Below are 72,089 nucleotides of genomic sequence, written 5' to 3' on the forward strand. Positions count from 1 at the left end.
ACATACAGACTGGCTACAACATCACCACATACAGACTGGCTACAACATCACCACATACAGACTGGCTACAACATCACCAGGCTGGCTACAACATCACCACATACAGGCTGGCTACAACATCACCAGACTGGCTACAACATCACCACATACAGACTGGCTACAACATCACCACATACAGACTGGCTACAACATCACCACATACAGACTGGCTACAACATCACCACGAATATAGGCTGGCTATTAAATGCTAATACGTTTCAGTAATTAAGCTCAACAGAAAAGAAATGTACTTGATAAACTGCTAATTAGCTTAAAGTTCAGACAATTTCATGGGATGATAATAATTAGCAGGAAATAGGAAAACGAAGACAAATTAGAGTAAACTTTTCTATTGCGCTGTTAGAAGAACGTATTGCGTTCAAGAAACTTTATAAAAAAACATTCTTAAGATGAAGGCTGTTTCTTACGTTAGCTTACTGCTTTAGAATCTAATCATTTTGGTTAGGTTAATCTAATCATTTTGGTTAGGTTAATCTAATCATTTTGGTTAAGGTTAATCTAATCATTTTGGTTAAGGTTAATTTAATTTAGAAATTATCCTTACAGAAGTCAGGAGTAGGTCACTCCACAGCCACTTCTGTACACTTTACACACAGACACTTGTGTAAACTTTACACACATACTTTAGTGTACACTTTACACACAGCCATTCGTGTACACTTTACACACATCCACTTCTGTACACTTTTGTTTCGTGTACACTTTACACACAGCCACTCGTGTACACTTTACACACACGAGATTTAAATCTAATGTGCTCGAGTCACAGTCAGCCATTTCGTGAAATCGACAAAACAGCGTGTGCTGACGAAAACCTTGGGCCGAAACGTCTTTTGTAATTTGTGAAGAAACTACCTATTTTATTACAAATCATAATTATCTTGGTACCTTCAAAGAATATTATATACTACTATAATTGTATAATTTATAAGTATTTATACTATGAAATATATTTCTGTTCTATTATTAGATTATATTTGTTTGCTCAAAGTCTGTCTCTATTGGATGTCCCCTTCATATAGTATACTAGCCGTCCCGGCCAGGCCCTGCTCTGGCTTCTGTGAAAAATCTTTCTGTTAAAGACCATTACCTGTATGTTTAGTAATCATCATAAACCCGGCATTTCCCACCCAAACCACAACCAACCGAAACCAAAACAACAAAACGCAAACATAACGCTAATACAATTACAAATACAAACGAAAACAAAAACCTAACAAAAAACCCAACCACAACCACAAACACCAATAGGAACACAAAGAAAACAACAAACGAAAAAGCAAACGAAAACAAACCAAATACAAACGCAAAACCAACTAAAAACACAAAAGAAACACAAAGAAAACACTAACGCGAACATAAACGCAACTTGCTCACAGTCTAGCTCACAGAGGACGCTCGGATTTGATTCACTTAAAGACTATAGTAACCTTTCTTATCCATAGTCTATCGCACTGTTTAAAACAAAATTATGCAGCATAGCGCTCACATGATAGCCCAGGGCGCCAAATTGAACCGTGCAGGGGCGCCGGCGGACGCGCCTGTTTCAATTTAGTGAACAAAATTATAATACTCCAAGCTTATCCGTAAATGGAAAGAAATAAACATATATGATTTGTAAGACCTGGCTTATTAAATGTTATTGATTTAAAAAAATAATTATTGAACAGTATGTTCAGTGTAAAGAATAAATAAAAGGCAGTATTAAAAATACCATTCACTTAATCAATCCCCCCTAATTATGTAATTATTTTTTTTCTTAACACCAAAACAAAGTAATAAAGAATAAATTCTTTCTTCCCCCGATTTACTGATTTTTTTTAAAGGGAAGTAACTGTGCAGTCAATACATTTCAGACACAATTTTAGAAATTTTATAAACGTTGATACACTTTTTAAAAATTTTATATAATGTTCATAATTGAAAATTATTATTCTAAGTATATAAAATGAAAATTGTTTTTAAAGACTTTCAAAAGTAATTTTTTAACTCATAAATTTAGACACTGAGCACTATAATAATCTAACACTTAATTCCATTGAAGTATCCTCGACAAACAAATTTATTACAAACGTGTTACATACAAAATTGAGCTGTATATATTAGATTTGGTGAGCGGGGAAAAAAACAGAAAAAAGTCACAGGAGTTACTAAATAATAATGCAATAGTGATCTCCCCTAAATTTTCTCGTATATCTAATATATAAAGCTCAATTCTGTATGTTTGTAATAAGTTTGTCGTTGACATATTTCGATGGATTTAAGTGTTAGATTTTTATGGTGCTCATAGTCTACATTTATGAGTTAAAAAATTACTATTGAAAGTGTTGGGAAATAATTTTCATTTTTCAAACTGATAATAATAATTGTCGGCATGTTCATTAAACACAATTAAAAAAAAAATATCATCTTTTACAAAAACTCTAATTATGTCTGAAAATTATTTATATTTAGTCCTTTAGCACTTACTTCCCTTTGATAAATTAGGAAAACACAATTACTTCCCTTTATAAAACATTGCATTAGTGGAAAAGAATTTACTTTTTATTACTTTGTTTTGGTGTTGGGATAAAAATAATTACATAATTAGCGGGGATTGATCAAGTGCAAAGGTTGTAGGTATTTTACGGATAAGCTTGGAGTATTATAATTGTTTATTTGGTTTGGTTTGGCACCTACGCACGTTTGAGTGAGTGCAAAAGACTATGAATAAGTTGGGGTACTATAGTCGTTTATTAAGCTGAAACAGGCGATTGTGCCCCGGGCTAGACTGTGAGCACTTTGCGTTTATGTTCGCGTTAGTGTTTTCTTTGTGTTTAGGTTGGGTTTGCGTTAGTGGTTGCGTTTTGATTTGGTTTGTTTTTGTTCTTTCTTTTTTCGTTTTCGTTTGTGTTTTTTTCTTTGGGTTTGTGTTTCCATTTGTGTTTGTGGTTGGATTTGCGTTTGGATTTGGTTTGTTTTCGTTTGCTTTTTCGTTTGTGTTTTTTTCTTTGGGTTTGTGTTTGTGTTTGTGGTTGATTTTGCGTTTGTATTTGGTTTGTTTTCGTTTGCTTTTTTGTTTGTATTTTTCTTTGTGTTCGTATTGGTGTTGTGGTTGTGGTTGGGTTTGTTGTTAGGTTTTTGTTTTCGTTTGTATTTGTAATTGTGTTAGCGTTATGTTTGCGCTTTGTTGTTTTGGTATTGGTTGGTTGTGGTTTGGGTGGGCAGTGCCGGGTTTATGATGATTACTAAACACACAGGTAATGGTCTTTAACAGAAAGGTTTTTCACAGAAGCCAGAGCAGGGCCTGGCCGGGACGGCTAGTTCTTATATAACAGTAAGGGGATGACACTTTGATGCAATCCGGATATAGAAATGTTTTATATTGATTTTTTTTAACTTACAATGTTTCGTTCTCTTTTACAGAGTATAGAGGAAGTATTGTAATCGTGCTGAATAGTTATCAAATATTTTGACAGTTTTCGCCGTTTTACACCTCCATACTTTATCATGTATGGAATATAGAGGATCCATTGTAATCGTGCAAAAAATATAACCTGAGATTTTGACAAACTTTGAAGTTTTACATTCTTCCGGAACGTAAAATCTTGGTTTGGCAATTTTGTCTGTTTTTCTGTCTGTATGTCGGTGTGTCTGTAAAGACGATTATTTGAGTACAGTTTCAGTTATGTTGACGAAATTTGATATATGTGTGTAATACATCAAATTTGTAGTACTGTATCAATTTTTGATCGATTTCCAATACCAGGTAATAGTACATACTCTACTTCCGGTTTCTTAAAAGCCAATAACCAGACCGCCGTTCTGGTTAGGTAGACGAGATTCCAGATATATGATTTAAATTGTATGTTTAATATTCTATTAACTTTTGAACGATTTCCGGTAACCGAAAGTGGTTCTCTATTTCTGTAGAAACACTTTAACTTGTGTACTTTTTCAGTTAAGTAGAAGAAGTGTCATATATAAGTATAAGAATTAAAACCTACTTTCTTCAATCATTATATTTTATGGGTGTTATAAATATTACCATCAGAATGTAAACTACGCATATATATATATATATATATATATATATATATATATATATATATATATATATATATATATATATATATATATATATATATATATATATATATATATATATATATATATATATATATATATACGCGTGTGATCGCTATAGCTTTTGGAACCATAAAAGCAAACATTGCACCATGCAGTGCTTTTCAGTGCATCGCATTGTCTTATTATAAGTAAGAGTAGGGTTTCTTTATATAACAACTTAAATTTATTGTATAATCACCACAGCTTTTAATTTTACACATAAAGTATAGAAAATATTAAATACACGCACATTGCTAAAACATCTTAAACGGATCAATGTCAAATATTATTTTCGTTTAGATTCTCAGAAAAAATGGTTACATTCAAAACTTATGTTCCGTAATTATCGCTTGTTGTGTGGCATAGCTATAGAGTTCTGGTTCGCTTCTAGGGGTTGTCAATAGTCTAACAACGATCCTAAGTATACAAACGACCCCAAGTCTAACACGACCCCAAGTCTACCAACGACCCCCAAGTCTACCAACGACCCCAAGTCTATCTATCAACGACCCCCAAGTCTACCAACGACCCCAAGTCTACCAACGACCCCCAAGTCTACCAACGACCCCAAGTCTACCAAGTCTACCAACGATCCCAAGTCTACCAACGACCCCAAGTCTACCAAGTCTACCAACGATCCCCAAGTCTACCAACGACCCCCAAGTCTACCAACGACCCCCAAGTCTACCAACGACCCCCAAGTCTACCAACTACCCCAAGTCTACCAAGTCTACCAACGATCCCCAAGTCTACCAACGACCCCCAAGTCTACCAACGACCCCCAAGTCTACCAACGATCCCCAGTCTACCAACGACCCCCAAGTCTACCAACGACCCCAAGTCTACCAAGTCTACCAACGATCCCCAAGTCTACCAACGACCCCCAAGTCTACCAACGACCCCCAAGTCTACCAACGATCCCAAGTCTACCAAGTCTACCAACGACCTCCAAGTCTAACACGACCCCAAGTCTACCAACGACCCCAAGTCTACCAACGACCCCCAAGTCTACCAAGTCTACCAACGACCCCAAGTCTACCAAGTCTACCAAGTCTACCAACGATCCCAAGTCTACCAACGATCCCCAAGTCTACCAACGACCCCCAAGTCTACCAACGACCCCAAGTCTACCAAGTCTACCAACGATCCCAAGTCTACCAAGTCTACCAACGACCCCCAAGTCTACCAACGACCCCAAGTCTACCAACGACCCCCAAGTCTACCAAAGACTCCAAATCTACCAACGACCTCCAAGTCTAACACGACCCCAAGTCTACCAACGACCCCAAGTCTACCAACGACCCCCAAGTCTACCAAAGACTCCAAATCTACCAACGACCTCCAAGTCTAACACGACCCCAAGTCTACCAACGACCCCAAGTCTACCAACGACCCCCAAGTCTACCAAAGACTCCAAATCTACCAACGACCTCCAAGTCTAACACGACCCCAAGTCTACCAACGACCCCAAGTCTACCAACGACCCCCAAGTCTACCAACGACCCCCAAGTCTACCAACGACCCCCAAGTCTACCAACGACCCCCAAGTCTACCAACGACCCCCAAGTCTACCAACGATCCCCAAGTCTACCAACGACCCCCAAGTCTACCAAGTCTACCAACGACCCCCAAGTCTACCAACGACCCCCAAGTCTACCAAGTCTACCTACGACCCCAAGTCTACCAAGTCTACCAACGACCCCCAAGTCTACCAACGACCCCCAAGTCTACCAACGACCCCCAAGTCTACCAAGTCTACCAACGACCCCAAGTCTACCAAGTCTACCAACGACCCCAAGTCTACCAAGTCTACCAACGACCCCCAAGTCTACCAAGTCTACCAACGACCCCAAGTCTACCAAGTCTACCAACGACCCCCAAGTCTACCAACGACCCCAAGTCTACCAAGTCTACCAACGATCCCCAAGTCTACCAACGACCCCCAAGTCTACCAAGTCTACCAACGATCCCAAGTCTACCAAGTCTACCAACGACCCCCAAGTCTACCAACGACCCCAAGTCTACCAAGTCTACCAACGATCCCAAGTCTACCAACGACCCCCAAGTCTACCAACGACCCCAAGTCTACCAACGACCCCCAAGTCTACCAACGACCCCCAAGTCTACCAAGTCTACCAACGATCCCAAGTCTACCAAGTCTACCAACGACCCCCAAGTCTACCAACGACCCCAAGTCTACCAAGTCTACCAACGACCCCAAGTCTACCAAGTCTACCAACGATCCCAAGTCTACCAAGTCTACCAACGACCCCCAAGTCTACCAACGACCCCCAAGTCTACCAACGACCCCCAAGTCTACCAACGACCCCCAAGTCTACCAACGATCCCCTGTCTACCAACGACCCCCAAGTCTACCAACGACCCCAAGTCTACCAAGTCTACCAACGATCCCCAAGTCTACCAACGACCCCCAAGTCTACCAACGACCCCAAGTCTACCAAGTCTACCAACGATCCCCAAGTCTACCAACGACCCCCAAGTCTACCAACGACCCCCAAGTCTACCAACGACCCCCAAGTCTACCAACGATCCCAAGTCTACCAACGACCCCCAAGTCTACCAACGATCCCAAGTCTACCAACGACCCCCAAGTCTACCAACGATCCCAAGTCTACCAAGTCTACCAACGATCCCCAAGTCTACCAACGACCCCCAAGTCTACCAACGACCCCCAAGTCTACCAACGACCCCCAAGTCTACCAACGACCCCCAAGTCTACCAACGATCCCCAAGTCTACCAACGACCCCCAAGTCTACCAACGACCCCCAAGTCTACCAAGTCTACCAACGATCCCCAAGTCTACCAACGACCCCCAAGTCTACCAACGACCCCCAAGTCTACCAACGACCCCCAAGTCTACCAACGACCCCCAAGTCTACCAAGTCTACCAACGATCCCCAAGTCTACCAACGACCCCCAAGTCTACCAACGATCCCCAAGTCTACCAACGACCCCCAAGTCTACCAACGACCCCCAAGTCTACCAAAGACCCCAAATCTAGCAACGACCTCCAAGTCTAACACGACCCCAAGTCTACCAAGTCTACCAACGATCCCAAGTCTACCAACGACCCCCAAGTCTACCAACGACCCCCAAGTCTACCAAAGACCCCAAATCTACTAACGACCTCCAAGTCTACCAACGACCCCAAGTCTACCAACGACCCCCAAGTCTACCAAGTCTACCAACGACCCCAAGTCTACCAAGTCTACCAAGTCTACCAACGATCCCAAGTCTACCAAGTCTACCAACGACCCCCAAGTCTACCAACGACCCCAAGTCTACCAACGACCCCCAAGTCTACCAAAGACTCCAAATCTACCAACGACCTCCAAGTCTAACACGACCCCAAGTCTACCAACGACCCCAAGTCTACCAACGACCCCCAAGTCTACCAACGACCCCCAAGTCTACCAACGACCCCCAAGTCTACCAACGACCCCCAAGTCTACCAAGTCTACCAACGACCCCAAGTCTACCAAGTCTACCAACGACCCCCAAGTCTACCAACGACACCCAAGTCTACCAACGACCCCCAAGTCTACCAAGTCTACCAACGACCCCAAGTCTACCAAGTCTACCAACGACCCCAAGTCTACCAAGTCTACCAACGACCCCCAAGTCTACCAAGTCTACCAACGACCCCAAGTCTACCAAGTCTACCAACGACCCCCAAGTCTACCAACGACCCCAAGTCTACCAAGTCTACCAACGATCCCCAAGTCTACCAACGACCCCCAAGTCTACCAAGTCTACCAACGATCCCAAGTCTACCAAGTCTACCAACGACCCCCAAGTCTACCAACGACCCCAAGTCTACCAAGTCTACCAACGATCCCAAGTCTACCAACGACCCCCAAGTCTACCAACGACCCCAAGTCTACCAACGACCCCCAAGTCTACCAACGACCCCAAGTCTACCAAGTCTACCAACGATCCCAAGTCTACCAACGACCCCCAAGTCTACCAACGACCTCCAAGTCTACCAAGTCTACCAACGACCTCCAAGTCTACCAACGACCCCCAAGTCTACCAACGACCCCCAAGTCTACCAACGACCTCCAAGTCTACCAACGACCCCCAAGTCTACCAACGACCCCCAAGTCTACCAACGACCTCCAAGTCTACCAACGACCCCAAGTCTACCAAGTCTACCAACGATCCCAAGTCTACCAACGACCCCCAAGTCTACCAAGTCTACCAACGACCCCCAAGTCTACCAAGTCTACCAACGACCCCCAAGTCTACCAACGACCCCCAAGTCTACCAACGATCCCAAGTCTACCAAGTCTACCAACGACCCCAAGTCTACCAACGACCCCCAAGTCTACCAACGATCCCAAGTCTACCAAGTCTACCAACGACCCCAAGTCTACCAACGATCCCAAGTCTACCAAGTCTACCAACGACCCCCAAGTCTACCAAGTCTACCAACGATCCCCAAGTCTAACAACGACCCCCAAGTCTACCAACGACCCCAAGTCTACCAAGTCTACCAACGATCCCCAAGTCTAACAACGACCCCCCAAGTCTGACAACGATCCCACGCAGACAGCCTGGGTGTTCCAGATTTTATCAGAAGAGTTATCCTCCCCTGTCCAGCCGGCAGACGTAGCGCCGTCTGCAGATCAGCGATCGTCCTCATGTGTCAAGGTCATCGTCTTCTTGTGTCAAGGTCATCGTCTTCAGGGCTCGGTGGGGTTACCGCCAACAGATCCAAGTGTCAAGGTCACCATAAATCACCAAACTATCAGGGGCTGCTCGAGGTGTAGCAGACGTAACGGCTTTTTAAACCAGTTGAGTTGTATGTGCTCGAGGTCAGGAGTCGAGGTCAGGGGTCGAGGTCAGGGGTCAGAGTGCTAATACATACATGGGGGAAGATGAAGACGTCTGAAGCTGTGATAAGAGATGTATGCCATTACTGGGCCATTCAACCATGTCTTAACTATGTTTGGGCCACACCCAGGCTACCTTCTGGGCCATTGTAAGACCATGTATGGGCCACACCTAGGCTACCTTCTGGGCCATTGTAAGACCATGTTTGGGCCATTTCTAAGCCATGTGTAGGTTACGTTTGGGCCAAGTTATTGTCAATGTTTGCCATTATTTGCTCCAATTATATGTGGATTTTCCCGAAACTAACAGTTTCAAATTTAAAATTAAAACAATTGTTTTTATTAGGCGGGCGAACGGGATCTACATCTCAGCGTGTCAATTTGACTTTCACGTGAGCGTGCATGTCAGGACGAGTACGTGAGTTTGGTCACGTGATCTCCTGCCTACACAGACTAAGGTCCCAAAAATTTGATGACGTCAGGATGTACCTTTTTAATCTCGCATCAAATTCTTGGAGGGTTTTCAGGGGAGACAAGCGGCAGTAGCAGCAAATATTCGACTGTAGCATTTCTTTATATATATATATATATATATATATATATATATATATATATATATATATATATTTATTTATTTATTTATTTATTTATTTATTTATATATATATATATATTTATATATATATATATATACTAGTCGTCCCGGCCAGGCCCTGCTCTGGCTTCTGTGAAAAACCTTTCTCTTAATGACCATTACCTGTGTGTTTAGTAATCATCATAAACCCGGCATTGCTCACCCAAACCACAACCAACCAAAACAACAAAACGCATACATAACGCTAACACAATTACAAATACAAACGAAAACAAAAACCTAACAACAAACCCAACCACAACCACAAACACCATACGAACACAAAGAAAAAAAAAAGAAAAAGCAAACGAAAACAAACCAAATCTAAACGCAAAACCAACCACAAACACAAACCCAAAGAAAAAAACACAAACGGAAAAGCAAACGAAAACAAACCAAATCCAAACGCAAAACCAACTACAGACACAAATACAAACACAAACCCAAAGAAAAAAACACAAACGAAAACGAAAAAAGAAAGAACAAAAACGAACCAAATCAAAACGCAACCAATAACGCAAACCCAACCTAAACACAAAGAAAACACTAACGCGAACATAAACGCAAAGTGCTCACAGTCTAGCCCGGGGCAGAATCGCCTGTTTCAGCTTAATAATCGAATATAGTACCCCAACATATTCATAGTCTTTTGCACTCACTTAAACGAACGTAGGTGCCAAACCAAACCAAATGAACAATTATAATACTCCAAGCTTATTCGTAAAATACCTACAACATTTGCACTTGATCAATCCCCGCTAATTATTTTTTCCCAACACCAAAACAAAGTAATAAAAAGTAAATTCTTTTCCACTAATGCAATGTTTTATAAAGGGAAGTAATTGTGTTTTCCTAATTTACCGAAGGGATGTAAGTGCTAAAGGACTAAATATAAATAATTTTCAGACATAATTAGAATTTTTGTTATTTTTTTTTTAAATTGTGTTTAATGAATATGCCGACAATTATTACTATCAGTTTGAAAAATGAAAATTATTTCCCAACATTTCAATAGTAATTTTTTTAACTCATAAATTTAGACTATGAGCACGATAATAATCTAACACTTAAATCCATAGAAGTATGTCAACGACAAAGAAACTAGTTTTTACATACAGAATTAAGCTTTAAATATTAGATGTATATATATATATATATATATATATATATATATATATATATATATATATATATATATATATATATATATATATATATATATATATATATATATATATATATATATATATACATACATACATACAGGTAACATTATTAGTTGAGATGATAAAACTGTTTTGTATTGGTAACTAATGGGCATTGTAAGAGTCTAATAAATTCTAATTCGAATTTTTAACTTAAATAAAGATAGAAATATGTTTGGAGTAGAATATGGAAGTGGGCTGAATCTGAGTGTATGATAAACCATAGTCTCCTGACCAGCATTGGGTTAGTGACCATTACCTCACTGAGCTAGCGATCATTAGCTCACTGAGCTAGTGACCATTGTCTGAGCTAGTGACCATTACCTCACTGAGCTAGCTGAGCTAGGTACCACTGCCCCACCCAACCATTGTGCAATAAATCCAGGTATTACGTGGAGAAGTTGTGTGGAAATAGGTTTGAGAAATTTCTGTGTGAAATCCCCGCCATTAGGATATTTCGCAACGTCTATTCGCTGAATGTTCTATCTTCCAAATTTGTAAAGGTCTTTTCTAGCAGACGGCAGGATCAGGCTAGCAGAGGCTGGGGAAGTTGGTGGGGGGGGGGGAGGGAAGGAGAGAATGCGTGTGTGTTTGCGTATTTATTGCCGTGATACCGTGAAAACAAACACCACTGAAATATTATGTCAATGATTTTATAGTTCACCCAAAGTTGGCTTAGGTGTGAGACTATTCCTTCAGGTCAACTAAATGTGGATCTCAGATAAAGGCAATGATCTGCTAGATTTTATAGGGAAGATTAGACAAGGGTCAGCTACTTATAAAATTAGACAAGGGTCATCTTCTTATGAAATTTGGAGCTGTTCTTTTTCTTATGAAATAAGTACATATCTGTTGGCGAACACAAATGCCAATTGTCTAGATTCCCTTTGTTGGGTTTTGAATGAAAACAACATAACCTTGTACGTGACGGACATAACTTAGGACTTGTATGTGACTAACATAACTTGTGACTTTTATGTGACGGACGTAACTTAGGACCTGTATGTGACGGACATAGCTTAGGGATATTGTTCCTTCCATGTCAGGTGCCTCGTATTTTGTCACGACTTGGATGTATGTATGTCGCTGTAATTGTTACGCTAGCTTGTTACCAGTTTCGTTTTTAAAACCCACTTTTGCATTTGAACTGAATCATAAGAGAAATATGTATTTCCGGTGCTATTGTGAAACTTCTTGTTGAGCCAGCTGAGCGTGTGTGTGTGTCTGTGCGTGCGTGTGTGTATGTGTGTGTATGTTTATGTGTGTGCGTGTGTTTATGTGTGTGCGTGTGTTTATGTGTGTATGTAACTCACGTGACGCAAATCACGTGTTCAACAAAACTCTGGGACCAGCTTGGCTTGATTCATCAGTTAGAACAAACTTTGTGGAGGTTTTGTTGAATGGCGCTGTTTGGGGTGTGTGGGGATTGTGTGGGGTGTGTGTGGTCGTGTCGGTGTGTGGTCGTGTCGGGTAGTGTGTGGTCGTGTCGGTGTGTGGTCGTGTTGGGTGTGTTGGGTGTGTGTGGTCGTGTCGGTGTGTGGTCGTGTTGGGTGTGTGTGGTCGTGTCGGGTGTGTGTGTGGTCGTGTCGGTGTGTGTGGTCGTGTCGGGTGTGTGTGTGGTCGTGTCGGGTGTGTGTGTGGTCGTGTCGGTGTGTGTGGTCGTGTCGGGTGTGTGTGTGGTCGTGTCGGGTGTGTGTGTGGTCGTGTCGGTGTGTGTGGTCGTGTCGGGTGTGTGTGTGGTCGTGTCGGGTGTGTGTGTGGTCGTGTCGGGTGTGTGTGTGGTCGTGTCGTGTGTGTGTGTGGTCGTGTCGGGTGTGTGTGTGGTCGTGTCGGGTGTGTGTGTGGTCGTGTCGTGTGTGTGTGTGGTCGTGTCGGGTGTGTGGTCGTGTCGGGTGAGTGTGGTCGTGCTGGGTGTGTGTGGTCGTGTTGGGTGAGTGTGTGGTCGTGTCGTGTGTGTGTGTGGTCGTGTCGGGTGTGTGTGTGGTCGTGTCGGGTGTGTGTGTGGTCGTGTCGGGTGTGTGTGTGGTCGTGTCGGGTGTGTGTGTGGTCGTGTCGGGTGTGTGTGTGGTCGTGTCGGGTGTGTGTGGTCGTGTCGGGTGTGTGTGTGGTCGTGTCGGTGTGTGGTCGTGTCGGGTGTGTGTGTGGTCGTGTCGGGTGTGTGTGTGGTCGTGTCGGGTGTGTGGTCGTGTCGGGTGAGTGTGGTCGTGCTGGGTGTGTGTGGTCGTGTTGGGTGAGTGTGTGGTCGTGCTGGGTGTGTGTGTGGTCGTGTCGGGTGTGTGTGTGGTCGTGTCGGGTGTGTGTGGTCGTGTCGGGTGTGTGTGGTCGTGTGTGTGTGTGTGGTCGTGTCGGGTGAGTGTGGTCGTGCTGGGTGTGTGTGGTCGTGTTGGGTGAGTGTGTGGTCGTGCTGGGTGTGTGTGTGGTCGTGTCGGGTGTGTGTGTGGTCGTGTCGGGTGTGTGTGGTCGTGTCGGGTGTGTGTGGTCGTGTCGGGTGTGTGTGTGGTCGTGTCGGGTGTGTGTGTGGTCGTGTCGGGTGTGTGTGTGGTCGTGTCGGGTGTGTGTGTGGTCGTGTCGGGTGTGTGGTCGTGTCGGGTGAGTGTGGTCGTGTCGGGTGTGTGTGTGGTCGTGTCGGGTGTGTGTGTGGTCGTGTCGGGTGTGTGTGTGGTCGTGTCGGGTAGTGTCGAGTGTGTGTGGTCGTGTCGGTGTGTGGTCGTGTCGGGTGTGTGTGTGGTCGTGTTGGGTCACTTTGTTTGAGAACAGTGTAACAACCAACGACATTTGTGGATCAAAGGTCTGGGGGGGGGGGGGGGGTGAGCCCTGGGCTCAGGTGTGTGTCTGCAGGTAAAGATCGTCTGCTAAGTGCCGCCCTGGGACACGACAGACGTGCCGACACTGCACGGCCTCCCCGAGGGTGGGGAAAGCTTTGAACCTGCCGGTATTTGAGTGAGCCGGGCCATTAGCATGTTTAGCAAAACACCTGCTCGTCTCTGGAATTTTGGAACTTTTTTCTATCGACAGCAGAGTTGTGTAGGCGGTGAGTGATGGACGACAGATGACAGCAGAGTTGTGTAGGCGGTGAGTGATGGACGACAGATGATAGGAGAACAGGACAAAGGTAACCAGATGTTGGTAGAACAGGACAAAGGTAACCAGAAATTGGGAGAACAGGACAAAGGTAACCAGACATTGGGAGAACAGGACAAAGGTAACCAGGCATTGGGAGAACAGGACAAAGGTAATCAGAAATTGGGAGAACAGGACAAAGGTAACCAGACATTGGGAGAACAGGACAAAGGTAACCAGACGATGGTAGAGCAGGACAAAGGTAATCAGACGTTGGGAGACAAAGGTAACCAGACATTGGGAGAACAGGACAAAGGTAATCAGACGTTGGTAGACAAAGGTAACCAGACGTTGGGAGAACAGGACAAAGGTAACAAGACGTTGGGAGACAAAGGTAATCAGACGTTGGTAGACAAAGGTAACCAGACGTTGGTAGAACAGGACAAAGGTAACCAGACGTTGGTAGAACAGGACAAAGGTAACCATACGTCGGTAGAACAGGACAAAGGTAACCAGACGTTGGTAGAACAGGACAAAGGTAACCATACGTTGGTAGAACAGGACAAAGGTAACCATACGTTGGTAGAACAGGACAAAGGTAACCAGACGTTGGGAGACAAAGGTAACCAGACGTTGGGAGACAAAGGTAACCAGACGATGAGAGACAAAGGTAAGCAGACGTTGGGAGACAAAGGTAACCAGACGTTGGTAGAACAGGACAAATATAATCCGGGCTCCACTAATCTGTGACGCCATTATCGTCTGGGACTGTTTCAAAGAGATTAACGTGATGCGTGTCATTAGCAGAGCTGGGGTTTTAGGAATAATTGTTTCGTAAGTGGTAATTAATATTTTTATGACTCCACTACACCGTGGTTACAAGAAAAAGATGTGGAGATGGAGTGATGATGGTAGCTGATGTTAGAGGGTTGCGGGTGGGTAGAGGGGGTTGCGGTGGGTGGAGGGGTTGCGGTGGGTGGCAGAGATCCAGGTGGGGGTAGATTCAACAAGTGACCCTGGCGAATAATTGTGGGTGTGAGAGTTACGTCATCACCTCCAACACAATTAACCGGAAAGTTCGACATGTGACGTCACATATTACCTACATTGTGGTACCTCAATTTAACAATTGAAGGGCAAAAAGCCACAGGAAAAAAGTTACAGGAAATACAATCGTGGGGACAATATTCACATGGAATTTCCTAATACTTATATGTATTGCGTAATCAGAAAACTCGAACCAACAAATCATTAATTAAATGATACTTGTACAGATTAGCCAATCAAAAAGTTAACACTCGCCATCAAAAACAGATTATTTGAAAAATGCATAAAAATATTTTAACAACAAACTTTTATATAATAATGAAATAAAAAGAAAAAAATAAATGATTTTCTTTAAATCTATATTTATAATTCTCTTCTTGGAGACGTTAGAAAACACCAATCTGTAAGCGTGCCAAGCAGTCCCCTCTCTTCCTCTCTAAGCATATCCCTACCACCCCCCACCCAACATGGTGTAAATGTTTACAATCGTAGAGCCGGGTTTAGTGACGCCTATTAGGGCAGATAATTTAGTTTGAAACGATTTTAAACTTAGGGGAGGTAACTAAGAGGAGGCTGTTTTCATGGGGGGGGGGGGGGAGGAAGGAGGGTTTTAGTGTTTTAAAGCAAACGAGCCGACCTGCTGCGTATCATACGCCGCTATTTAGTTGTTTTTTTTCTACTTTTCAGGAATTTATAATTTGTGAATTCGACAGTACCAATGCTGCCATTGAAAATATTTGCTTAAAAACACTACCCCCCCCCCCCCCCCAAGTGAAAGCAGCCTCCTCTTAGTTACCTCCTCTAAGTTTTCAAATCGTTTCAAACTAAATTATCTGCCCCTAATAGCCGTCACCAAACCCGTCTCTGTGATTGTAAAATGTAAACAGAGTGAAAACCGCTCACCAGATCATGTGGGGGTGGGGTGGGGGTGGTAGTGATAGTGATAGAGAGGAAGAGAGGGGACTGCAAAGGCGCGCTTGCAGCTTGTTTTCTAACTGATCCCAGAAGAGAATTATATATATAGATATTTCAGTGCCAGCATTGGTACTGTCGAATTCACAAATTATGAATTACTGAAAAGTAGAAAATAAAACTAAATAGCGGCGTGTTATACGCCGCGGGTCGGCTCGTATACTATAAAACTCTATTATTTAAATTTCTATGAAGAAAAGCGCGAGTCGCTTCCTAAATATTAGTAAAAGTATCCCATACGTATTATAGCGACCCACATTTTTTCTTTATAGTTATTTAAATAGTAGAGATAGCATATTTAAAGAAAATCATTTATTTTCCTTTTTTAGTGCATTATTAAATAAAAGCTTGCGTTTTTAACGCTTTTATACTTTAAATTTTTATTACAGTAGTTTCATGACTAAAAACTATTGCACACCAAATGAACATGATAACCCTAGTATAATAGTGCGGAATACTTTGATAGGACTAACCAATAATTTAAGAAAACTTTAATTAATTCATAAAAATAATTAGTCATCCAATAAAGTCAAATTTAATGTCATATTGCATTGTCGTCGGGTCTTGACACACGTGACGAATTTTAGAGTATTTGATTTGTTAGAAGTGCCCGAAATTTCGCTCGCCAGTTTCGATCTAGGACTAAGACAAAGAAATCTGAACTCAACATTTCCTGTTTTGATGACTAGTCTTGTGGTGCCCTGTCTTGTAGTGCCCTGTCTTGTGGTCTCCTGTCTCATGGTCTCTTAATCTAATTGCGGGAGCTCTGACGTGTCAAGGTCACTAGACAAAACACAGGTAGCTCCACCTGTACTTACCTGGTTTCCGGTTGTTGCATCATAGAGTGCAAAGTTTACTTCTAGGTCAGCGTGACCAAGACAACTGATAGTTTGGGAGTGAGGTAAACATGATATGGTGGTGGTAGGATAACAAATGAAGAGAGGAGGGGGTAAGGTAGCCATTCTAATATGTAGCTGAGGTAGCCAGTGTAGGTGGTGTGGTAGCCATTCTACACCACCCCTACATCAAGTGTTGGGCTGATGTGTTGACAGAGTCCATCTCCAGTCCTCTGCTGACGAAAACGTTCCTCTCTCATGTAAGCTGTTTTAACATTCTTCGGATGCTTGACAAAGTTTTAACATTCTTCAGATGCTTTACAAAGTTCACTTTCAGCAACACTGTAATAAGTGATCTCTTCGGTCAGCTATTTTCTGGTTTGTGTATACACGCACGGCTGGTCTAGACCCGCACGGCTGGTCTGTCTAGACCCGCACGGCTGGTCTGTCTAGACCCGCACGGCTGTTCTGTCTAGACCCGCACGGCTGTTCTGTCTAGACCCGCACGGCTGGTCTGTCTAGACCCGCACGGCTGTTCTGTCTAGACCCGCACGGCTGTTCTGTCTAGACTCGCACGGCTGGTCTGTCTAGACTCACACTGTACAAAAATTTAAAAAAAAAGGAAAAACGTAAACATCATCAGCCTTGTTTACTGTAAAATCGTGTTAAACGCCATTTTGAAAAGGCGCTAAATTCAAACTTGTGCACGCCCCCACACTCCACCAGCTCGCTAATTGGATGAAAGGAAAAAAGTTTCCAAGTAATGTACGACACCAGACATACTCGCGCAGATAAAAAAAAAATTACCCTCTAAATCCTGGTTACACATGAGTGCCCACAGACACGTGACGTCACAGCGCGAGCGGGTTCTATACTTTATTACGTAATAAAGGCAATGAGCACCGGTGCCCTCAGTAGAAGCTCGGTGCCACCACCCGATCCTATCAACATGAGCGCTGGATCCCGCCAGCTTCAGACAAATTAGATCCCCGTTTAGTTGAGCGTAAACCTCCGCTAGTTTCCACAGCCCGACTTTTTATCTGGCTCGCTGTGTCTTCGTGTTTCACTGATACCACTTGATATACGGCGGATATTATGTCACGACAATACTATAAATCTTTCCGCTGGCCTTATCACCTCACACACAACCACACACCCACACACACCAAGTAGATCACACCACCACACGTACACAAACCAAGTCTCACAAACCACCACACATTCTATTAAAGAAGTATAAAAAATGGGTTAAGTTTAGTGATGCTTTAAACCCCAACCAAACAACTTAACTCAGTTCACCAACTCTATATTTATTTGGAACCCCCGACCCCCCACCCCAATTGTAACTAGACAGCACCCCCATATGGATCTGGACATACCCCGCAATAGTAATTTGACACCCCTATGACAACAAGACACCCCCATGTCAACAAAACACCCCCATGTCAACAAAACACCCCCATGACAACAAAACACCCCCATGTCAACAAAATACCCCTATGTCAGCAAGACACCCTTATGTCAACAAGACACCCCTATGTCAACAAAATACCTCTATGTCAACAAGACACCCCTATGTCAACAAGACACCCCTATGTCAACAAAACACCCCTATGACAACAAAACACCCCCATGTCAACAGAAAAACCACATCCCTGATCCAACCCCCCCCCCCCCCATCCTAGCTATGAAACCCGCCGACATATATTACCCCCCCCCCCCCCCATCAACCACTCAATTCGACATACACCCCTGATATACCACAACCCCCCCCCCCCTCCCGAGCTGCCTACGACCCCCCCCCCCCCTCTCAGGGCTACTTACGATCCCCCCCCCCATTCCATTGCATAACTCACACATATCATTTAATTATGATTTTATCACCAACATCAGCATAACGGGATAAAATTAACTCGATGTCTTCCCATAATTCACCTCCTGCAACCACTGCATCTGTCCGTGGCCAATCATATCACACCATCAAAATATGAAGCCTTGAACTTTGACCCACCTGACAGACAGACAGACAGACAGACAGACAGACAGACAGACAGACAGACAGACAGACAGACAGACAGACAGACAGACAGACAGACAGACAGACAGACAGACAGACAGACAGACAGACAGACAGACAGGTGAACCTCATTCTATTGACAGATGAAGTTGTCTCTCTCACTGAGGCGAACGACTCATCCTGTCTCAGCTAATTAGCTTAATTACTGCACTAATGTGTGAAAAGATTTTATCAAATTAATTTCTTTAGAGAGCTCTACCTATGAGTAAGATCACAGCATCAAGTTGAGCAATTTTTCTTCATGCACGAGACTTCTGACAGAAAATGTCTCTAAATTTCTTGTGAGCGTTTTTTTAAATCAGATTCAAATCTCTTAAAGTTCCCCTAACCTGTAAGTGAGGGAGATCTATAAATAGCAAGGTTTGATCGCACATATCTGCCAGCTGATTGGGTCTCGCTGTTCAAACATTAACGAGAGTACTAACCTTTGACCCTACAGTACAGCCTCCTATCTAACCTTAACCTTTGACCCTACAGTACAGCCTCCTATCTAACCTTAACCTTTGACCCTACAGTACAACCTCCCATCTGAAATCTAAAGCCAACAAAGTTTCTTGTAAGAAATATCAATTGGTGTCATCTAATGTCCTGTCATCATTTCTACGATGTTTATGGATGACGTCACTGTCACGCAGTTTCTTCCAGGCATCTACCGCCCCCCACCCCAAACAAGATGGATTTTATATAGTAAACATACACTTTTACTAGTGTCCGCCCCCCCCCCCGAAAAATGTTGACCGCCCACCCCCCGAATATATCAAGTGCCCTCTCCCCCCCCTGAGAAAAAAGTCTGGAAGAAACACTGCTGTCACGTGTCCACGTTCAACACGTCACCAGCAGATGGACTTGTCCAACACACGTGACGTCACGCACATTCTAAACCCTTCATTCAACTTCAGCATCCACAATATTAAACCATATTCAAGGTGTGCCTATGATAATAGTAAACGATGTTTAAAATTGTGAAGTCCGTTTCATTTCACTTCCAGTGCCTCTACCTCATTCCACCTTGTCCATCTCATAGTACCACTCTCTAGTCTCAGTCCCTTTATGTACCACCCTCTAGTCTCAGTCCCTTTATGTACCACCCTCTACCTTCAGTCCCTTTATGTACCACCCTCTACCTTCAGTCCCTTTATGTACCACCCTCTAGTCTCAGTCCCTTTATGTACCACCCTCTACCTTCAGTCCCTTTATGTACCACCCTCTACCTTCAGTCCCTTTATGTACAACCCTCTAGTCTCAGTCCCTTTATGTACCACCCTCTAGTCTCAGTCCCTTTATGTAACAACCGTCTAGTCTCAGTCCCTTTATGTACCAACCGTCTAGTCTCAGTCCCTTTATGTACCACCCTCTAGTCTCAGTCCCTTTATGTACCACCCTCTAGTCTCAGTGCCTTTATGTACCAACCGTCTAGTCTCAGTCCCTTTATGTACCACCCTCTAGTCTCAGTCCCTTTATGTACCACCCTCTACCTTCAGTCCCTTTATGTACCACCCTCTAGTCTCAGTCCCTTTATGTACCAACCCTCTAGTCTCAGTCCCTTTATGTACCACCCTCTAGTCTCAGTCCCTTTATGTACCACCCTCTAGTCTCAGTCCCTTTATGTACCAACCGTATAGCCTCAGTCCCTTTATGTAAAAACCGTCTAGTCTCAGTCCTTTTATGTAAAAACCGTCTAGTCTCAGTCCCTTTTTGTAAAAACCGTCTAGTCTCAGTCCCTTTATGTACCACCCTCTAGTCTCAGTCCCTTTATGTACCACCCTCTAGTCTCAGTCCCTTTATGTACCAACCGTCTAGTCTCAGTCCCTTTATGTAAAAACCGTCTAGTCTCAGTCCCTTTATGTACCACCCTCTAGTCTCAGTCCCTTTATGTACCACCCTCTAGTCTCAGTCCCTTTATGTACCAACCGTCTAGTCTCAGTCCTTTTATGTAAAAACCGTCTAGTCTCAGTCCCTTTTTGTAAAAACCGTCTAGTCTCAGTCCCTTTATGTACCACCCTCTAGTCTCAGTCCCTTTATGTACCACCCTCTAGTCTCAGTCCCTTTATGTACCAACCGTCTAGTCTCAGTCCCTTTATGTAAAAACCGTCTAGTCTCAGTCCCTTTATGTACCACCCTCTAGTCTCAGTCCCTTTATGTACCACCCTCTAGTCTCAGTCCCTTTATGTACCAACCGTCTAGTCTCAGTCCCTTTATGTAAAAACCGTCTAGTCTCAGTCCCTTTATGTACCACCCTCTAGTCTCAGTCCCTTTATGTACCACTCTCTAGTATCAGTCCCTTTATGTACCAACCGTCTAGTCTCAGTCCCTTTATGTACCACCCTCTAGTCTCAGTCCCTTTATGTACCACCCTCCACCTTCAGTCCCTTTATGTACCACCCTCCACCTTCAGTCCCTTTATGTACCACCCTCTAGTCTCAGTCCTTTTATGTACCACCCTCTAGTCTCAGTCCCTTTATGTACCACCCTCCACCTTCAGTCCCTTTATGTACCACCCTCTAGTCTCAGTCCCTTTATGTACCACCCTCTACCTTCAGTCCCTTTATGTACCACCCTCTAGTCTCAGTCCCTTTATGTACCACCCTCTAGTCTCAGTCCCTTTATGTACCACCCTCTAGTCTCAGTCCCTTTATGTACCAACCGTCTAGTCTCAGTCCCTTTATGTAAAAACCGTCTAGTCTCAGTCCCTTTATGTACCACTCTCTAGTATCAATCCCTTTATGTACCACCCTCTAGTCTCAGTCCCTTTATGTACCACCCTCTACCTTCAGTCCCTTTATGTACCACCCTCTAGTCTCAGTCCCTTTATGTACCACCCTCCACCTTCAGTCACTTTATGTACCACCCTCTACCTTCAGTCCCTTTATGTACCACCCTCTAGTCTCAGTCCCTTTATGTACCACCCTCTAGTCTCAGTCCCTTTATGTACCACTCTCTAGTATCAGTCCCTTTATGTACCAACCGTCTAGTCTCAGTCCCTTTATGTACCAACCGTATAGCCTCAGTCCCTTTATGTACCAACCGTCTTGTCTCAGTCCCTTTATGTACCACCCTCTAGCCTCAGTCCCTTTATGTACCACCGTCTAGTCTCAGTCCCTTTATGTACCAACCGTCTAGTCTCAGTCCCTTTATGTACCAACCCTCTAGTCTCAGTCCCTTTATGTAAAAACCGTCTAGTCTCAGTCCCTTTATGTACCACTCTCTAGTATCAGTCCCTTTATGTACCAACCGTCTAGTCTCAATCCCTTTATGTAAAAACCGTCTAGTCTCAGTCCCTTTATGTACCACCCTCTAGTCTCAGTCCCTTTATGTACCAACCGTCTAGTCTCAGTCCCTTTATGTAAAAACCGTCTAGTCTCAGTCCCTTTATGTAAAAACCATATATTCTCAGTCTCTTTATGTACCAACCGTCTAGTCTCAGTCCCTTTATGTAAAAACCGTCTAGTCTCAGTCACTTTATGTACCACCCTCTAGTCTCAGTCCCTTTATGTACCACCCTCTAGTCTCAGTCCCTTTATGTACCAACCGTCTAGTCTCAGTCCCTTTATGTACCACCCTCTAGTCTCAGACCCTTTATGTACCAACCGTCTAGTCTCAGTCCCTTTATGTAAAAACCGTCTAGTCTCAGTCCCTTTATGTAAAAACCGTCTAGTCTCAGTCCCTTTATGTAAAAACCGTCTAGTCTCAGTCCCTTTATGTACCACCCTCTAGTCTCAGTCCCTTTATGTACCACTCTCTAGTCTCAGTCCCTTTATGTAAAAACCGTCTAGTCTCAGTCCCTTTATGTACCACCCTCTAGTCTCAGTCCCTTTATGTACCACCCTCCACCTTCAGTCCCTTTATGTACCACCCTCCACCTTCAGTCCCTTTATGTACCACCCTCTAGTCTCAGTCCCTTTAAGTACCACCCTCCACCTTCAGTCCCTTTATGTACCACCCTCTACCTTCAGTCCCTTTATGTACCACCCTCTAGTCTCAGTCCCTTTATGTACCACCCTCTACCTTCAGTCCCTTTATGTACCACCCTCTAGTCTCAGTCCCTTTATGTACCACCCTCTAGTCTCAGTCCCTTTATGTACCACCCTCTAGTCTCAGTCCCTTTATGTACCAACCGTCTAGTCTCAGTCCCTTTATGTAAAAACCGTCTAGTCTCAGTCCCTTTATGTACCAACCGTCTAGTCTCAGTCCCTTTATGTACCAACCGTCTAGTCTCAGTCCCTTTATGTACCATTCTCTAGTATCAGTCCCTTTATGTACCAACCGTCTAGTCTCAGTCCCTTTATGTACCAACCGTATAGCCTCAGTCCCTTTATGTACCATTCTCTAGTATCAGTCCCTTTATGTACCAACCGTCTAGTCTCAGTCCCTTTATGTACCACCCTCTAGTCTCAGTCCCTTTATGTACCACCCTCTAGTCTCAGTCCCTTTATGTACCACTCTCTAGTATCAGTCCCTTTATGTACCACCCTCTAGTCTCAGTCCCTTTATGTACCACCCTCTAGTCTCAGTCCCTTTATGTACCACCCTCTAGTCTCAGTCCCTTTATGTACCACCCTCTAGTCTCAGTCCCTTTATGTACCACCCTCTAGTCTCAGTCCCTTTATGTACCAACCCACTAGTCTCAGTCCCTTTATGTACCGACCTCTAGTCTCAGTCCATTTATGTACCACTCTCTAGTATCAGTCCCTTTATGTACCACCCTCTAGTCTCAGTCCCTTTATGTACCACCCTCTAGTCTCAGTCCCTTTATGTACCACCCTCTAGTCTCAGTCCCTTTATGTACCACCCTCTAGTCTCAGTCCCTTTATGTACCAACCCACTAGTCTCAGTCCCTTTATGTACCAACCGTCTAGTCTCAGTCCCTTTATGTACCAACCGTCTAGTCTCAGTCCCTTTATGTACCACCCTCTAGTCTCAGTCCCTTTATGTACCACTCTCTAGTCTCAGTCCCTTTATGTACCAACCGTATAGCCTCAGTCCCTTTATGTACCAACCGTCTTGTCTCAGTCCCTTTATGTACCACCCTCTAGCCTCAGTCCCTTTATGTACCACCGTCTAGTCTCAGTCCCTTTATGTACCAACCGTCTAGTCTCAGTCCCTTTATGTACCAACCGTCTAGTCTCAGTCCCTTTATGTAAAAACCGTCTAGTCTCAGTCCCTTTATGTACCACTCTCTAGTATCAGTCCCTTTATGTACCAACCGTCTAGTCTCAATCCCTTTATGTAAAAACCGTCTAGTCTCAGTCCCTTTATGTACCACCCTCTAGTCTCAGTCCCTTTATGTACCACCCTCTAGTCTCAGTCCCTTTATGTAAAAACCGTCTAGTCTCAGTCCCTTTATGTAAAAACCATCTATTCTCAGTCTCTTTATGTACCAACCGTCTAGTCTCAGTCCCTTTATGTAAAAACCGTCTAGTCTCAGTCACTTTATGTACCACCCTCTAGTCTCAGTCCCTTTATGTACCACCCTCTAGTCTTAGTCCCTTTATGTACCAACCGTCTAGTCTCAGTCCCTTTATGTAAAAACCGTCTAGTCTCAGTCCCTTTAGGTAAAAACCATCTATTCTCAGTCTCTTTATGTACCAACCGTCTAGTCTCAGTCCCTTTATGTAAAAACCGTCTAGTCTCAGTCACTTTATGTACCACCCTCTAGTCTCAGTCCCTTTATGTACCACCCTCTAGTCTCAGACCCTTTATGTACCAACCGTCTAGTCTCAGTCCCTTTATGTAAAAACCGTCTAGTCTCAGTCCCTTTATGTAAAAACCGTCTAGTCTCAGTCCCTTTATGTAAAAACCGTCTAGTCTCAGTCCCTTTATGTACCACCCTCTAGTCTCAGTCCCTTTATGTAAAAACCGTCCAGTCTCAGTCCCTTTATGTACCACCCTCTAGTCTCAGTCCCTTTATGTACCACCCTCCACCTTCAGTCCCTTTATGTACCACCCTCCACCTTCAGTCCCTTTATGTACCACCCTCTAGTCTCAGACCCTTTAAGTACCACCCTCCACCTTCAGTCCCTTTATGTACCACCCTCTACCTTCAGTCCCTTTATGTACCACCCTCTAGTCTCAGTCCCTTTATGTACCACCCTCTACCTTCAGTCCCTTTATGTACCACCCTCTAGTCTCAGTCCCTTTATGTACCACCCTCTAGTCTCAGTCCCTTTATGTACCACCCTCTAGTCTCAGTCCCTTTATGTACCAACCGTCTAGTCTCAGTCCCTTTATGTAAAAACCGTCTAGTCTCAGTCCCTTTATGTACCAACCGTCTAGTCTCAGTCCCTTTATGTACCAACCGTCTAGTCTCAGTCCCTTTATGTACCATTCTCTAGTATCAGTCCCTTTATGTACCAACCGTCTAGTCTCAGTCCCTTTATGTACCAACCGTATAGCCTCAGTCCCTTTATGTACCACCCTCTAGTCTCAGTCCCTTTATGTACTACTCTCTAGTATCAGTCCCTTTATGTACCACCCTCTAGTCTCAGTCCCTTTATGTAACCACCCTCTAGTCTCAGTCCCTTTATGTACCACCCTCTAGTCTCAGTCCCTTTATGTACTACTCTCTAGTATCAGTCCCTTTATGTACCACCCTCTAGTCTCAGTCCCTTTATGTAACCACCCTCTAGTCTCAGTCCCTTTATGTACCACCCTCTAGTCTCAGTCCCTTTATGTACCACCCTCTAGTCTCAGTCCCTTTATGTACCAACCCACTAGTCTCAGTCCCTTTATGTACCACTCTCTAGTATCAGTCCCTTTATGTACCAACCGTCTAGTCTCAGTCCCTTTATGTACCAACCGTATATCCTCAGTCCCTTTATGTACCACCCTCTAGTCTCAGTCCCTTTATGTACCACCCTCTAGTCTCAGTCCCTTTATGTACCACCCTCTAGTCTCAGTCCCTTTATGTACCACCCTCTAGTCTCAGTCCCTTTATGTACCACTCTCTAGTATCAGTCCCTTTATGTACCACCCTCTAGTCTCAGTCCCTTTATGTACCACCCTCTAGTCTCAGTCCCTTTATGTACCACCCTCTAGTCTCAGTCCCTTTATGTACCACCCTCTAGTCTCAGTCCCTTTATGTACCAACCCACTAGTCTCAGTCCCTTTATGTACCACTCTCTAGTATCAGTCCCTTTATGTACCAACCGTCTAGTCTCAGTCCCTTTTTGTACCAACCGTATAGCCTCTGTCCCTTTATGTACCACCCTCTAGTCTCAGTCCCTTTATGTACCACCCTCTAGTCTCAGTCCCTTTATGTACCGACCTCTAGTCTCAGTCCCTTTATGTACCACTCTCTAGTATCAGTCCCTTTATGTACCACCCTCTAGTCTCAGTCCCTTTATGTACCACCCTCTAGTCTCAGTCCCTTTATGTACCACCCTCTAGTCTCAGTCCCTTTATGTACCACCCTCTAGTCTCAGTCCCTTTATGTACCACCCTCTAGTCTCAGTCCCTTTATGTACCAACCCACTAGTCTCAGTCCCTTTATGTACCAACCCACTAGTCTCAGTCCCTTTATGTACCACCCTCCACCTTAAATCTCTTTAGTCTCAGTCCCTCAGAGCGCTACCCTCCACGACTGTTCGTATGTCTGCCCAGTTACACGACAACGACCACTCAAAGTGGTTTTTGATACTTGGCGTAAAGCACACCTGTACCCACCTGTACCCAATACACCTGCACCCACCTGTACCCAATACACCTGTACCCATCACACCTGTACCCATCACACCTGTACCCAATACACCTGCACCCATCACGCCTGTACCCATCACACCTGTACCCATCACACTTGTACCCACCTGTACCTATTACACCCATACCAATATCAACTGTACCATCACACCTGTACCCACCTGTACCCATCACACCTGTACCCACCTGTACCCATCACACCTGTACCCACCTGTACCCATCACACCTGTACCCACCTGTACCCATCACACCTGTACCCACCTGTACCCATCACACCTGTACCCACCTGTACCCATCACACCTGTACCCACCTGTACCCATCACACCTGTACCCACCTGTACCCATCACACCTGTACCCACCTGTACCCACCTGTACCCATCACACCTGTACCCACCTGTACCCATCACACCTGTACCCACCTGTACCCATCACACCTGTACCCAACTGTACCCATCACACCTGTACCCACCTGTACCCATCACACCTGTACCCATCACACCTGTACCCATCACACCTGTACCCACCTGTACCGATCACACCTGTACCCATCACACCTGTACCCACCTGTACCCATCACACCTGTACCCATCACACCTGTACCCACCTGTACCCATCACACCTGTACCCACCTGTACCCATCACACCTGTACCCACCTGTACCCATCACACCTGTACCCACCTGTACCCATCACACCTGTACCCACCTGTACCCATCACACCTGTACCCACCTGTACCCATCACACCTGTACCCACCTGTACCCATCACACCTGTACCCACCTGTACCCATCACACCTGTACCCACCTGTACCCATCACACCTGTACCCACCTGTACCCATCACACCTGTACCCACCTGTACCCATCACACCTGTACCCATCACTCCTGTACCCACCTGTACCCATCACACCTGTACCCATCACACCTGTACCCACCTGTACCCATCACACCTGTACCCATCACACCTGTACCCACCTGTACCCATCACACCTGTACCCATCACACCTGTACCCACCTGTACCCATCACACCTGTACCCATCACACCTGTACCCATCACACCTGTACCCACCTGTACCCATCACACCTGTACCCATCACACCTGTACCCATCACACCTGTACCCACCTGTACCCATCACACCTGTACCCATCACACCTGTACCCATCACACCTGTACCCATCACACCTGTATCCACCTGTACCCATCACGCCAGGTGAGTTGTGATCTAATCAATGATCGAGCTCTTGACTGAAAATCTGCAGCAAACTTGGGTTTTATTTTTAGTTGACACTGGAGATTTCAATGGGTTTTTGTGTATTGAAGTAGAGGTGGGGGTGGGGTTGAAGAAAGACTGGTGGGTGAGAGGGGGTGAGGTTGAGGGTAAGTGCGAGGAAGTGAGGTGGGGTGATGAAAGAGAGAGGTGTGGGTGAGATCACGATGGATGTTTAAAAATCGACATGAACTTGACACTCCTATCTTCCAGGTTGTCCAATCTTTGTGGACTTATAGTACATGTAGGATGGTTGAAAATTTGTTGCATTATGGTTGAATTTCACTTTATAAAAAAGCGCATTATTAGATAAAATCTTGTTATTAAAACTTTTTTTATGAATTTATTTTCAGTAGGACTACTTTAATTTTTAAAAATTTACAATAGAGTTGCATGACTAATAAACCAGGAGTGATCTCCCTTAAACTTTCTCGAATATTCTTATATAAAATAACAGGGGATGGGAACTCGGGCTAAAGACATGATTTTTAATCCATTTTAAATACTTAAAGTTTTAAAAATAGAATAAAATCTCGTAGACAAATTAATTGCACACCAAGTGAACGCGAAATAAAAAAGCGCATAATAGTGCGCAATATTATTATTACTTTTAAAATTTACATTAGTTTTTTGAGAAATCGGAAGTAGCGTAAAGTACTACTTCCAGTCAACGGAAATGACTCAAAATTTAATAGAAGGTAGAGAATTAGATCTTTTACTTACGTATGAAATTTCATTTATCTATCTGAAATAGTACTCAAGTTATAGGCTTTTGAAAAATTCAAAGTAGGAAAAGTACCACTTCCGGTTATCGGAAATCGCTCAAAAGTTGATACGGATCTACGATTTTGATTAAATACTTATATATGAAATTTCATCAACCTAGCTGTAACGGTACTCAAGTTATCGTGTTTACACACGGACACACACACACACACACACACAGACACACAGACATACGGACAAGATTGCAAAATTATGTTTTTCCGTATCAGTGAGATGCAAAACGTCGAGATTTGCAAAAATCTCGATTTTTTTTTTTTGCACGATTACAATACTTTCTCTATACTTCGTATATACGAGAAAGTAAAAATCAATGTGCACCTAATGAAGGTGATGACGCGTGTATAATAGTGCGCAATGGTTGGGTAAGACTGCCTACTAATTTTGTTAAATTTTTAATTAATTCGTAAACAATTAATTAGGCAACCAATTAAGTCAAATGTAATGTCATGTTGCATTGTCTTCATATCTTGACCGAATTGCCAACTTTGAACCGCATTTGCCAGTTAGAAGTGCCCAAAATTTCGCTCGGGCGATTCGATCTGAACAGACAGACGACAGAGGAAGCAACTTAAATAAAAGCTTGTAAAACGTTTTATACAAATAACTCTTAATGTAATGTATAACTTCGATTGGGATTTTTTAGAGATTACATTAAGCCATGACCTTCAGACCATGACCTACCATTGGGCGATGACCTCAAGGCTTGACTCACCACACCCCCGGCTGATATCAAAGCAATTTGGTGGCTGCCTGGAACCCATTTGTCAGGATTGTCTGTTTTCCCAACCCTACCCTTCTCTCCTAAACCAACCACACCCTAACCACCCCTCCTCACTGCCCCCCCCCCCCCCCCCAAACCTACCACAGCAACAGTTTGTGCTACCCGCTACGTAAAAATCTTGCTCACTATGATCAAGGCGTCCGTAGATACATGGATTCAACAATTTGTGTTACCGTGGTATTGTGTGTCCTATTGGCCAAGTGATCTGTTGGCCAAGTGGCCTGTTGGCCAAATGTCCTGTGTCCTGTTTGCCTCACCTTAGTGCCAGAGAGAGGACAGCGGTGGTTGTTGTTAAGGTGGATACTTCTGATTTAGATGGTGGAAATCCAGCCAAATCCACCCAACTTATCTCCTCAGATGAAAAAAAACCCTGGCCATGAAGGAAGCGATTGCTGTGGCTGCGCGTGTAGGGTATTAGTTACCGCCCTTTACGCCGCGTGATACCGGAACTTGCCGATAAACACGGGGCCACGTGATATGACTGCCGTTTAGATAGGTCCGGGATTGTCAAGAACACCCAACGATTGGCGCTAAATCAACTCGGCTATTGCGCAGCTTATGGACGTCTGCGAGAAGTCTGGTCTGGCTCCAAAACTTTATGTGACGTCACATTCATTTGCTAAGATTTTTTTACTTTCTCGTATATACGAAGTATAGAGAAAGTCTTGTAATCGTGCAAAAATCTCGACGTTTTACACCTCACTGATACGGAAAAACATAATTTTGCAATCTTCTCCGTATGTCTGTGTGTCTCTGTGTGTGTGTGTGTGTACCCTTACAGCTAGGTTGATGAAATTTCATATATAAGTATTTTATCAAAATCATAGATACGTATCAACTTTTGAGCGATTTCCGATAACCGGAAGTGGTACTTTTTTCACTTTGAATTTTTCAAAAGCCTATAACTTGAGAACTATTTCAGATAGATAAATGAAATTTCAAATGTAAGTAAAATATCTAATTCTCTACCTTCTGTCAAATTTTGACGCTATTTCCGATTTCTCAAAAAACGCACTATTATGCACATTCATTTGGCGTTCACTTGGTGTGCAATTCTTTTTTCTACGAGATTTTATTCTAGATACGTATCAACTTTTGAGCGATTTCCGATAACCGGAAGTGGTACTTTTTTCACTTTGAATTTTTCAAAAGCCTATAACTTGAGAACTATTTCAGATAGATAAATGAAATTTCACACGTATGTAAACGATCTAATCCTCTACCTTCTGTCAAATTTTGAGTAATTTTCGTTGACTGGAAGAACTAATTTACGCTATTTCCGATTTCTCAAAAAAAAACGCATGTAAATTTATAAAGTACTAATAATATTTCGCACAATTATGCACGTTTTGTTTTGGCGTTCGCTTGGTGCGCAATTATTTTTTCTATGAGATTCTATTCTATTTTAAAAACTTTAAGTATTTAAATGGATTAAAAATCATAACTATATCCCGAGTTCCCATCGCCTGTTGTTTTATATAAGAATATTCGAGAAAGTTTAGGGGAGATCACTCCCGGTTTATTTCTTTTTGTCTCTTTTGGTAATCATTCTAATGTATAAAGCTCAAATGCATTCTGTGGCTCTGTGACAGTAGAGAGCACGAAAACGGACCCTTGACATCAAAGGAATAGGGTTAAAAAACTCGGCTTGATCGCCATAGTGTAATACACATAAAGTGTTTATTCTCGAAATTAATAACTTAAAAAATAATGTGAATGGTTTTGTAAAACAAGTTTAATTTTCCAAACTAAAGATTTTAAGTAACGTCACATGGAAAAACTAACGTTAAAGAAAATATATATCATCCTTCACAAAAATTAAGGTCTACTAAAATACTACACTTTTTTCCACGTATTGCTAATTACTTCCTTTGATAGATCACAAAATGGTTTTTTACTTCCCTTTAAAAAAACATTACGTCGGGTAAAAAATACTTTTTATTATTTTGTTTTGGGGTGAAAAAAAAATTATATAATTTGCGTGGATTGATAATGTGTAATTTAGTAGGTAAAACACGTAAATTTTAAATACTGCCTTTTATTTATTTTATACACTGAACGATCTGTTTACTAATTATTATTTTTAAGCAATAACAATTTAGAAGCCGCTCCTAAACTTCCTCTATAATTACTTCTATCTTTCCGTTTGCGGACAAGCTTTGGGTGTTATAGTCGTTCACAAAATTGAAACAGGCGTGTCCGCCGGCGCCCCAGCAGGGTTCGATTTGGCACCCTGGGGTATCATGTGATGTTTTGGTGTAAACGTTTGTTTAAACGAATGCGATAGGCTGTGAATAAAAAGTGTTCCTATAGTCGTACACTAAATCGGATCCAGGGCGTCCTCTTGCGCTACGACAGGGTGCGATTTGGCACCCCAGGCCTTACCGTGAGCGCTATGGCGCCTAAGTTAGTTCGATGGACTATCGATAAGAAAGGTTACTATAATCCTTAACTAAATCGAAACCGGGCACCCTCTGGTGCCCCGACAGGGTGTTATTTGGCGCCCCGGGCATTCCCTTGAGTGCTATAGCGCCGACGTTCGGTTGCGTTTATGTTTCCTTATGCTTTTTTATTTGCTTTTGGTGTTTGCGTTACGTTTTTGTTTGTGTTACCGTTTTTTTGTCTGTGTTTGGCTCTACATATTTGCATTTGTTTTTGTGTTTATGTTTTGTTTTTGGTTGGTTGCAGTTAGGGTTAATTAGAAAAATAATATATTTCCTAAACCCGGGCAAGCTCGGGTAAATGCTGATTACTAAACACACAAGTCATTGTCCTTTACGGATAGGTTTTTCACATAGGCCAGTGCAGGGCCTGGCCGGGGCGGCTAGTTATATATGAAGCTCAGTAATTACACGGTGAGTTAAATAGTGACTAGGTCAATTTATTGATCCAGTCTTTGGTGGATCGGTTGTTGGTGGTTGTGTTGGTCTATTCTTTGTTGCACCTCATTGTCTATTGCTGCTTTGTGTTTGCATGTTTTGTGTTTGCCGGTTTTGTGTTTGCCGGTTTTGTGTTTGCCGGTTTTGTGTTTGCCGGTTTTGTGTTTGCATGTTTTGTGTTTGCCGGTTTTGTGTTTGCCGGTTTTGTGTTTGCTGGTTTTGTGTTTGCCGGTTTTGTGTTTGCCGGTTTTGTGTTTGCCGGTTTTGTGTTTGCCGGTTTTGTGTTTGCCGGTTTTGTGTTTGCCGGTTTTGTGTTTGCCGGTTTTGTGTTTGCCGGTTTTGTGTTTGCCGGTTTTGTGTTTGCCGGTTTTGTGTTTGCCGGTTTTGTGTTTGCATGTTTTGTGTTTGCACGTTTAGTCGACGGTCTCTAGAGCAGATACATCGAGTTCAAATATTTCTGTGACCTCGTGACCTCGTGACCTCGTGCCTTGGCATTTGAAGAGATCGTCTTGTCATTGCTGTGTCCAGCCGCTTTTATTTTCTCTAACGTGAGTCGGGTATCCATCAGCCCCCGGGGTAAGAGATTTAGGTAGCAGTCGTGCGCTCTGCTCCGCGACCACGCCGTCCTATGGGTTGTTAAAGTGCTGGGTGGTTATAGTGCTGGGTTGTTAAAGTGCTGGGTTGTTAAAGTGCTGTGTTGTTAAAGTACTGGGTTGTTAAAGTGCTGGGTTGTTTCCCTCCACCAGCTTAGTGCCAGCTTCCGAATTTTCATCCAGAACAATTTGTGTAATTATAAAATTAGAATCTCTACTTTTCCAATGAGTTCAACTTTTATTTCCTACAGCAGCCTTGTATTAGAACTCAAAAATGCAGTTTGAAATGTTGTGATGAATTTTAATCTATGGGAAATAAGAAGCGTTTATTCATTCCAAAAGTATTAAGTACACGCAGTTATGGCCCTTGAGCTGAAGGTACTTAATGCAGACCCCAGAACCTCTGGGTCACTGGGTCACAGAACCACTGGGTCACAGAACCACTGGGTCACTGGGTCACAGAACCAATGGGTCACTGGGTCACAGAACCACTGGGTCACAGAACCACTGGGTCACAGAACCACTAGGTCACAGAACCACTGGGTCACTGGGTCACAGAACCACTGGGTCACTGGGTCACCGAACCACTGGGTCACTGGGTCACAGAACCACTGGTCACTGGGTCACAGAATCACTGGGTCACTGGGTCACAGGACCACTGGGTCACAGAAACACTGGGTCACAGAACCACTGGGTCACTGGGTCACAGAACCACTAGGTCACAGAACCACTAGGTCACAGAACCACTGGGTCACAGAACCACTAGGTCACAGAACCACTGGGTCACAGAACCACTGGGTCACTGGGTCACAGAACCACTGGGTCACAGAACCACTGGGTCACAGAACCACTGGGTCACAGAACCACTGGGTCACAGAACCACTGGGTCACAGAACCACTAGGTCACAGAACCACTGGGTCACAGAACCACTGGGTCACTGGGTCACAGAACCACTGGGTCACAGAACCACTGGGTCACTGGGTCACAGAACCACTGGGTCACTGGGTCACAGAACCACTGGGTCAAAGAACCACTGGGTCACAGAACCACTGGGTCACAGAACCACTGGGTCACATAACCACTGGGTCACAGAACCACTAGGTCACAGAACCACTGGGTCACAGAACCACTAGGTCACAGAACCACTGGGTCACTGGGTCACAGAACCACTGGGTCACAGAACCACTGGGTCACAGAACCACTGGGTCACAGAACCACTGGGTCACAGAACCACTAGGTCACAGAACCACTGGGTCACAGAACCACTAGGTCACAGAACCACTGGGTCACAGAACCACTGGGTCACAGAACCACTGGGTTACTGGGTCACAGAATAACTGGGTCACAGAACCACTGGGTCACTGGGTCACAGAACCACTGGGTCACAGAACCACTGGGTCACAGAACCACTGGGTCACAGAACCACTGGGTCACAGAACCACCACAGTCCTCAGAGAGCTACAGGCCAGATAAATAATTGCAACCAAAATTTAATATTTGTCGTGAACTTTTGAAATCCGCCCTACCTTACCCCACCCACATTACCCCCAGCTGAAGAGCACCACTTACCTTCTCTTTGTTGAAGCGAGTTGAACCTGGTGACCAGTTCGTTCAGAGATGGACTTTAAAATGTGGGTTCACTTAGTGCACGACAGCGCATGCGCTAATTAAAATTCTGTCATTCAAGTTTAATGAGCAGTTAGACAAAGAAAATACACATCTCTTGTCTGTTTATAGCCTCATCGAGTTAGTTCAGAATTGTAATTAGCTGCCTAATATTTTCTTTGATCCGTTCTCAAGGTACTGAGGTCAAGGTCAGCTAGATGAGATTCCGGCCTCAGCATGTTCATATTTTTATAGTTGAGTGCATGCACTTTATTTAAGTACTCAAACCTTGTCGATATATGTATATATATTGCAGTTTTATATATACACACACACACACACACACACACACACACACACACACACACATATATATATATATATATATATATATATATATATATATATATATATATATATATATATATATATATATATATATATATATATATATATATATATACGTATGAATATTTTAAAATCATCTCTCTCCTTAAGTTTCTTGGTTTAGAAAATTGTATTTTAAAAAATGTTTCAATAGCCAGGTAGCATAGAGACTGCAGATAAAACAAATACAAAACAAAGCACTTTGTTTTTTCTGAGATAACAACACATAATGTTGGAAGGTGTTTTTTTCTCGCATCGTGTGGTATCTTCTTTGTTAACATCTGTTTTGTTAACATCGTCTTTGATTCTGTATTCTTTCTTCTCCAACCCCGGATGTATACACACATCAGTATAGGTCCAAGACAGGTCCAAGACAGGTCCAAGACACGTCCAAGACAGGTCCAAGACAGGTCCAAGACAGGTCCAAGACAGGTCCAAGACAGGTCCAAGACAGGTCCAAGACAGGTCCAAGACAGGTCCAAGACAGGTCCAAGACAGGTCCAAGACAGGTCCATGACAGGTCCAAGACAGGTCCAAGACAGGTCCTAGACAGGTCCTAGACAGGTCCTAGACAGGTCCTAGACAGGTCCAAGACAGGTCCTAGACAGGTCCTAGACAGGACCTAGACAGGTCCAAGACAGTTCCAAGACAGGTCCAAGACAGGTCCTAGACAGGAAGGAAACAGACAACCAAGTCGGTCAAAGACAGTGCTGTATGTGCTGTATGTGCTGTACTCACCATAAGATTTACTAAAGTGTCATTTTACCAGACAAATAAGATTTAGGATTTAGTTTCTGTTTCTGCAGGCAAACTGCCTCTTAAAATAAAGTTGAGTCTCTTCCTAAAGTTGAAGTTGTAGCGGTAGTAGATGAAGATGCTGAGGCTGGCGTTTGTGTAGCCACACAGCTGACTGAACTCGACCACAGCACCGAGGAGGTAGTTGGTGTCGTAGGTGGACGGCAGGACGGTCCTGACCAGAGAGTACAGCACGAAGGGGAGGTTGTTGGTGTCGTAGGTGGAGGGCAGGACGGTCCTGACCAGAGAGTACAGCACGAAGGGGAGGTTGAGGAGGACAAACATGAGAGAGACGAGCGCCACTGTCTGCACCACGCGTAGCTCTTTCCCCGTCAGCGAGCTCATACTGGCGTGCTGGGCTGTCGTGCCGGACTGCCTTGCCGGACTGGCATGCTGGGCTGTTTTGCCGGACTGCCTTGCCGGACTGGCATGCTGGGCTGTCGTGCCGGACTGCCTTGCCGGACTGGCATGCTGGGCTGTTGTGCCGGACTGCCTTGCCGGACTGGCATGCTGGGCTGTTTTGCCGGACTGCCTTGCCGGACTGGCATGCTGGGCTGACGTGCCGGACTGACGTGCCGGACTGGCGTGCTGGGCTGTTGTGCCGGACTGACGTGCCGGACTGGCGTGCTTGGCTGACGTGCTGTGTCGGAACCTAAGGGCTGCCTGCAGCTTTAATGCCAGCACGGTCAGACAGATGAGAACGACGATGAAACACGTGATGAAAACGACGTTACGGTTTAGGATGTCGTTGACGACCCGGATGGTCGGCCAGTCGCTGCTGACCAGGCGTGCCCAGGATGACGTGTTGGTCGAGGGGTCGAACCTCTGCAGCAACGTCTGGGCCGTGAGGGTCGGGGTCCGCAGACCCACGGCTAGCAGGAGCGTGGCCAGCACGATGACGTAGGTCCTGGTCAGGGAGAACATGGACCGGAAGTGGATGGGGAAGACGACACAGCAGCAGCGCATGACGGCCAGATAGACCGTGAGCAGCATGGAGTGGTCGTAGAATATCAGGGAGTACCAGTACAGGAAGTCTTGGACGTCGGCCGGCCGGATCAGCCAGCCGGACGTTCTGAGGATGACGTTGACGGAACACAGCCGGCAGATGACGGAGATGGAGGCGAAGCTCAAGTCAGAGACAGACAGGGCGAGGAAGGAAAAGGTCATAGCGTCCCTGACCTTCATTGTTCTGAAAACGAGAATGTTGACGGAGTTTGAGCAGAGCCCGAAGGTGAGAACCAAGACACAGGTGAGGGAGTTGGTCAAGCCATAGGTGTACATCGCCTCGTCTAGCACTAGCCCTGCCAGTCTAGGCGGCTGGTTCACTGGCTGTGTGGCTAGCTGTGTGGCTAGCTGTGTGGCTGTGGCTAGCTGTGTGGCTGTGGCTAGCTGTGTGGCTGTGGCTAGCTGTGTGGCTGTGGCTAGCTGTGTGGCAGGGGCTAGCTGTGTGACGTCGCTAGGCTCACTGCCAACAACGCTAAGGTTGCTCATGGCAACAAGAAAGATAACTCCCGCGAGAAGCGACACAGTTTATTTAGGTATTCTGTTTTTGTTACTGTATAAACTGGGTTTAGCGACTCCTTTTAAGAATTTCTTTTCCTCTGTCTATTTGTTCAGAAATACTGAAATGATTTTTTCCTTGGAATGCTTCAAGCAAAACATGCTAATGAACAAAATGAATAAAATTTCATCGATGTATCTGTTTAGGTCTCTGTTTGACCAAGTAAAAACATCTTAGCAAATAATTGTGTTTCTGTCGTGATAATTTGTTAGCTGTGATAATTAGTCGTGATGGTTTGAATCATCTGTTTGATTCAGAAAGATGACGCCGTCTGCTGACATTTTTATCTAGCACGTGTTAGTTGCCTAATTGGATGAACGGCACGCGATGACAGACGCGATACATTCACGGATTGTTGTAATCAATTAAAGTTCAATTAAAGTTCAATCAAACTTGGCGCCGACTTGAGACAACATCCGATCGATTTATCGATCATCCCTCCCTCCCTGCCCACGTACTTGATCTTGTCGTCAAATAAATTAATTGTAATTAGTGTTTGAAGGAACTTTAATTTTAATTAGGATTTATTTGAAGTTGTGGTAGACATTCGCGAAGATGATCTCTGGTGAGCGGGTGAGTTGTCTGATATATTTTGGTTGTCTGATATATTTTGGTTGTCTGATATATTTTGGTTGTCTGATATATTTTGGTTGTCTGATATATTTTGGTTGTCTGATATATTTTGGTTATTTAGCCCTTTTTATATTTCATTGTAGTCTGATAAATCTTGATTTTCTGATATAACTTGTTTGTCTGATGTCTAGAAATGTGGAGCTAGCCGTTAGCCTCTGAAAGCTACTTTACTTGTAAAGTAACAGTGATCGTTGTAAATTTTTCTTTAATATTAATCTGCTTGTTGTAAAGTTACTTTAGGAACCGGCAATTCAAGGGGTGGTTGAAGTAGAGTTCACCTATTTCTGTGTCCTCTGTAGATTAAATGATTGAGTGGTCTGTTTCTTGGTTAACCGCATTTTATTTCCCTAACGTGAGCCAGGTACCCATATGAGCTGAGTGGACTCAGGGACGTGGTGTTTCTTTCAGGAATCACGAGAGAATACCAGCTCCCCCCTCCCCCCCCCCCACCTTGACTCTGACTCTCTCTCTCTCTCACACACACAGACACACACGCACACACACGCACACACACACTGAGCCAAATGTTTAAAAGAAAAAGTCACACATAGAAGTCGTGAGGATTTCTGCCCGGGTTTTGAACCTGAGACTTTAGCGTGGCCGTTAAACGACCACAAGACCGTCGAATTTATTTTGTTGCTGTAATTAATGTATTGTATAAACACAATGTGTTTTGTAGAGCTAAACAATCAAATCTGACTCAACTCATGATTCGATCCGTGTTTACCCCAGTGTTTACCCCAGTGTTATCCCAGTGTTATCCCAGTGTTTTCCCAGTGTTATCCCAGTGTTATCCCAGTGTTATCCCAGTGTTATCCCAGTGTTTACCCCAGTGTTATCCCAGTGTTATCCCAGTGTTATCCCAGTGTTTACCCCAGTGTTATCCCAGTGTTATCCCAGTGTTATCCCAGTGTTACCCCAGTGTTACCCCAGTGTTATCCCAGTGTTATCCCAGTGTTATCCCAGTGTTACCCCAGTGTTATCACAGTGTTATCCCAGTGTTATCCCAGTGTTATCACAGTGTTATCCCAGTGTTACCCCAGTATTATCACAGTGTTATCCCAGTGTTACCCCAGTGTTATCACAGTGTTATCCCAGTGTTATCCCAGTGTTATCACAGTGTTACCCCAGTGTTACCCCAGTGTTACCCCAGTGTTATCCCAGTGTTACCCCAGTGTTATCCCAGTGTTACCCCAGTGTTATCCCAGTGTTATCACAGTGTTATCCCAGTGTTACCCCAGTGTTACCCCAGTGTTATCCCAGTGTTACCCCAGTGTTACCCCAGTGTTATCACAGTGTTATCACAGTGTTACCCCAGTGTTACCCCAGTGTTATCACAGTGTTATCCCAGTGTTATCACAGTGTTACCCCCAGTGTTACCCCAGTGTTATCCCAGTGTTATCCCAGTGTTACCCCAGTGTTATCACAGTGTTATCCCAGTGTTACCCCAGTGTTATCCCAGTGTTATCCCAGTGTTATCCCAATGTTATCCCAGTGTTATCCCAGTTTTACCCCAGTGTTATCCCAGTGTTATCCCAGTGTTATCCCAGTGTTATCCCAGTGTTATCACAGTTATCCAACATGTCCTAGACTACGACCTCCCCCCCCCCCCGCCCCCAATTAAAAACATAAAATATCAAGTAAGTACAAATTATTCATTTATTTATATTTATTTTTTATTTCCTGTTCAGTTATTACTTCCTCATACACAAACTATAGAAAATGTTTTAAAAACCTACACAATAAACCCGGAGTGATCTCCCCTAAACTTTCTCGAATATTCTTATATAACACTATGGGGGATGGCAACTCGGGATATAGACATGATTTTTAATTACTTAAACTTTTTAAAATAGAATATAATCTCGTAGAAAAAAAAAGAATTACGCACCAAGTGAACACCAAACATTCTGTGTATAATAGTGCAGGATATTATTAGTACTTTAGAAATTCATATGCGTTTTTATGAGATATCGGAAACAACGAAAATTATTACTTCCAGTCAAACGGAAATTACTCAAAATTTGAAAGAAGGCAGAGAATTAGATAATTTAATTACATGTGACAAATTTTATTTATCTATCTGAAATATTACTCAAGTTATAGGCTTTTGAAAAACGATATAATACTTATATATGACATTTCATCCACCTAGCTGTAACGTTACTCAAGTTATTGTATTTACAGACACACACACACACACACACACACAGACACACACACACAGAGAGAGACACACACACACACACATGCGGACAAGATTTCAAAACTATGTTTTCCATCTCAGGGAGCTATAAAACGTCGAGATTTGCAAACAGCTCGATTTTTTAAAAATATAATTTAAAAAAAAACAAGTGTAAATCTTGATTGTCAAAAGGATTTGCTATCCCCAACAATGAATAAAAGTTTAAGGTAGATCGATCCCGCTTCATTTAGCGAGATAACTTTTAAAATAAACTATTGAGATAATGTTGGTAAAATTACCCCAAACAAATCTTGGTCAAAGGGAAGTAACAAAAATAAAACAAGATTCTTACATTTTTCTAAACGTTGTCTCACTTTGCTATATATTAATTTCATATTTTATTACCTCTCCACTTAAATTACAATGAGCAAATTGTTAAAATACTTATGAAATGAAACACGCACATTTTTAAACTATGTGTAGTGTGACTGTCGTGTGATCTTAGGCAGTTGACTTTGGTTCGAATCCCACAAATTTATCCATTACACCTCGTCCCGCACACTATGGTGAGGTGGGACAAGTGACGTCATCCTTCGTGTAGGGCTAGCTGTGATGTGGCTATTACACATCACTAGTGGTCAAATATAATTGTATAGGGTGAAAGATTGAAAGCACACACAGGGGTAAAAAAATATTTAAAATTTATTCAACAATTTAATTACATAAAATAATATTCCAATAACAATTGGTTGGATAAATAAAATTAGAAAATGGTTTTATGGTAATTGATTCAACAGATACAAATTAGATAATGGTTTCATGGTAATTAAATCAACAGATACAAATTAGATAATGGTTTCATGGTAATTAATTCAACTGATACAGTTTAGATAATGATTTAATGGTAATTAATTCAACAGATACAAATTAGATAATGGTTTCATGGTAATTAATTCAACAGATATAAATTAGATAATGGTTTCATGGTAATTGAGTGATGAGTCCCCGAAGAGAGCTGTTGTCTCCAGTACTTGAAAGGTCACGCATGGCTTGTGATGTCCGTCCTTAAGGTCAAGGTCATCCACCGAGCACAGGTCACGCTTGAGTGGGTTGGGCAGACTCAGCTGCTGGACTTTGGTCCGTCTCTCTGGCATCGGTCCCAGAGCCTTGACCAGCGCCTGTCTAGCCAGAACCAGCAGGGTCCGGGGATGGGACAGCATCTCCTGCAGGTGAAGTAGATTGTGTGGGATGACGTCTTCAGTCGTGGGGCTGGGGACGTACGGTCGAATGATCTGGTCGTTCAGCAGACGGTACTTGAGCTGGTTGAAATCCTTGAGCTCCTCCATCCTCCCCCGCCCCGCGTCCACAATCACGTCCAACACACCTGGCTGTACAGGTAGGATCAGGCACATGGTGAACACCCTGAAAAACCTGCAGGAGAGTGGCAGGTGTTAGTGGCAGGTGTTAGTGGCAGGTGTTAGTGGCAGGTGTTAGTGGCAGGTGTTAGTGGCAGGTGTTAAAGCTAACAAAGTATAACCAGTATTTGACAATGAGAGCCAGAAAGACCGGAACTAGACCGGCTGATGTAAACACTCACTTCTTGCAGCCCTCCAGAACGCCGTACTCCACCAAGAGCCGGACGGCCTCAGTACTCAGGGAGAGGGCAATAAGGAGGGCAGCCTCACAGTGCTCAGGGCCGGGGCCGGATGGCCGGACGCCGGCATCTAGGTAACGCTTCATCATGCGGACATTCCCGTTGATGGCTGCCATGATAAGGCCGTAGAAGAGAAGGACAGGGTCCTTGGGGTCTTTGATTCCAGAGTTGGTATCACGTGACATGATGGCCAGCTGATCCATGACGTCCAGTCGTCCGTGTGAGGAGATGCTGGGGACATCATGTGATGGATGGATGGATGGATGGATGGATGGATGGATGGATGGATGGATGGATGGATGGATGGATGGATGGATGGATGGATGGATGGATGGATGGATGGATGGATGGATGGATGGATGGATGGATGGATGGATGGATGGATGGATGGATGGATGGATGGATGGATGGATGGATGGATGGATGGATGGATGGATGGATGGATGGATGGATGGATGGATGGATGGATGGATGGATGGATGGATGGATGGATGGATGGATGGATGGATGGATGGATGGATGGATGGATGGATGGATGGATGGATGGATGGATGGATGGATGGATGGATGGATGGATGGATGGATGGATGGATGGATGGATGGATGTATGGATGTATGGATGTATGGATGTATGGATGTATGGATGTATGGATGTATGGATGTATGGATGGATGGATGGATGGATGGATGGATGGATGGATGGATGGATGGATGGATGGATGGATGGATGGATGGATGGATGGATGGATGGATGGATGGATGGATGGATGGATGGATGGATGGATGGATGGATGGATGGATGGATGGATGGATGGATGGATGGATGGATGGATGGATGGATGGATGGATGGATGGATGGATAAAAAAACTTGCTGTACCTCTTAAGTCTGGCCAGTGAGCTGGCCATAATGTCTTCTCCTGGGAGTTCAATGCTGAGGTCAAAGGTCACTAGCCTGGCCACGTTCTTGTAGTTCAGGTTGAGGTAGTGTGTGGTGACTGACGTCATCGTGCACGTGCTGGCTGAGGGTGAGTGACACTGGTGAGAGGGGGGGGGGGGGGTAGATGGTGGGGATTTGTGCCAGGTTGTAACACGGGCATTTTTCCAAAGTCATCAAACTTGTTCTACAATTTGTGCCTGGTTGTAACATGGGCACTTGTGCCACAATCATCATAATTGTTCTACAATTTGTGCCGTAATGTTTTGGATTTGTTCCACAGCATTGTCTCACAATGGCAATGATCTAATATACCAACACATTCATTAATTAGTTTAAGCTCATCATTACACCATTTGCTGGATGTATTTTGATTTGTCTGTGACAGCCCTTGGTGCGGGTACTGAACACAAATCTAATTGAGATCACATTAACGTTGCCTGCGTTCAATATTAAAAGCTACAATCTTTCTATCAGTATAGAGGCTACAGAACGTGAAAGTTGCCTGCGTTCAATATTAAAAGCTACAATCTTTCTATCAGTATAGAGGCTACAGAACGTGAAAGTTGGCTGCGTACAATATTAAAAGCTACAATTTTTCTACCAGTATAGAGGCTTCAGAACGTGAAAGTTGGCTGCGTGCAATATTAAAAGCTACAATCTTTCTATCAGTATAGAGGCTACAGAACGTGAAAGTTGGCTGCGTGCAATATTAAAAGCTACAATGTTTCTATCAGTATAGAGGCTACAGAACGTGAAAGTTTTTCTTACCTGAGGTCCACGACACGAGATATTCAGGACGACAGCAGAGGATGTGGTTCAAATCTCTGACAGTATAATCTCCTTGTTGGTCAGTCGATACCAAATACTTATATACGCGGACCTCACTTGTGACGTCAAGGTACCCCTCATTATGACGTCATTGTTGTGGGGAGGGGAGAAGAGATTAGTGGCCAGTGTTCTGAGACCCATGTGACCAGTGACCAGAAGGTGACCACTGACACCCAACCACTGACACCCCCACCACTGCCATATTGGATGTTGACACAATTGGCGCCACTTGCATGTGTGGTCTTCAGGTCTCGAAGTTCACCCAAGCGTGGCCGACACACCTGACTGAGCAGGAGCGTCGCTACAGTGGACAATGGTCACCCCCGGGCAGTAGGGCTATGGGGGACAATGATCCGTGTCTCGGGGGCTATAAATAGATCAATATGGCGCTGGCCACAGGTTAAAGACAACAACTCGAAGCAGACGAGAAGTGACGTCAGATTTCGTAGTCTACATACGGGTGAGGTGAACGGAAAAAAAGACAAACGAAAAATTATATAGGAAAAAAAATCACATAAATATAGTCACCAAAAAAAATCACAAAAATATTCTAAGAAATATTTTTTTTTTTAATGTTGATAATTGCAAAATTTTGGGTGTTTAATAATGTGCTTGGTAAATTTTTCGGTAGCATATTTGTAAACTTTGAAGCATTATGGTTTATAACAATAATAAGTTAAAATACTATTTTTACGGTGGAAAATTGTTATAAAATAAATTTAGGCTCATCATTGTGTTTGCATATGTTTTGCCGTCCCTTATCTTGGTCGACTTCTCTTCCATCGGCTTTGTCCGTCCATATTGTGTGTTATTGACGTTTTGCGTCAATGACAGCCTTTGTACCGTGTCGGCTTTCTCTTTTATCCTAGGCTTTGTTATGAAAAACGCGAGATAAATGTGGGCAGTACAGGTGGTTGAACCAAGGAATCGCCAACGGCAAAAACAAATATATACCAAACACAATGATGTGCCAAAATTTCTGTTGTAATTAGTTGTTCTACAGCGTATTTAACTAAATACGTAACAAAAGTTGAGGTTGCTGTGTAAATTACGTCATATTATTTATAATGCTTTTACGTGTATAAATATTCTACCAAAACAAAAACAACCCACACCATTACACACCCACAATTTTACAGTTCTTAAAATTTAAATCAAAATATTACTTTTAAGACTTTGGTGGCTTTTTTCTGTAACTTTATTTCTGTGACTTTTTTCTTTGGTTTTTTTCTTTCCTGTGACTTTTTTTTTCAGTTCACCTTGTTTTTGTGGGTTTTTATTTTGGGCGGGAAGGGGGGGGGGGGAGAACAGGCTTTTCTTGACAATTGTTTTGGTAAACATTTTGGTTAAATAAACATGCAATGACAAATTTAAAAAAAACTCGATTTAAAGACAGTGTGTGTATGTGTGCAAGTATGTGTGTTTGACTACATGCGTGTATGTGTGTGTGTTATGTTGGGTAGAGAGCAGAACAAAACGAGAATTTTAAATATATATTTTAGTTTCGACATTATGTTTTCCAAAAGTGCAATAATTCAATGTCATATAAACATTTTATCTGTGACGTATATTTCTCTGACTTTTTTCCGTTAAAAATTTTCATCCGTGACTTTTTTTTTTTCTGACTTTTTATTCCTATAAAATTTTCCTCTGAGACTTTTATTTCTGTGACTTTCTTCCTAGCAAAAACTGTGGCCTTTTTTCTGTATTTTTTTCCTGTGACTTTATTCCGTACACCGGTAAAGGAGTTGGGCTATTGCTGAGTTTATCGTCGTTTTTGGCAGCTGTTGACATGTAATGGTAAAACGGTCGAGGTATGTTTTAGATTGGTTTCTTCACTTACAAGTTGAGGATATTATACGGAGACTTAGCCAACGAATGTAGGCGCCATGATGCTCTTGGGGGAGTCCGGGGCAGTGTTTCTTCCAGGCATTTTTTCGGGGGGGGGGGGGAGCGGAGCCCCGAAGAGAGTCTACCCCCCTCCCGAACAAAATGGATTTACATAGAAGATATACTTCCCTCCCCCCCCCCCCCCCCCGGAAAATAAAAATCTGGAAGAAACACTGGCCCGGGGTGCTCCGGGTCAAAAACCACCGGGCCACCCAGTGAGCGGATCTCAAGTGTTAAAATAACCGCTAGAAAAATCCGGGTGAAAATATCTTTGATAAAAATGAGCACCAGAGTGTTGGAATGCAGAACAGTCGAGGGGAAATAACTCAATTAATGTGCACGCAAAATCATCTAACTAGGTTACATCCCTTAATTAATCGGTTTTATTGGTGAGGGGTGGTGGAGGGGTTGAGGAAGCTTGGCCCCTAGGGACTTATATATTACGAGCCGACCCGCAGCGTATCATACGCCGCTATTTAGTTGTTTTATTTTCTACTTTTCAGTAATTCATAATTTGTAAATTCGACAGTACCAATGCTGCCACTGAAAATATTTGCTTTAAAACACTAACCCCCCCCCCCCACTTCCCCTAACCCCCCCCCCCCCCCCCCGTGAAAGCAGCCTCCTCTTAGTTATTTCTTAGTTACCTCCTGTAAGTTTAAAATCGAACTAAATTATCTGCCCCTAATAGAAACCCGGCTGTACGTCTCTTCTATTGTAAACATTTAGCTTTGTAAAAATTTAGAGTGAACACCGCTCACCAGACAATGTTGGGGTGGGGTGGGGGGTGGTAGTGATAGTGATAGAGAGAAAGAGAGGGGACTGCAAGGAGGCGCTTGCAGCTTGTTTTCTAACTGATCCCAGAAGAGAATTATATATATAGATTATATTTATGTGTCAGAAAACTGCTGTATTTTACTCAAAAACTTATAAAATGTATAAAATGTATAAAATGTATAAAATGTATAAAATGTATAAAATGTATAGAATGTATAGAATGTATAAAATGTATAAAATGTATAAAATGTATAAAATGTATAAAATGTATAAAATGTATAAAATGTATAAAATGTATAAAATGTATACAATGTATACAATGTATAAAATGTATAAAATGTATAAAATGTATACAATGTATACAATGTATACAATGTATACAATGTATACAATGTATACAATGTATACAATGTATACAATGTATACAATGTATACAATGTATACAATGTATACAATGTATACAATGTATACAATGTATACAATGTATACAATGTATACAATGTATAAGATTTATAAAATTTATAAAATTTATAAAATTTATAAAATTTATAAAATTTATAAAATTCCTTTTAGTGTCCTAATTTCTATTTTTAATACAGGTTTTTTTTTTTACATTTTTTTAATCGTTAAAAAGCAAAACGTAGAAGTTTTTTAAATAGTTTTTGTGTGTCGTCAGGTGTGTCTGTCACGTGTGTCCGTCTATAGACAAGTCTCGTGCACACGGCGAGGGGATCATGAATCCTCATGACAATACCATGTGAACATCATGAGAATATAATATGAACATCATGAGAATACAATGTTAACATCATGAGAATATCACGTGAACATCATGAGAATACCATGTGAACATTATGAGAATATCATGTGAACATCATGAGAATACCATGTGAACATCATGAGCATATCATGTGAACATCATGTGAATACAATGTGAACATCATGAGAATATCATGAGAACATCATGAGAATATCATGTGAACATCATTAGAATACCATGTGAACATCATGAGAATATTATGTGAACATCATGAGAATACCATGAGAATACCATGTGAACATCATGTGAACATCATGAGAATATCATGTGAACATCAATAGAATATCATGTGAACATCATGTGAACATCATGTGAACATCATGAGAATATCATGTGAACATCAATAGAATATCATGTGAACATCATGTGAACATCATGTGAACATCATGTGAACATCATGTGAACATCATGTGAACAACATATGTTGAAACGTGTCACCAACGTGCTATTGGTGACAGCTATCAGTGTTTGTGTGTGTGTGTGTGTGTGTGTGTGTGTGTGTGTGTGTGTGTGTTCTCACACTTCAGGTTCAACTGTTGTAAGGTTGTTGCTTTTATCTTCGTTATTATTATGTTTGGCCCCATAAGATAATATCTGTATAGATTTCATTTTCATTAAGATATTAGCACTAGATACGTTTAAATTAATTGCTGGGAGGAGTAGGCCTTCGACGTTTTGAATGTTTTTTTTTTTTTTTACTTCTTTTGAATTTTTTTTTTCTAACTGAACTATCACCGATAAGGGGCATAGCTCCTCAATATTTCAGGGCGCATAACTCCGCCAGAATAGAAGTAACATGAATCCGCTAAACAAGTGAATAAATTATTGAAATAACTACACAATAACACGCATAAAATAAATACCAAAAGTATTGTAACCATGCTGAATAATTAACAGGTATTTTGAAATTGTTGACATAAAAATATACAAGAAAGTTTAGGGGAGATCACTCCCGGTTTTATATCACTGCTAAGCTAAGTACTGAAATAGAAAAAGAAAAAATACGTACTCTAGATACAAATATATTTCATTTATTTTCATTTCAATGCACTACAAAAATGTAAACACACCAAAACAAGATTACACAAATAATACGTGCGGCTGTAATGATGTGGTATCAGGTCACCAGATCACCAGATCACTGTGAGAAATACAGATTTGATCGACAACTGTTAAGGTATTATTTTAAAAAACAACTTGCGTCAGCCGGGAATCGAACCCGGATCGACTGCTTGGAAGGCAACCATGCTAACCTTTACACCACCGACGCGCTGTACCAAACTCACGTAGACAACAAGCAGTATGGGCCTACGGCAGACAGACACGCCGATCTCAGGTAAAGTTTGATTGAGGTCGGGGTGACCTCGGTAAGTTCAAGGTGATTGGCGATTGACCTGTCGGAACATACACGTTGAATATTTTTTTTTTAATTTTAAATGTGTGTTTTCTTTCCCCACAGCCACCTCCCTTACTTTACAACCCGACCCCGTGGTGGTAGGTCGGTGTGGTGGTGGTAGGTCGGTGTGGTGGTGTCTCACACATCCAAAAAAGCGACGCTAGGAAGAAATGGTTCCGCCTTTGACAACGACGTTCAGCCCGCATAGAATAGTGCTGAAATAGAAAGGTCAAAGTTCAAATATGGCCGCCCGTGTTATTGCAGAGTTAGTCAGCTAAACATAATACATACAACATACGATAACAACATAATACATACAACATACGATAACAACATAATACATACAACATACGATAACAACATAACAAGCAATACAACATACAACATACGATAACAACATAACAAGCAATACAACATACAACAACTGAACACATCCAATACAACACACAATAAGTCTAGTAAAACAAAGTGTGTAAATTACGTTTCATTGATAACATCAACTGGTAATAAAACAAATATAAAAAATATTTATAGAAACAAGCTTTGAAATGCACTGAAAATAAGAAAATAAAACTAATTTGTTGTCTCTCATAAAAGTTTTGTCGCTAAAATATGTAAAAGATTTCACCAGCGACCAAAGATTTTACTAACGAAAGCAAATGTATTTTATTTTCCTATTTTCAGTGCATTTAAAAGCTTGCTATTAGAAAGGTTTTTTATATTTGTTCTATTTTCTACTTCTGAGGGATTCCTAATTTATGAAGTCGACACAACTAAAATATTTGTTTTAAACAAATTCTGGAATTAAATAAAGAAATCTATCGAGTGATTTAATATTTTGTTATCTCCTCTTAGTGCCGAACCATTTCAATTAATTTTAATGACTAATTAAACATCTAATTAAATTTTTTTTTAAAAATAGATGGACTCGTATTGTCACTAGAGTGGATCGTATCTAGAAATCGCTGCATTAGAAGTGGGTCAGAATTGAGTTACAAATTTGCCACAAACCCACAAACAAAAAAAAAACAACATACAAACAAACATACGTTGTGAACTTAATAAAAGCTTGTAAAAAGCAACTGAATCAAGTAACGAAACCTACATCTAGCCTGAACTCCCTCCCCCCAACAAACCCCCCTCTAGCCTGACACCCCCCTCCCCCCAACAAACCCCCCTCTAGCCTGACACCCCCCCCCCCCCCCAACAAACCTACCTCTAGCCTGAACTCCCTCCCCCCAACAAAGCCCCCTCTAGCCTGACACCCCCCTCCCCCCAACAAACCTACCTCTAGTTCTGATCCCCTGGCTTAACCATGTCTGTTTTTAGCGCGGCACGAACTTCACCAAAGTCCGTCAAATGACAAATAAGCTCCTCCTCTTTACAAGCCTCGAACGAGCAGCGTTTGTCAGGGTCCTGTAGGATATCTAGCAGCTCTAGATGAGCCTCACTGACTTCTCTAATCTGTCGGAGACCCCGGAATATTTTGGCCGTGACCTTGTTCTGCCGGCTGGCCTGAAACTCCTTCAGCAGGTCCTCTAGCTGACGGCGTTTGGCGCCAACAATCTCCCCTCTCGTCTGCTCGCCTGCTGTAGCGTGGTCCACGAACGTGTTGACCTCAGCGATCAGACTGCTCTGCCGCTGCTCGAGGTACTGATGGAGCTCGCTAAACTTGGCGACGATTTCATTCGTCACTTCCTCTTTCATGTTCTCCATGGCAACCACTTCCTGCTCGTGTTTCTCCTTCTCGGCGGCCATCTTCTCGAGGGTCAGTTGGGCGCTTTTCTCAGCGGCGTCCATCAAGTCCGAGTAGCTTTTGAGTGCGGACTTGACGTCACAGATCACGTGACCTTTGTCCGTTGTGTGGTCGAGCACCGTACAGTCCCGACACACGGGCACGAAACATTTCTGGCAGAAAAAACTCAGGTACTGGAACTCGTGTTGGGGGCAGATGTTCTTCTGCTGATGTTTGATGTCGTCCACACAGTCTCTGATCTGGTTGACCTTGTGGTCGACCGGCAGCTTGCAGACGTCACCGCTCAGGTGGGTGACCGCCCGGCACATGGGGCAGTACAGGTCACCCCGACCTCCCGACTGGGTCACCAAGCACATCTGGCAGAAGGTGTGGTTGCAGGTGAGAAGCTTGGGCGAGCGATCTGATTGGTTGAACGGCTCTCCACATATGCTGCAGGTAAGGAAGGTCTCCTCCAGATCTTTGGACAGCGTCATTTCCGTGTGGGCGTTCAGCATTGGTCCCTCCATTGTTGGGGCAGGGTGGGGGGGGGGAGTGGGGGCGGTGTCCTGGAAGTAACCAAAATATTTCATTTAGACTTGGAGCATCTCTCGAAGGATGGTTTAATGATGGTATTGTTATTCTCAAAGGATGGTTAAATGATGGTATCATTATTCTCAAAGGATGGTACAATGATGGTATAATGGTACGCTATTATGAGAGTTTAATTAATTTTCACTTTTATCGTAATATTAATTAGCCAAATCATAAATATCACCCACTTGAACTTAACCCTAACTGTAACGCTAAACCTAACACTAACCTTAACACTAATCATAACGCTCACCCTAACACTAACTGTTACGCCAACATTGAATGAACCATTTTTATGACTTAATCCTAGAGCTAACCAATAAAAAACAACAAGGGATAACCTCTAACCAGGAATAACCTCTAAACAGGAATAACAAAAGATAGTAGCAGGTATGGGGTAGACCTTACCAAGACAGTGTGGAGACTGTCTAATGCCACACTCATACACATTCATACACACTCACACTCACTCACACACACTCATACACATTCATACACACTCATACACACTCATACACATTCATACACACTCACACTCACTCACACACACTCATACACACTCACACTCACTCACACACACTCATCCACACTCATACACACTCACACTCACTCACACACATTCATACACACTCATACACACTCACACTCACTCACACACATTCATACACATTCATACACACATTTACACATACATACACATACACAGACATTCACATGCATACAAAAACATACACACGTAAATACACACACAGACATACACCACACACATACACACAGACATACACCACACACATACACACAGACATACACCACACACACACAGAGACATACACCACACACATACACACAGACATACACCACACACACACAGAGACATACACCACACACACACACTGACATGCCCACATACTCAGACATTCACACGTTTAATTTTCAAGTTACCAAATAAAGTTTACTTACAGTAATGAATCAACGAATACAAAATCAGCTCCTAATCACACACACTTTTGTTGTGTCGTCTGCTGTTGTGTGGGGCAAGTGTGGGGGACCGAATGAACGAACCACTTTATGATTGCCGACCTCCACTACTGCACATGCGCAAATTACGTGTCAGCTGGGGTTTCTAGGAATCGACAGGTTTCGGTATGACGTCACAAAGCATTCGAGCCCGGCTTAACCCGTCTGCAACAGTGGAGTGGAGAGGGGGGGGGGGGTTGAAAAAATTCCCTTATTTAAATCAGTTCTAAAAAAAAATGTGCCGTATTTACGTTTAAGCAAAGCTAGTTACAGTTCTTTTTTTCGTCGGTATACTTTTTTACTTTCTGGTGTACAGAGTAGTGAGGAAGAATTATTATCGTTTGTCCGTCTGTCTGTCTGTCTGTCTGTCTGTCTGTCTGTCTGTCTGTCTGTCTGTCTGTCTGTCTGTCTGTCTGTCTGTCTGTCTGTCTGTCTGTCTGTCTGTCTGTCTGTCTGTCTGTCTGTCTGTCTGTCTGTCTGTCTGTCTGTCTGTCTGTCTGTCTGTCTGTCTGTCTGTCTGTCTGTCTGTCTGTCTGTCTGTCTGTCTGTCTGTCTGTCTGTCTGTCTGTCTGTCTGTCTGTCTGTCTGTCTGTCTGTCTGTCTGTCTGTCTGTCTGTCTGTCTGTCTGTCTGTCTGTCTGTCTGTCTGTCTGTCTGTCTGTCTGTCTGTCTGTCTGTCTGTCTGTCTGTCTGTCTGTCTGTCTGTCTGTCTGTCTGTCTGTCTGTCTGTCTGTCTGTCTGTCTGTCTGTCTGTCTGTCTGTCTGTCTGTCTGTCTGTCTGTCTGTCTGTCTGTCTGTCTGTCTGTCTGTCTGTCTGTCTGTCTGTCTGTCTGTCTGTCTGTCTGTCTGTCTGTCTGTCTGTCTGTCTGTCTGTCTGTCTGTCCGTCCGTCCGTCCGTCCGTCCGTCCGTCCGTCCGTCCGTCCGTCCGTCCGTCCGTCCGTCCGTCTGTCTGTCTAAACACTGTAAATTAAGTAACGTTTGAGTTACAATCCCATATCTCACCACCCCTGCCCCACATCTCACCACCCCTGTCCCACAACTCATCAATATGATGACAATTACATTTGGTGTCATTTAAGCAGACATTTACTACCCAGAGTGTTAACAACTACGACGAGCCTTAAGCAATCGCTTATTTTAATGAATGGATAAGTCTGTATTTACAGATCAAGGGGGACAACACATTTTTTTTTGTAGAGAAGTAAAATCTTCGTCCCATTTCTCCCCCCTCTTCCCCTCCCCCCCCCCCCCCCCCCCCACACACACACACTTACTCTACTTCCGGTTTCTCAAAAAAAAAACAATATTTCAACACCGTATAAATTTTAGTGGACGACATGTCACTTAAGTATTACATAACATGCGATGGTTTATATCGAATTTAAATTATTTTTTTTTGTAAAAGGAAGTGAGAGGCCTACTGTACTGTGTCATAGAGGTAACAGAAATGTCATATATAAGATTTTATCCTTGGATTACTTTAAATCTTTGAGTTACCGCTGATATCCTGAAGTGGTACTTAACTTTATTTCTGGTTTCTAAATTACCGGTAACAATACAACTGTTGTAGGTAGATGGAAGAAATTATTGGCGTAGCTAGAAGATCTTATTCGCTAATATTTGACAAATTTTGCTTTATTTCCGTTGACCGGAAGAAGTTTTTTTCGCTACTTCTGTTGTTTTTTTTTTTGTTTTTTTTTTGTAAGAATTTATTCACCTTGGTTCGTCTCTTTACCGTCCGCCCTGGGCGAAAACTTGCGAGCAAAATTTAGACCACTTCTACAATCGATTTCTTTCAAACTTTTTACTTTTTAGGTCTAAACTTGGGTGACAGTGTTTTGTGACGTCAAATGTTTAATACAATTTTTAAAACTTAATCAAAGTTTTCCTTAATCAAGCACTAATTTTCTGCCAGTATTATTCACACATCGTTTGCATTCATTTGGTGTGTAGCGAAGTCCTTTTTTCAACACAATTTAATAACTTAAAATACAGGATCGTTTAGGGGAGATATCTCCCGCTTTATTAAAAACAACAAAAATATGGCACTCACATTTAATATCTAGACTAGACAAACAAAATATGGCACTCACATTTAATATCTAGACTAGACAAACAAAATATGGCACTCACATTTAATATCTAGACTAGACAAACAAAATATGGCACTCACATGTAATATCTAGACAAACAAAATATGGCACTCACATTTAATATCTAGACAAACAAAATATGGCACTCACATGTAATATCTAGACAAACAAAATATGGCACTCACATTTAATATCTAGACAAACAAAATATGCAACCTGCAAAACATTTACATTTCATTAAAAAAAATGTCCACATTGTAAAGATTATCAATGAAGCTAAAATTTTCCTTCCATAGAGATAATGTGTCTTTTTATATAAAGGTTTCCATTGCATCATTACCATGGGTCTAGTTTTTTTAACATTATGTCAGTCAATAGGCATGAAAATTCTGTTATCATTCTAATATTTTTTTAAATCTTTAAAAAATATGGCATGCCAAAAAAAATTATTAACATTAGTAAAAATTAAAGCTGTTTATTAATATAACATCCCCAATCACCATAACACCCTGACTCTACTAATCAAAATTTAAAATAAAAGTGTTTGCTAAATTACTTTTATATTACTAGTAATTATTTAATTGACTATTTCTAGCCTTAATAAAATTTTGTAGTAAATTTGTATTATTACACAAATGTTTTAAAATATTCAATTTTGGTTGAAAATTGTGCTTTTTGGCAACACAAATTTGGAATCAGCTTTTCAAGCCTATTATCTAGCTCTTGTCAAAATGTTTGACACAATTTGATCACAGTTGCTTTAAAACTCACTCTTCTCAATGTTCGTGTCTGGTCAGTTTTGTAGTTCATTTCAGTGACCAGGGAAGTTGCGTCTATGCCAGTGTCCATTTGGACGAGTCCATTCAATGCCCATCTGGACGAGTCTATGCCAGTGTCCATGTGTGTCTACTGCAGGTGGTGCCGTATTATGGTGGGGTTGTAGACCAACCTGTGCCTGTGTGTCTACTGCAGGTGGTGCCGTATTATGGTGGGGTTGTAGACCAACCTGTGCCTGTGTGTCTACTGCAGGTGGTGCCGTATTATGGTGGGGTTGTAGACCAACCTGTGCCTGTGTGTCTACTGCAGGTGGTGCCGTATTATGGTGGGGTTGTAGATCAACCTGTGCCTGTGTGTCTACTGCAGGTGGTGCCGTATTATGGTAGGGTTGTAGACCAACCTGTGCCTGTGTGTCTACTGCAGGTGGTGCCGTATTATGGTGGGGTTGTAGACCAATCTGTGTCTGTGTGTCTACTGCAGGTGGTGCCGTATTATGGTAGGGTTGTAGACCAACCTGTGCCTGTGTGTCTACTGCAGGTGGTGCCGTATTATGGTGGGGTTGTAGACCAACCTGTGTCTGTGTGTCTACTGCAGGTGGTGCCGTATTATGGTGGGGTTGTAGACCAACCTGTGTCTGTGTGTCTACTGCAGGTGGTGCCGTATTATGGTGGGGTTGTAGATCAACCTTTGCCGGTGTGTCTACTGCAGATGGTGCCGTAATATGGTAGGGTTGTAGACCAACCTGTGCCGGTGTGTCTGAGGGCCAGCCTCGGGTCTCAGGGCAGCTGGTGCTGACCCCCGGGCCAGCGGGTTCACACCTTCTGGGGTCTGACCAAACAACATGGACACCTGGGGCGGGAGAAACAAACAAGATATATGACCTTCAGACGTGTGACCTTCAGTCAAGAGTTTTTAAGACATTTTAGCTTTGTGACCTATAAGCGTTGGGTTTATGACTTTTGGGCATGCGAACCTCGAACATTAGCACTGGAGGTGTACATTAGGAATGTGACCTTTGGAAATAAACATAGGGCATGTGACCTCGACTTTTGGAAATAAACTTTGAGAATGTGACTTTTGGAAATAAACATTGGGAATGTGACCTATCGAAATAAACATTGGGAATGTGACCTTTGGAAAGAAACATTGGGAATGTGACCTTTGGAAATAAACATTGGGAATGTGACCTTTGGAAAGAAACATTGGGAATGTGACCTTTGGAAATAAACATTGGGAATGTGACCTTTGGAAAGAAACATTGGGAATGTGACCTTTGGAAATAAACATTAGGAATGTGACCTTTGGAAATAAACATTAGGAATGTGACCTTTGGAAATAAACATTAGGAATGTGACCTTTGGAAATACACATTGGGAATGTGACCTTTGGAAATAAACATTGGGAATGTGACCTTTGGAAATAAACATTGGGAATGTGACCTTTGGAAATAAACATTACGAATGTGACCTTTGGAAAGAAACATTGGGAATGTGACCTTTGGAAATAAACATTGGGAATGTGACCTTTGGAAAGAAACATTGGGAATGTGACCTTTGGAAATAAACATTGGGAATGTGACCTTTGGAAATAAACATTGGGAATGTGACCTTTGGAAATAAACATAGGGCATGTGACCTCGACTTTTGGAAATAAACATTGAGAATGTGACTTTTGGAAATAAACATTGGGAATGTGACCTATCGAAATAAACATTGGGAATGTGACCTTTGGAAATAAACATTGGAAATGTGACCTTTGGAAATAAACATTGGGAATGTGACCTTTGGAAATAAACATTGGGAATGTGACCTTTGGAAATAAACATTGGGAATGTGACCTTTGGAAATAAACATTGGGAATGTGACCTTTGGAAATAAACATTACGAATGTGACCTTTGGAAAGAAACATTGGGAATGTGACCTTTGGAAATAAACATTGGGAATGTGACCTTTGGAAAGAAACATTGGGAATGTGACCTTTGGAAATAAACATTGGGAATGTGACCTTTGGAAATAAACATTGGGAATGTTACCTTTGGAAATAAACATTACGAATGTGACCTTTGGAAAGAAACATTGGGAATGTGACCTTTAGAAATAAACATTGGGAATGTGACCTTTGGAAAGAAACATTGGGAATGTGACCTTTGGAAATAAACATTGGGAATGTGACCTTTGGAAATAAACATTGGGAATGTGACCTTTGGAAATAAACATTGGGAATGTGACCTTTGGAAATAAACATTGGGAATGTGACCTTTGGAAATAAACATTGGGAATGTGACCTTTGGAAATAAACATTGGGAATGTGACCTTTGGAAATAAACATTGGGAATGTGACCTTTGGAAATAAACATTAGGAATGTGACCTTTGGAAATAAACATTAGGAATGTGACCTTTGGAAATAAACATTAGGAATGTGACCTTTGGAAATACACATTGGGAATGTGACCTTTGGAAATAAACATTGGGAATGTGACCTTTGGAAATAAACATTGGGAATGTGGCCTTTGGAAATAAACATTAGGAATGTGACCTTTGGAAATACACATTGGGAATGTGACCTTTGGAAATAAACATTGGGAATGTGACCTTTGGAAATAAACATTGGGAATGTGACTTTACTCGTCAACATTCGACCTGTGACCTTTTAGACACGAGCAATGGACATGTGGCTGTATAGACGTGTCATGAGGACATTCGATAATGTAAACATTGTTTACATGGGGAACGTAGATGTAGTTTGATAGAGTTGGTGTCACGTGATTTACAAGGGTGCAGTGGGCTATGAAGTCAAATTGAGATAAACCGCGCATGCACTATCCACCTCTTACCTGTGAACTGTTGGTGTCACGTGGTCGCCTCCCGTGTCTCGTGCTTCGTCTGGCAGAGTTTCGTCCCTCCTCCCTCCTCCCGCCCTCGTCGTCTGCCGTGAGTATTTGGCTGCTAAACAGCTCGGCCAGGATGCTGCCTGGTAAGAACCGCTCGTGGTAGTCCAAGTCTTCATCGTCATCATCCGGGTCATCACCCGTCATTGGATGACTCGCTTGACGATCTGGGTAACACAAGCATACAACAAAAACTGTTCAAATCTAATGCTAAAACTGGGTAACACAAGCATACAACAAAAACTTTTCAAATCTAATGCTAAAACTGGGTAACACAAGCATACAACAAAAACTTTTCAGATCTAATGCTAAAACTGGGTAACACAAGCATACAACAAAAACTTTTCAAATCTAATGCTAAAACTGGGTAACACAAGCATACAACTAAAACTTTTCAGATCTAATGCTAAAACTGGGTAACACAATCATACAACAAAAACTTTTCTAATCTAATGCTAAAAACTTGGCTCTATCTGATGATAACCTATATTGGAGACATTTTATTGAGCTAAACACTGAGACAATCTAGCTACAGTGACCGCTGTGACCTGACATAGTTCAAGTAACAAAACAAGCAGCTACCAGGTTGTGATGAGGTCAAGCAGAAGACAGCAGAAACAGAGCATAACGTAGTCAGGTGGACCAACAGAATTGCAGGAGATGACGTGTCAAATGACCACTGAAGCGTGGGTTGGAGATAGGTAGCGCTAGAGGAAAGGTATAGGAGTTAGAATGTGGATAGTGTTAGAGGTGGTCATGGGAGCGTGTAGGGAGAAGTCTAGTGTTAGTTGTAGTTAGATAGTGTTAGTAGATAGTTATATGTAAGACGTAGTTGTGGTAGGAGACGATGTCAAGTGTAAATAAACAACTGTATTATATTTAATTGGGCCTTTTGTGTTGATTCCATACTGTACCGGGCGTACATAAGAAGAGGCGACCCACGAAGGCAGAATATTTACCGTATGTTTATTACAGTTATATATAGAATCAAACTTTCTGCAGCCTTGCATCACATTTGGTGGTAGAACTGTCACTATCACATTTGGTTGCAGTGTTTCTTCCAGATTTTTTTCTCCGGGGGGGGGGGGGGGCACTTGATATTTTCGGGGGGGGGGGGGGGGGGGCGGCCAACATTCTCCGGGGGGAGGGGCGGACAATAGTAAAAGTATATTTATTTGTGCTATATAAATTCCATCTCGTTCGGGGGGGGGGGGGGGGGTAGACTTTCTTCGGGGGAGGGGGGCTAAGCCCCCCCCCCCCCCCCCGAAGAGATGCCTGGAAGAAAATCTCTGTTTGGTAGAGCAGCGGTTTCTTCAACCTGTACCCTCACAACTTGTGGTTCTTCACCCCACAATCACACACACAGACAACAATTACTCACCTATCTCAGGACTAAAAAGCTCCCTGTACCTCTGACGCTCCCTCTCCTGCTCCTGCTCCAAGTCCTGCAGCTCCTTAACGCTGACCGTCAGCTTCAGGCCGGGGTCAGCCCTGCTCCTCACCTCCCCAAGGCCACTCAAGTCAGAGAGAAAAGTGCCCTCGTTCACAGCCTCGAACTCGCACGACTGAAAGAGTTCCGTGTCGTCTTTAGTGGCCGACTCCTTGAAAACATCTTCTCTGTCTTTGATCTGCTGACAGATGCTTAAGATTTTGCGGATGTCGTTGCTTGATTTGGACGCTTTCAACAGATCGTACAACTTTTGGAGTTCTGTCCCATGGCCACAGATGTTAGCAAACTGGTTGTTGATTTTAGTTTTGTGTTCCTTGATGATCTGGCTGATGGTGGCGTTGAGGTACTCCTGTCTCTTGTCTAGCAGCAGCTTGTACTCGATGAAGTTCTCGCGGACCTGCTGCTTGAGCTTCCTCTCCAGCATGTCCAGCCGCTTGGAGGCGTTGCCCAGGTGGTCAGACCTTCGCTTCATCTTCTCCAGGTACTGCTTGCTTCTGTTCTCAACGTCCGTGAACACGGCGGAGTTCTCTCGCATGGCGTCTGCCAAGTCTATGATGACGTGACCATCTGTCTCCTTATGGTCGAGGACGGTGCAGTCCCGACAGATGGGCGTCATGCACTTCTTGCAGAAGAAGTTCAGAGGCTGACTCTCGTGTTTGGCGCACAGGTTCGACGTCTTGGCCATGGCCTGCGAGATGAAGTCCGTCATCTGGAATATTCTGTGGTCGTTGGGCAGCTCTGTGATGTCGTCACGCTGCAGGTGTATCTCCACACGACATGTCGGGCACTTGAGCAGCCCGTCCATCTGTCGCAGACGATACACCCACTCGGTGTTCTCGGGCTGTCCGTTGGCGTGGTCGTATATCTGGGTCAAGCACGTGGTGCAGAATGTGTGGTTACACGGGAGGGACTTGGGCGTGTGCTCCGCCTGGTCGAACTTCTCGTGGCACACCCCACAGCGCAGGAACCTCTCCTCGAAGGCAGCCTCGTCCACCAGGAAGCTTCGACTCCCCTCGGGCGTGTTCGCTGTGTCACCTGATGCCATGGGTCTGGGATGGGGCTGAGGGGGGGGTCTGGGCAGGGGGGGGGGTCTGGGCAGGAGCTGAGGGGGGGGGGGGGTCTGGGCAGGAGCTGAGGGGGGCTCTGGTGCAGAAGCCTTCTACACACGGCGTTGGCGCTGAGAGGGGGCCTGAGATGTAGAAGTAATACATTCAGATAACTGTGCAGCGAATGACTAAATTTTCTACATAAATCTAAGTGGAATATCTCTGGATACCAGAGAAATTCCTGTAGCATTTATTCTAAACGTTTTTTTTTTTTCCAAATAGCAATGAGAAAAAATAAAATATTATTAATACTAAATATTTGTTTCAAGACCTGGTAAACCACGCCTTTGCAAAAAGTGTGTGACTTTTCCACTCTGGCAATGTACGTGTAAATAGCAGGTTGTAAAGTTATTGATAAAATGTTATCAAATAGTAAAAGTGGAAGTAGAATGCAACGAGTTAAATGAAACAAAAAAGTTAGCAGCTTAGATCTTAGTCTGATAAATATATTATTAGAATCCAGGGGCGTAGCGAGGGGGGGGGGGGGCGGGGGGTGCGGACCGCACCGGGTGACACCATTTAGGGGGGTGACACCAAGGCAAAAAACAGCAAAATATATAGAGAAAAACTCGAGGGGGGTGCAAATCGAAAGTTTGAGGGGGGGGGGGGGGGTGCAAATCGAAAGTTTGAATGGGGGGTGCAAATCGAAAACTTGAAAGTTTGTCCCTGGGAAGGGTCTCTATGCCTCTGGGGGGGGGGGGGGGTGACACCATTAAGTGCCGCACCGGGTGACACCCGACCTCGCTACGCCACTGTTAGAATCATAAATCTTCATAAAACGTAAAAATAATTTCATAAGCATTATGTATGTCAATTGTATTATTGGAATCATAAATCTTCATAAAACGTAAAAAATAATTTCATAAGCATTATGTATGTCAATTGTATCGAGAGATAGGACGACCATTTTGTTGTTTATTTATTTTATTCATTAAACTTCCACGTTCCAAAAATGTTTTGATGGAAATATAGCAAAAATGTCTCTAGTCTTTTATTTTTGACGAGAATACGTGTTCTACAACCTCACATCAGTCTCTAAAACCACGTGATACTCCCTAAAAGTTTTAAAAATGCATATTTTGTAATATTAAATGTGGGTCGATGTTTATGGGGAAGGGGGGGTTGCTACACCAAATGATTATATAATTAGAAATGTTGTGGTGTAGGATTAATGATAGGGTTTGGGATATATTTTTAGATTAGTAATATGAATAGGATATGAATGATTATAAGGATAAGGGTACGAGTGTGTGTAAAAATAAAAATAATAAGCGTGAAGAAATGGATATGGATAAATGGATAGCGATATGGACATGGCTGTGGCTGGGGATGGGGATAGGGATGGGGATAGGGATGGGGATAAGTGGATGGGGTTTAAGGCCTAGCCGATAGGGATGGTGGATTCACATATTTAGTTTACAGCCGTGTGGAACGTCTAGGTCTTTAAATCATGCATCCATCGATCGATTTTCTAGGTACAGAGTGTTGTCTTTTTGATTGGTGCTACCACCGCATGTGTGGGTTGTTTTCAAAGATGTGGTTTGATGTGGTTAGGTTTAACAGAGATTCAAAGATGTGTTTCGGTTTAACTGAGGCTCGAAGATGAAGTTTGGTTAAACTGAGATTTAAAGATGTGGTTTGGTTTAACCGAGATAGTCTTGTGTGTTAACGTCTTATTGATTTGCTAATCGATCGATTGAAATGTGTTCACTGGTTGGCACATTTTGCTAATGTGTCGTACACGACATACATGTTATATATGACACACACACATGACATACATGTCATATGTGACACGCATCTGACATACATGTCATATATAACACACACATGACTTACATGTCATAATTACCATTACTAATCAGTAAGCAATAACCACATGTTTCTGTAGTGGTTTAGTCTTCATTATGCTATAGCGCTTAAACTAACCCTGCCATTAAACCCTGCCATTAACCTGCCATTAACCTGCCACTAACCCTGCCACTAACCCTGCCACTAACCTGCCACTAACCCTGCCACTAACCCTGCCACTAACCCTGCCACTAACCCTGCCACTAACCCTGCCACTAATCCTCAATACACTCAAGTCAGCTGTAGACGATGACAAAGTGTGTTTGATATTTTTAGGAACATGCCCAGCTTAAAGTAAATAGGAAATCTTACATGACTGAGTCGATTTATACATTCACATGTACACATGTATCTGTACACAAACATATTCACAGGAACACAAACACATACAGGTGTACACAAACACATTCAAGTGTACACAAACACACATACAGGTGTACACAAACATATTCACAGGTACACAAACACATTCAGGTGTACACAAACATGTTCACAGGTACACAAACACATACAGGTGTACAGGTGTACAGAAACACGTACAGGTGTACAGGTGTACAGAAACACATACAGGTGTACACAAACACATTCAGGTGTACACAAACACATACAGGTGTACACAAACACACATACAGATGTACACAAACACATACAGGTGTGCACAAACACACATTCAGGTGTACAGAAACACATTCAGGTGTACACAAAAACACATTCAGGTGTACACAAACACATTCAGGTGTACACAAACACATACAGATGTACACAAACACACATCCAGGTGTACGCAAACACATTCCCCACACACACCCACGAAACACACATTCACGATACACTCACCACACATTCGCCACACACATATACAACAAGCGGGTGGGGAAACAAACATGACCTTACCTGGCAGGTGTTTGCCGATCACAGACGTTACACAACGGTCACCACTGCCTAATGCTTGAAACAGAACAGCTAAGACAAACTAGCAATCAGACGTCAAGACACACACTGCCGCCTGCACTATCGATATCTCCGTGTTTCTCGATCGATCACTAACTTATATAGATCGACCAGATATATATTGATCGACCTGACAAAGACCGTCTGGCACTTGTATTTTTAGTAACGCTATCATTTGTTTACTTCCGTTTGTGTGTACGGCTAAACCTTTTGATTGCGGGTGCTAGGGAACAGCGGGTCAGTACCTAGTCTCTGTGACGTCACAGTGGGGATGGTAAACGTCCATCTGGTCAGTTGGGCGACCACCAGTTGTCATTAGGACGACATTTTATTTTAGAATAACAAACGTGATCAGACACGTCCTGGCTGGATCGATATTGATCTAGTGCAACTAACCACAACAAACCAATCAATACCGACACAGCTGACCTACATTTGGTGCCAGGCTGGTGGGACAGACGGGAGGTCTGTGACGTCACGTCAGGTGGTAATTCTGTTAAGTCGTGTGTAGAGTGACTCATAAGTCCAAATTTGTATTTTCTTGAGTGACTGTCACATCAACATCATCATTCACACAACACTAGACAGACTGGGTTGTTGAACCACAACATCAAAGTCTTAATTCATAGGATAGTTCAGGCGTAGGGGTCTGACAGACGGACAGAGGGGTCTGACAGATGGACAGAGGGGTCTGACAGACGGACAGAGGGGTCTGACAGATGGACATGTCTGACAGATGGACAGAGGGGTTGGACAGAGGGGTTGGACAGATGGACAGAGGGGTCTGACAGATGGGTCTGACAGATGGACAGAGGGTCTGACAGATGGGTCTGACAGATGGACAGAGGGTCTGACAGATGGACAGAGGGGTCTGACAGATGGACAGAGGGGTCTGACAGATGGACAGAAGGGTCTGACAGATGGACAGAGGGGTCTGACAGATGGAGAGAGGGGTCTGACAGATGGACAGAAGGGTCTGACAGATGGACAGAGGGGTCTGACAGATGGAGAGAGGGGTCTGACAGATGGACAGAGGGGTCTGACAGATGGGTCTGACAGATGGACAGAGGGTCTGACAGACGGACAGAGGGGTCTGACAGATGGACAGAGGGGTCTGACAGATGGACAGGAGGGTCTGACAGATGGACAGAGGGGTCTGACAGATGGAGAGAGGGGTCTGACAGATGGACAGAAGGGTCTGACAGATGGACAGAGGGGTCTGACAGATGGGTCTGACAGATGGACAGAGGGGTCTGACAGATGGACAGAGGGTCTGACAGATGGACAGTGGGGTCTGACAGATGGACAGAGGGGTCTGACAGATGGATAGAGGGGTCTGACAGATGGACAGAGGGGTCTGACCGATGGACAGAGGGGTCTGACAGGGATAGAGGGGTCTGACAGATGGACAGAGGGGTTGGACAGATGGACAGAGGGGTCTGACAGATGGACAGAGGGGTTGGACAGATGGACAGAGGGGTCTGACAGATGGACAGAGGGGTCTGACAGGGATAGAGGGGTCTGACAGATGGACAGAGGGGTCTGACAGATGGAGAGAGGGGTCTGACAGATGGACAGAAGGGTCTGACAGATGGACAGAGGGGTCTGACAGATGGAGAGAGGGGTCTGACAGATGGACAGAGGGGTCTGACAGATGGGTCTGACAGATGGACAGAGGGTCTGACAGACGGACAGAGGGGTCTGACAGATGGACAGAGGGGTCTGACAGATGGACAGAAGGGTCTGACAGATGGACAGAGGGGTCTGACCGATGGAGAGAGGGGTCTGACAGATGGACAGAAGGGTCTGACAGATGGACAGAGGGGTCTGACAGATGGGTCTGACAGATGGACAGAGGGGTCTGACAGATGGACAGAGGGTCTGACAGATGGACAGAGGGGTCTGACAGATGGACAGAGGGGTCTGACAGATGGATAGAGGGGTCTGACAGATGGACAGAGGGGTCTGACCGATGGACAGAGGGGTCTGACAGGGATAGAGGGGTCTGACAGATGGACAGAGGGGTTGGACAGATGGACAGAGGGGTCTGACAGATGGACAGAGGGGTTGGACAGATGGACAGAGGGGTCTGACAGATGGACAGAGGGGTCTGACAGGGATAGAGGGGTCTGACAGATGGACAGAGGGGTTGGACAGATGGACAGAGGGGTCTGACAGATGGACAGAGGGGTCTGACAGATGAACAGAGGGGTCTGACAGATGGACAGATGGGTTTGACAGATGGACAGAGGGGTCTGACAGATGGACAGAGGGGTCTGATGGAGGGGGAGGGGGAGATAGGAGAACACAGATGACGTCACTGTTATAATAAACAGTTTGTATCTAAGTTTGTAAGATTCAGCTTGACCCACTTGTGTAACCATAAATAGACAGTTGAACTGGTTAAAAATAACCACATGACGTCATGATTGGCAGGAAACCCACGCCGTTACCAGAGGTAAACACAGTTTGTCGTAATGACAGTCACTTGAGTCAGTCACTGTCATGGTGTCAGTCATGTGACACGTTTGTGTGTTGAGATCAGCTACTGTGTCGTGTAAGGTGTGTCGTGTAAGGTGTGTCGTGTAAGGTGTGTCGTGTCAGGTGTGTCGTGTAAGGTGTGTCGTGTCAGGTGTGTCGTGTAAGGTGTGTCGTGTAAGATGTGTCGTGTAAGATGTGTCGTGTAAGATGTGTCGTGTAAGGTGTGTCGTGGCTAGTGTGTAAGGTGTGTCGTGTAAGGTGTGTCGTGTAAGGTGTGTCGTGTAAGGTGTGTCGTGTAAGGTGTTTCGTGTAAGGTGTGTCGTGTAAGGTGTTTCGTGTAAGGTGTGTCGTGTAAGGTGTGTCAGGTGTGTCGTGTAAGATGTGTCGTGTAAGATGTGTCGTGTAAGATGTGTCGTGTAAGGTGTGTCGTGGCTAGTGTGTAAGGTGTGTCGTGTAAGGTGTGTCGTGTAAGGTGTGTCGTGTAAGGTGTGTCGTGTCAGGTGTGTCGTGTAAGGTGTGTTGTGTAAGGTGTTTCGTGTAAGGTGTGTCGTGTAAGGTGTGTCAGGTGTGTCGTGTAAGATGTGTCGTGTAAGATGTGTCGTGTCTAGTGTGTCAGGTGTGTCGTGGCTAGTGTGTAAGGTGTGTCGTGTCAGGTGTGTCGTGTAAGGTGTGTCGTGTCTAGGGTGTCAGGTGTGTCGTGGCTAGTGTGTAAGGTGTGTCGTGTCAGGTGTGTCGTGTCAGGTGTGTCGTGTCTAGTGTGTCAGGTGTGTCGTGGCTAGTGTGTCAGGTGTGTCTTGTCAGGTGGGTCGTGTAAGGTGTGTCTTGTAAGGTGTGTCGTGTAAGGTGTGTAAGGTGTGTCGTGTAAGGTGTGTAAGGTGTGTCGTGTAAGGTGTGTCGTGTAAGGTGTGTGGTGTAAGGTGTGTCGTGTCAGGTGGGTCGTGAAGAATCTGTCCAAATAGTTCAGTGAGACAGTCTATACGTGTTTTTTTTAAAATATACGCCCCCGCCCACCCCAACACCCGTCTTCCAGCTAGCAGACCTTATTATTTTAAATTTGCTGCTTGCAATTTTCAGTTATTTTCTAAATCTTGTCATCCGTCAAATTTTTTCAACCGTCATATTATGTCAGCTTGTCAGTCGTTCAAAAAAAATTTCTTAGAATTAAAAAAAAAATGTGAGAAATAAATGAAATCCACTATTACAAACAAAAAACTAAAATCCAAACATCACAAATAATTGTTTAGATTGTTTTAAAAAATGCAAACACAACGTTTTAATCACATGCTTGTATGTAATAATGCACTAACAAGGAGAAAAGAAATGATTTGCCCATCCACTAGTGGGTCAACCGGTTCAGATTTTAAATAGATTTAAACACCAGCTCAAAGTAGGTGGGAAATTTAATTAATTAATTAATTAATGATATAATTGCTACTATCTGGTGGCGCTGCCGAAGAGAGCTGTGGTCTCAAAGAACTGAAAGGTCACGCATGGCTTGTGATGTCCGTCCTTAAGGTCAAGGTCATCCACCGAGCACAGGTCACGCTTGAGTGGGTTGGGCAGACTCAGCTGCTGGACTTTGGTCCGTCTCTCTGGCATTGGTCCCAGAGCCTTGACCAGCGCCTGTCTAGCCAGAACCAGCAGGGTCCGGGGATGGGACAGCATCTCCTGCAGGTGAAGTAGATTTTGGGGGAGGACATCTTCACTCAAGGGGCTTGGGACGTACGGTCGGATAAACTGGTCGTTCAGGAACTCGTACTTGACCTCGTTATAGGCATTGAGCACGTGCATCGTGCCCCGCCCCGCGTCCACAATCACGTCCAGCACACCTGGCTGTACAGGTAGGATCAGCCACATCGAGTACAACTTAAAAAACCTGCAGGAAAGTGGCAGGTGTCAGTGGTTGGTTTCAGTGGTAGGTTTCAGTGGCAGATGTTAGTGGTAGGTTTCAGTGGTAGGTTTCAGTGGCAGGTTTCAGTGGCAGGTGTTAGTGGCAGGTGTTAGTGGCAGGTGTTAGTGGCAGGTGTTAGTGGCAGGTTTCAGTGGCAGGTTTCAGTGGCAGGTGTTAGTGGCAGGTGTTAGTGGCAGGTGTTATAGGCCCTACATTTCATAGCGTACGTAGATCTAGATCTAAATCAAATTTGAATAAAATGTTCATTTCTTTTTATTCTAAACACGACAGATGACGTCATTAGTTAATGTATAAACATTAGTGACGTCACTGTATTATGCGTTCTTTTTCACAACTATAAACGCTTTTCCTGTTGCATAATTAAAACTGTTTTTCTACATTCGAATACGCCTTTAATTTTTATTTTTCTTCTTTAAAAAAAATTGTGGTTATACAATTAAAACATCTACCATATTATTTCCAACAAAAGTCTGTATCAAGTTCTTCATATATAGCTGAAGATTCTGACGTGATATCCGGCGAAAATATTTTGCGGACAGAGAGAGAGAGAGAGAGAGAGAGAGAGAGAGAGAGAGAGAGAGAGAGAAGTGCGCACATGGGCTTTTATATATTAGGATGCCATCATATCATGTTTCAAAGTTAGGTAACTGACCAAATGTCTGATGTAAACACTTACTTCATATAGTCATCCAGGACGCCGTACTCCACCAAGAGCCGGACGGCGTCAGTACTCAGGGAGAGGGCAATAAGGAGGGCAGCCTCACAGTGCTCAGGCCCTGGGCCGGATGGCCGGACGCCGGCATCGAGGTAACGCTTCATCATGCGGACATTCCCGTTGATGGCTGCCATGATAAGGCCGTAGAAGAGAAGGACAGGGTCCTTGGGGTCTTTGATTCCAGAGTTGGCATCACGTGACATGATGGCCAGCTGATCCATGACGTCCAGTCGACCGTGTGAGGAGATGCTGGGGACATCATGAGATGGATGGATGGATGGATGGATGGATGGATGGATGGATGGATGGATGGATGGATGGATGGATGGATGGATGGATGGATGGATGGATGGATGGATGGATGGATGGATGGATGGATGGATGGATGGATGGATGGATGGATGGATGGATGGATGGATGGATGGATGGATGGATGGATGGATGGATGGATGGATGGATGGATGGATGGATGGATGGATGGATGGATGGATGGATGGATGGATGGATGGATGGATGGATGGATGGATGGATGGATGGATGGATGGATGGATGGATGGATGGATGGATGGATGGATGGATGGATGGATGGATGGATGGATGGATGGATGGATGGATGGATGGATGGATGGATGGATGGATGGATGGATGGATGGATGGATGGATGGATGGATGGATGGATGGATGGATGGATGGATGGATGGATGGATGGATGGATGGATGGATGGATGGATGGATGGATGGATGGATGGATGGATGGATGGATGGATGGATGGATGGATGGATGGATGGATGGATGGATGGATGGATGGATGGATGGATGGATGGATGGATGGATGGATGGATGGATGGATGGATGGATGGATGGATGGATGGATGGATGGATGGATGGATGGATGGATGGATGGATGGATGGATGGATGGATGGATGGATGGATGGATGGATGGATGGATGGATGGATGGATGGATGGATGGATGGATGGATGGATGGATGGATGGATGGATGGATGGATGGATGGATGGATGGATGGATGGATGGATGGATGGATGGATGGATGGATGGATGGATGGATGGATGGATGGATGGATGATTAGATGGATGGATGGATGATTAGATGGATGGATGGATGATTAGATGGATGGATGGATGGATGATTAGATGGATGAATGGATGAGTTGATGGGTTGCTGAGTTAATGTGTGAATGAGGATAAATTGAACTTGTACCAATGATTCCTCCAACTAAACAACCGTTTTTACCGTGTGAGTGTGACAAGTGAGTTGGCCATAATGTCTTGGCCTGGGAGTTCAACCTTCATGTCAAACTTGGCCAACCTGGACACATTCTTGTATTTTATTTGGATGTGGTGAGTGGTGATTGACATCACAAGCTGTTGTCCTCAACTGTCGCAGCAATAGTTCAGCCACCTTTACTGCCCACAGTTATCTTGCTCAATACATCACAAGGTATAGGATCAAGCCAAAACACCGCCAGAATACAAAGGCTGTCTTAAAGCAAACGTCAATGATACACAATGTGAACGTACAAGGCCGACAGATGAAAGGTGTACGCAAAAAAAAAAAAAACATCAAACACAACGTTGTCCCTACATTTATTTTATAAAAAAAATTTTCTACCAGGTATTAAAATAAATATATAACACATTTTTAGGCTGCTTTGTAAATTATCACATGGTACTTTTACTTATTGTGAACATTGAAGTCGACTTATTAATAAAAACCATAATTCTTTTACAGTTTATAAACAATCACTAATAAACCGGGAGTGATCTCCCCTAAACTTTTTCGAATATTCTAATATAAAATTACGAGGGATGACAACTCAGGACATAGACAATATTTGTTATCCATTTTTAATTACTTAAACATTTTATAATAGAATAGAATCTCGTAAAAAAATAATTGCACACCAAGTGAAAAGTTTCCCTTTCAAACCTGACGGTCTATGAAGTAGAGTTCACTTGTTTCTGTGACCTCGGCATATGAAGAGATAGCGTGGTCAGCACTATGCCCAGCCGCCTTTACTTTCCCTAATAGGAGTTAGGTACCCATCAGAGTTGGGTGGACTGAGAGACGGTCTACTGACTTGAACTCGGATTCGAACTCGAGACTAAAGGGTTAGCAGTCCAGCTCTCTACCGCTTGACCACTCCGTCCCACACCAAGTGAACGCCTAATAAAATGTGTATAAAAGTGTGGGATATTATTAGTACTTTATAAATTTACATGCGTTTTTTGAGAAATCGGAAATAGCGTAAATTAGTACTTCCGGTCAACGGAAATTACTCAAAATTTGAAGGAAGGTAGAGAATTAGATCTTTTACTTACGTGTGAAATTTCATGCATCTATCTAAAATAGTACGCAACTTATAGGCTTTTGAAAAATTCAAAGTAGAAAAAGTACCACTTCCGGTTATCGGAAATCGCTCAAAAGTTGATCAGAATTTACGATTTTGATAAAATACTAATCTATGAAATTTCATCAACCTAGCTGTAACGGTACTCAAGTTATCGTGTTTACACACAGACAGACACACAGACACACAGACATACGGACAGAATTGCAAAGTCCAGTTTTTACGACTCGATAACGCATAAAACGCCAAAACGTTTATATATTTGAATTTATTAATTTTGCCTGATTAAAATAAGTCCTCTATACTCCGGATGTGATGAAGGACTGAGGAGTAAAACGGTGAAAACTGTCAAAATTTCATGTTATTTTTGTGCACGATTACAAAACTTTCTCTATACTTCGTATATACGAGAAAGTAAAAATCACTACCCATGTATTTATAAACACCCACATTTTTTTCAATTCTCAACAAGTTAAACAAAATATTGCTTTATACACATTTGTGACTTAATTTTTGTGTTGCTTTCTTTCTGTGACATTTTTCCTAGCAAAATAATGTGACGTTTATCTTGAGACTTTTCCGCTCACCAATTTATACTAGGATTTGTGCCGTAATATGGTACCAGTGACATGATCATTTTTATGGCACAATTATACCAAATGGATTTGTGCCGTAATATCTTGGACTTGTTACACAGCATGTGTTGACACAAGTGATTATCGTATGTACCAACGTAGTCAATTAATTTATTAGAGCTCGTAATTATAAAATGTCCGAGATTTATTTTCATGTAAATGAGGCCGTGTAATGTAACAGAACAATTTAATTAATTGAGATATTTTTAAAGTTGACCGCATTAAAAAAAAAACACATTTTGTTCAATCAGCATAGAATCTTCGGAACCCGAGAAAATGTTTTTACCTGTGGTCCGTACAGCATGACACGGGAGGGGCTACAATGTTGGATTGGTTTACCTCTCTGATCTCATGGTCAGTGTAGACCAACTGCTTATATATGTGGTCCTCTCTTGTGAGGCATGGAGTGAGAGTAAACGATTGGTGGCCAGTGGTCTCCAAACCTACGTGACCACTGACACCCCCACCACTGGCACCCCCACCACTGGCACCCCCACCACTGACACCCCCACCACTGCCATATTGGATGTTGACACAATAGGCGCCACTTGCATGTGTGGTCGTCTGGTCTGGCAGTTCACCCAAGCGTGGCCGACACACATGACTGAGCAGGATTGTCGCTACAGGGTTTCTCGTTGTTTATCCACGCTGTTGGTGTGAGGAGGGGGGGGGGGGGTTAATGGACAAGATTTGTTTAGACCGGTTGATTTATTCCCAATTTAAGTTGAGGATAGTACATGTAGACCAGGGGTTCCCAACCCCGTGCCCGCGGGCGCCATAGCGCTCGCTGAACGATTCGTATGTGCCCGCCTCTCACTATTCGACAGAGACAGAATTTTTTTCATAAACATTATTTTAAAATATGATTTATGTTTATTCATTTGTTACAGTTTTAATTTTGAATACCCTCCTAATTATGAAGCTCTGGCCAATGAAATGTAATGCCAAAGATTACATTGACTTTATTATATTTTTTTAATTAAATGTTTTCTTTGCATTTATGTGTTTTGTTTACTTTCTTTACGTTTTGTAAATACATTTCTCTGTGTGTATGCAATTTTTAAAAAAATGCCAAATAATTTTTTTATTTTGAAACTTTTTTTTATTATTTATTAATACATTATGACTATAAGAAAATAAGAAAATAAATTATGGGAAAATGACAAGTTAAGGACGGAGTTTG

General features: G+C 43.2%; 3 protein-coding genes and 1 non-coding gene across 4 annotated transcripts; 1 reads left to right on the top strand and 3 right to left on the bottom strand.

Annotated features, from left to right (window-relative positions):
• Positions 1–33,219: 33,219 nt before the first annotated feature.
• Positions 33,220–33,993, top strand: LOC131938643 (uncharacterized). Its single transcript, XM_059296757.1, has one exon. It carries the CDS (start codon positions 33,220–33,222, stop codon positions 33,991–33,993), a length of 774 nt encoding a protein of 257 aa, XP_059152740.1.
• A 1,639-nt stretch (positions 33,994–35,632) lies between these two features.
• Positions 35,633–37,138, bottom strand: LOC131938653 (putative G-protein coupled receptor No18). The gene has a single exon (XM_059296769.1). The coding sequence runs from the start codon at positions 37,136–37,138 to the stop codon at positions 35,633–35,635; it is 1,506 nt and encodes a 501-aa protein (XP_059152752.1).
• A 10,810-nt stretch (positions 37,139–47,948) lies between these two features.
• On the bottom strand, positions 47,949–59,945 carry LOC131938658 (uncharacterized). The gene is made up of 5 exons (XM_059296779.1): positions 58,813–59,945; positions 57,378–57,598; positions 55,245–55,391; positions 49,618–50,630; positions 47,949–48,544 (listed from the first exon to the last, which is right to left on the bottom strand). Exons 1-4 carry the CDS (start codon positions 59,924–59,926, stop codon positions 49,620–49,622), a joined length of 2,493 nt encoding a protein of 830 aa, XP_059152762.1. The 5' UTR covers positions 59,927–59,945; the 3' UTR covers positions 47,949–48,544; positions 49,618–49,619.
• Positions 48,132–48,203, bottom strand: Trnag-ucc (transfer RNA glycine (anticodon UCC)). The gene has a single exon. It is a non-coding gene; the product is annotated as a tRNA-Gly (tRNA).
• Positions 59,946–72,089: the final 12,144 nt, after the last annotated feature.

Source organism: Physella acuta, unplaced genomic scaffold (genome assembly GCF_028476545.2).
Source record: "Physella acuta isolate Inbredline_101_S28 unplaced genomic scaffold, ASM2847654v3 ptg000017l, whole genome shotgun sequence".
Taxonomy (NCBI): Eukaryota; Metazoa; Mollusca; class Gastropoda; family Physidae; genus Physella; species Physella acuta.

Excerpts from the sequence above, each read along its gene's own strand:
- LOC131938643 (XM_059296757.1), top strand. The coding sequence starts at position 33,220 with ATGGCCCTTGAGCTGAAGGTACTTAATGCAGACCCCAGAACCTCTGGG.
- LOC131938653 (XM_059296769.1), bottom strand. The coding sequence starts at position 37,138 with ATGAGCAACCTTAGCGTTGTTGGCAGTGAGCCTAGCGACGTCACACAG.
- LOC131938658 (XM_059296779.1), bottom strand. The coding sequence starts at position 59,926 with ATGGCATCAGGTGACACAGCGAACACGCCCGAGGGGAGTCGAAGCTTC. Across the intron at positions 57,599-58,812 it reads GCTTTTTAGTCCTGAGATAG|ATCGTCAAGCGAGTCATCCA; the intron begins GTGAGTAATTGT and ends TGTGTTACCCAG. Across the intron at positions 50,631-55,244 it reads TATTACGGCACCATCTGCAG|GACACCGCCCCCACTCCCCC; the intron begins TAGACACACCGG and ends GGTTACTTCCAG.